At 47.5% G+C, this 72,089-nt stretch overlaps 2 protein-coding genes and 1 long non-coding RNA gene across 3 annotated transcripts; 1 reads left to right on the forward strand and 2 right to left on the reverse strand.

Moving 5' to 3' along the window:
- The first annotated feature begins 25,705 nt into the window (after positions 1-25,705).
- LOC543226 (cation transporter HKT1) lies at positions 25,706-28,271 on the forward strand. Its single transcript, XM_044580850.1, has 3 exons — positions 25,706-27,112; positions 27,236-27,463; positions 27,720-28,271. The coding sequence occupies exons 1-3, from the start codon at positions 25,908-25,910 to the stop codon at positions 27,919-27,921; spliced, it is 1,635 nt and encodes a 544-aa protein (XP_044436785.1). The 5' UTR covers positions 25,706-25,907; the 3' UTR covers positions 27,922-28,271.
- Positions 28,272-28,446: 175 nt separating this feature from the next.
- On the reverse strand, positions 28,447-31,929 carry LOC123163092 (uncharacterized). Its single transcript, XR_006481711.1, has 4 exons — positions 31,830-31,929; positions 31,557-31,730; positions 31,352-31,472; positions 28,447-29,942 (listed from the first exon to the last, which is right to left on the reverse strand). It is a non-coding gene; the product is annotated as an uncharacterized lncRNA (long non-coding RNA).
- Positions 31,930-34,609: 2,680 nt separating this feature from the next.
- LOC123161500 (uncharacterized) lies at positions 34,610-35,686 on the reverse strand. Its single transcript, XM_044579326.1, has 3 exons — positions 35,395-35,686; positions 35,156-35,275; positions 34,610-35,062 (listed from the first exon to the last, which is right to left on the reverse strand). Exons 1-3 carry the CDS (start codon positions 35,596-35,598, stop codon positions 34,796-34,798), a joined length of 591 nt encoding a protein of 196 aa, XP_044435261.1. The 5' UTR covers positions 35,599-35,686; the 3' UTR covers positions 34,610-34,795.
- Between the last annotated feature and the right edge of the window lie 36,403 nt (positions 35,687-72,089).

Below are 72,089 nucleotides of genomic sequence, written 5' to 3' on the forward strand. Positions count from 1 at the left end.
ACGGTATCCCCACGGGTGTCGTCTTACCTTTTCCCGGGACCGTTTGCGCCTTTTGGCTCACGTATATGATAGTGTCGCTAGCATCCATATGATAAGGAGCCCGGGCTGACATGACTAGTCGTAAACCCAAAGTGGCACAGACTTACAGGGACAGGCATCCATGACCCAGCTTCGAACGTGTCGGTCATCAGCAAGTGGGTCCGGGCTGTAGCACTGGGCTAGCAGGACTCCGGTAAACCGGGCTGTAGCGGGCTAACAGGACTCCGGTACTCAAAGCGTGACATTTCCCCGAAGGGACAGACACAGGAACGAAGAAGGACACATGCCGGCCAGCCTAAGTGTTCCAGAGCAGTAGCAAGCTACCATGGCTCAGCGGTAACACTAGGAGACATTTCCCGGTAAGAGAGGCTACTAAAGATAAACAACTAGATAGTCAGATCCCACACATACCAAGCATTTCAATCATACACACAATATGCTCGATATGTGCAAATACAACGAAGCATCACAACATGACTCTACGACACAAGTACTTTATTTAAGGCTCAGGGAGCCATACATATCATACACAAAGGTACGGGTCTCACGACCCAACATACAAGTCATACAGTCATACAAACCAGCAGCGGAAGTAACTTGTCTGAGTACAGACAACTAGTAAAATAAAAGAGGCTTGGAAAGCCTAGCTATACTACGTGGTCCTTCACAAGCTCAGGGTCACCACCTGGGTCTTTAGCCTACTCGTTGATGTCAACGTCTACATAGAACCCATCAGAAGGGGTTGCAGCGTCTTCTGTAAAAATGTAGATTATAGCAACATGAGTACAAAGGTACTCAGCAAGACTTACATCAGATCCTACATACATGCATAGTATCAAGAAGGGTTGGTGGAGTTATTGCAGCAAGCCAGCTTTGACTCTTGGCTAGGCTATCCTACGATACTCCAACTTGAAATGGTTTTGCGCACACGAGTCCACTACTCACCACTTCAATACACTACCGAGGATCCACCTCCGTCTTCCTACGGAAGAGCCATCCTCGGCACTCACACTTATCTTGAGGCTTTTAACAGTTTCCATTTACTTGTCTATGAACTGTATAGGCAACCAAGTAGTCCTTTACCGCGGACGCGGCTATTCGAATAGATCATGTTAACCCTGCAGGGGTGTACTTCTTCATACACGCTCTCACCACTTACCGTCGTTTACACGACATGTACTCGGCAACCTTCAAGCGGAAGCCCAACGTGGGTGTCGGCCACGACCTACCTAATCACCTAAGCCTCCAGTCCAGGTTTATCGCCTATTCAGGTTCCATCCGCAGGGAGTCCGGCCGAGGTTTCCCATACGGCCCCGAACGATGTGAACAGGGTTCCCGAGATACCTAACGGGTATTCGGTACACCCGGCCACGTACCTACCGCATCACAGCCCACCCCTACGGTCAGCGCTGTCCACGGCCTCCAGTAGGCTACAAACACCAGAAACTACTTGCAACTCCTGGACGGAGAACTAGGGTGAATAAGAAGCCGAGAGGGTCCATTGGTTTCGGGCCCAATGCATGGTAGTAGCTGATTCTTAAATCACACATACAGATCTCAGTGCTTAAGGTCGGCTTCAATGAAACAACCCACCATGTACTCCTACATGGCCTCTCATCGATACCTTTACCAAATCGTGTTCACCACACCACTCTCATTACCGACATAACATTTCACTCTAGCCCATCACCCAGATGAACCAGACCTGACACGACTCTAAGCATAGCAGGCATAGCAAGGTAGGAACAACACATACATATGGCTCAATCAACTCCTACACATGCTAGTGGGTTTCATCTAGTTACTGTGGCAATGACAGGTCATGCAGAGGAAATGGGTTCAACTACCGTAGCACACAGCAGTTTGAATCGCGTTGTCTTAATGCAGTAAAAGAGAGCAGGAGCGAGAACATGGGATTGTATCGATATGATCAAATGGTTGGTTGCTTGCCTGATGGTTCGATGCACGGATACGGTTCTTCGTTAGGGTAATCACGGTACTCCTCGGAGGCAGAACCTGTCGCAAAGGACATCGATACACAAGCATCACCAAACAATGTGCAACAATATGATGCATGCATGAAACATGGCAATATGAGTGTGTTGGGCTAATGCAACTAAAATCCAGAAGGGTTTGAACAAATTTGAATCAAAGATTCAAATTTCAAATTCAAATATGGCCTTTTAAAGTGCTTTTCCTTGTTCTGCTTGAAACATCAATTTAACTTGTTTGATCATGCATGAAAATAGTACAGATGGATAGATTGGATTTTTCTGATCATTTTTCATATATAATTTGTCCAATTTGGAGTTACAGAATAAAAGTTATGAATTTTTGAAGTTTAAATAATATTCTGGAATTTCCTGATTTAAATTAAATCCAGAAATATAATTATTGCGCCAGCATGACGTCAGCATGACGTCAGTGGTCAACTGCGGCTGGCTGAGGTCAAACCTGACGTGTGGGGCCCACACGTCAGTGACAGGGGGGGTTAAACAGGATTAAATTAATCCTAATTAGGGATTAGTGGCGCTGGGGCCCACTGTCAGTGTCAGGGGGGGTTGACTAACAGTAGTTAGCGCTAATCTAACCACCTGGCCGACAGGGCCCACGCGTCAGTGACCCTGGGGGGTCAAACCCCAGGTCGGACAAGTCAAACCCCACCGGCGACATGACGCCGGCGAGGTCCGAGACGGCGGCGAAAGTGCTTTTTGCCATTCCGGCAACCAAATGGACGGCGGAAGGCATCTACGTGTTGCTGAGGTTGAGCCGCGACTATTGGTGGTGGTGGTTGGGCTCGGGGTGGCCGGAGTTGACGGCGGCGAGCTCGGCTGCGGCGGCCGGAGTTCGGGTGCGGTCGGAATCGGCGTTGCAGGGCGTTAGGAGAGGTGTTGGTGCGTGCTACGTGCTCCTAGTGAGGTGTGGAGCACGATGGTGTGCTCGGTTGGGCGCTACGGCGACCGTGGCCACGACGGCGACATCGCCGGCGGCGTGGAGCTCTCGGCCAAGGTGGGGCTAGGGCCTAGAGGTCGAAAGAGACCAGGGGAGAAGGGGGAAACGATCCGGGGGCTCACCGCGGAGCTGCAGGGATGGTTAGCGGGCTCGGGGACGCGCTGGAGACGACGAATTCGACGGCGACGATGGTCGGAGCCCGAAGAGGGGAACGGCGACGTGGCGGCGATGCAGGGCTTCTGGGGAGCTGTGGAGCGGTGGGGAGGAAGAGGGGGTCGTGGCGGAGCTTCTGAGCTAGTCGGGGGAGCGAGGGGTGGCCGGAGACGGCTGCTGTGGCGAACGGCGGCGACGGTGGTGTTCGGCCGTGTGAGAGAGAGAGCGAGGGAGAGGAGAGGAGAGCCGGGGGAGAGTGAGAGAGAGCAGGGGGAGAGGCGTGGCGTCGTCCAGGGCATCGAGCGAGGAGGGGAGGGCAGGCAAGCAGGCGAGCAGGTGGCGTGGCGCGGTGGCGCGCGCGCGCGCCGGCCACACTCCCCTCCCTCTGTCGGGACGAAGACGACAGAGGAGGGAGGTGGGCTGGGCCGGCTGCTGGCTGGGCCAGCCAGCTGGCTGGGCCGCACAGTGGAGGAGCCCAGGTAAGCTCCTCCTGTTATATATTTTTCTGTTTTTTAATTTCTGACATTTGTTTTGATTTAACTAATATATTAAATCATTTATTTAACTTATGCCAATTTTTGCAGGAGCTATTTATATTATTCCAGAGCTCTTTTATAATTGGCATAATATTTGGGCATATATTAATATATATAATTAATATATTTCCAATGCAAATACTTATGCATTAATTCCAAATGCCCAAAATAAATGTCCATGAGCCACTAAAAATATTGGTTTGATTTTTATCTCTGTCCAATATTTTCAGAGAGCAACATGAGCATTTTCTTGGACCCTTTTGGAGAAATTTTTATTTGGGTCATTTTCAAAATGGTTCTGAGGGTTTCACAGATCCCCATTTCAAGTTTCTGATGAAAGAGTAAACATGATGCAACACTCTAATGCATGACTAGCTAGGGTGTGACAAATTGCCTTTTATTCATGCTATAATTGTATTATCCGGAAATCGTAATACACGTGTGAATACATAGACCACAATATGTCCCTAGTGAGCCTCTAGTTGACTAGCTCGTTGATCAACAGATGGTCATGGTTTCCTGATTATTGACATTGGATGTCATTGATAACGGGATCACATCATTAGGAGAATGATGTGATGGACAAGACCCAATCCTAAGCATAGCACAAGATCGTGTAGTTCGTTTGCTAGAGCTTTTCCAATGTCAAGTATCTTTTCCTTAGACCATGAGATCGTGTAACTCCCGAATACCGTAGGAGTGCTTTGGGTGTACCAAACGTCACAACGTAACTGGGTGAATATAAAGGTGCACTACAGGTATCTCCGAAAGTGTCTGTTGGGTTGACATGGATAGAGACTGGGATTTGTCACTCCGTATGACGGAGAGGTATCTCTGGGCCCACTCGGTAATGCATCATCATAATGAGCTCAAAGTAACAAGTGTCTGGTCACGGGATCATTCATTACAGTACGAGTAAAGTGACTTGCCGGTAACGAGATTGAACAAGGTATTGGGATACCGACGGTCGAATCTCGGGCAAGTAACATACCGATTGACAAAGGGAATTGTATACGGGGTTGCTTGAATCCTCGACATCATGGTTCATCCAATGAGATCATCGAGGAGCATGTGGGAGCCAACATGGGTATCCAGATCCCACTGTTGGTTATTGACCGGAGAGCCGTCTCGGTCATGTCTACGTGTCTCCTGAACCCGTAGGGTCTACACACTTAAGGTTCGGTGACGCTAGGGTTGTAGAGATATTTGTATGCAGCAATCGAAAGTTGTTCGGAGTCCCGGATGAGATCCCGGACGTCACGAGGAGTTCCGGAATGGTCCGCAGGTAAAGAATTATATATGGGAAGTCGAGTTTCGGCCATCGGGAAAGTTTTGGGGGTCACCGGTATTGTACCGGGACCACCGGAAGGGTCCCGAGGGTCCACCGGGTGGGGCCACCTATCCCGAAGGGCCCCATGGGCTTAAGTGGGAGGGGAACCAGCCCTTGGTGGGCTGGTGCGCCCCCCTTGCCCCCCCTGCGCCTAGGGTTGGGAACCCTAGGGGAGGGGGCGCCTCCACTTGCCTTGGGGGGCAAGGCACCCCCTGGGCCGCCGCCCCCCAGGAGATCCCATCTCCTAGGGCCGGCGCCCCCTATGGGGACCCTATATATAGAGGGGGGAGGAAGGGCAGCCACACCCTTGCACTTGGCGCCTCCCTTCCCCCTTTGCTACACCTCTCCCTCCCGCAGACGCTTGGCGAAGCCCTGCCGAATCCCTGCTGCATCCACCACCACGCCGTCGTGCTGCTGGATCTTCATCAACCTCTCCTTTCCCCTTGATGGATCAAGAAGGAGGAGACGTCACGCTGACCGTACGTGTGTTGAATGCGGAGGTGCCGTCCATTCGGCGCTAGGATCTCTGGTGATTTGGATCACGACGAGTATGACTCCCTCAACCCCGTTCTCTTGAACGCTTCCGCTCGATCTACAAGGGTATGTAGATGCACTCCTCTCTCTCGTTGCTAGATGAACTCATAGACTGATCTTGGTGAAACCGTAGGAATTTTTTTATTTTCTGCAACGTTCCCCAACAGTGGCATCATGAGCTAGGTCTATGCGTAGTTCTGTTTGGACGAGTAGAACACAAATCTGTTGTGGGCGTAGATGTTGTCAACTTTCTTGCCACTACTAGTCTTATTTTGCTTCAGCGGTATTATGGGATGAAGCGGCCCGGACCGACCTTACACGTACGCTTACGTGAGACAGGTTCCACCAACTGACATGCACTAGTTGCATAAGGTGGCTAGCGGGTGTATGTCTCTCCCACTTTATTAGAGCGGATTTGATGAAAAGGGTCCTTATGAAGGGTAAATAAAAGTTGACAAATCACGTTGTGGCTTTTTCGTAGGTAAGAAAACGTTCTTGCTAGAACCCTTTTGCAGCCACGTAAAAGATGCATCAACAATTAGAGGACGTCTAACTTGTTTTTGCAGCAATTGCTTTGTGATGTGATATGGCCAAAAGTTGTGATGAATGATGAATGATATATTGTGATGTATGAGATCATGTTCTTGTAATAGGAATCACGACTTGCATGTCGATGAGTATGACAACCGGCAGGAGCCATAGGAGTTGTCTTAATTATTGTATGACCTGCGTGTCAATGATTTAACGCCATGTAATTACTTTACTTTATTGCTAAACCGTTAGCCATAGTAGTAGAAGTAATAGTTGGCGAGAAACTTCATGGAGACACAATGATGGAGATCATGATGATGGAGATCATGGTGTCATGCCGGTGACGAAGATGATCATGGAGCCCCGAAGATGGAGATCAAAGGAGCTATATGATATTGGCCATATCATGTCACTACTATTTGATTGCATGTGATGTTTATCATGTTTTTGCATCTTGTTTACTTAGAACGACGATAGTAAATAAGATGATCCCTCATAATAATTTCAAGAAAGTGTTCCCCCTAACTGTGCGCCGTTGCGACAGTTCGTTGTTTCGAAGCACCACGTGATGATCGGGTGTGATAGATTCTAACGTTCACATACAACGGGTGTAAGACAGATTTACACATGCAAAACACTTAGGTTAACTTGACGAGCCTAGCATGTACAAACATGGCCTCGGAACACAAGAGACCGAAAGGTCGAACATGAGTCGTATGAAAGATACGATCAACATGGAGATTTTCACCGATGATGACTAGTCCGTCTCACGTGATGATCGGACACGGCCTAGTCGACTCGGATCATGTAACACTTAGATGACTAGAGGGATGTCTAATCTGAGTGGGAGTTCATTAAATAATTTGTTTGATGAACTTAATTATCATGAACTTAGTCTAAAATCTTTGCAAAAATGTCTTGTAGATCAAATGGCCAACGCTCATGTCAACATGAACTTCAACGCGTTCCTAGAGAAAACCAAGCTGAAAGATGATGGCAGCAACTATACGGACTGGGTCCGGAACCTGAGGATCATCCTCATAGCTGCCAAGAAAGCATATGTCCTAGAAGGACCGCTAGGTGAAGCACCCATCCCAGAGAACCAAGACGTTATGAACGCTTGGCAGTCACGTGCTGATGATTACTCCCTCGTTCAGTGCGGCATGCTTTACAGTTTAGAACCGGGGCTCCAAAAGCGTTTTGAGCAACACGAAGCATATGAGATGTTCAAGGAGCTGAAAATGGTTTTCCAAGATCATGCCCGGGTCGAGAGGTATGAAGTCTCCGACAAGTTCTATAGTTGTAAGATGGAGGAAAATAGTTCTGTCAGTGAGCACATACTCAACATGTCTGGGTTGCACAACCGCCTGTCCTAGCTGGACATTAACCTCCCGGACGAGGCGGTCATTGACAGAATCCTTCAGTCGCTCCCACCGAGCTACAAGAGCTTTGTGATGAACTACAATATGCAGTGGATGGTGAAAACTATTCCTGAAGTATATTCAATGCTGAAGTCACGAGAGGTAGAAATCAAAAAGGAACATCAAGTGTTGATGGTCAATAAAACCACTAAGTTCAAGAAAGGCAAGGGTAAGAAGAACTTCAAGAAGGACGGCAAGGATGTTGCCGCGCCCGGTAAGCCAGCTGCCGGGAAGAAGTCAAAGAATGGACCCAAGCCTGAGACTGAGTGCTTTTATTGCAAAGGGAAGGGTCACTGGAAGCGGAACTGCCCCAAATACTTAGCGGACAAGAAGGCCGGCAACACTAAAGGTATATGTGATATACATGTAATTGATGTGTACCTTACCAGTGCTCGTAGTAGCTCCTGGGTATTTATACCGGTGCCGTTGCTCATATTTGTAACTCAAAGCAGGAGCTGTGGAATAAGCAGAGACTGACGAAGGACGAGGTGACGATGCGCGTCGGGAATGATTCCAGAGTCGATGTGATCGCCGTCGGCACGCTACCTCTACATTTACCTACGAGATTAGTTTTAAACCTCAATAATTGTTATTTAGTGCCAGCTTTGAGCATGAACATTGTATCTGGATCTCGTTTAATACGAGATGGCTACTCATTTAAATCCGAGAATAATGGTTGTTCTATTTATATGAGAGATATGTTTTATGGTCATGCCCCGATGGTCAATGGTTTATTCTTAATGAATCTCGAACGTGATGTTACACATATTCATAGTGTGAATACCAAAAGATGTAAAGTTGATAACAATAGTCCCACATACTTGTGGCACTGCCGCCTTGGTCACATTGGTGTCAAGCGCATGAAGAAGCTCCATGCTGATGGACTTTTAGAGTCTCTCGATTATGAATCATTTGACACATGCGAACCATGCCTCATGGGCAAAATGACCAAGACTCCGTTCTCCGGAACAATGGAGCGAGCAACCAACTTATAGGAAATCATACATACTGATGTGTGCGGTCCACTGAGCGTTGAGGCTCGCGGAGGATATCGTTATGTTCTCACTCTCACTAATGACTTGAGTAGATATGGGTATGTCTACTTGATGAAACACAAGTCTGAGACCTTTGAAAAGTTCAAGGAATTTCAGAATGAGGTAGAGAATCAACGTGATCGAAAGATAAAATTCTTACGATCAGATCGTGGAGGAGAATATTTAAGTCACGAATTTGGTATGCACTTAAGGAAATGTGGAATCGTTTCACAACTCACGCCGCCTGGAACACCTCAGCGTAACGGTGTGTCCGAACGTCGTAATCGCACTTTATTGGATATGGTGTGATCTATGATGTCTCTTACCGATTTACCGCTATCTTTTTGGGGATACGCTCTAGAGACAGCTACATTCACTTTAAATAGGGCACCATCTAAATCCGTTGAGATGACACCGTATGAATTATGGTTTGGGAAGAAACCTAAGCTGTCGTTTCTAAAAGTTTGGGGATGCGATGCTTATGTCAAGAAACTTCAACCTGAAAAGCTCGAACCCAAGTCGGAAAAATGCGTCTTCATAGGATACCCTAAGGAAACCATTGGGTCTACCTTCTACCTCAGATCCGAAGGCAAGATCTTTGTTGCCAAGAACGGGTCCTTTCTAGAGAAAGAGTTTCTCTCGAGAGAAGTGAGTGGGAAGAAAGTGGAACTTGATGAAGTACTACCTCTTGAACCGGTAAGTAGCGCAGCTCAGGAAGATGTTCCTGTGGTGCCAGCACCAACTGAAGAGGAAGTTAATGATGATGATCAAGGTACTTCGGATCAAGTTACTACTGAACTTCGTAGGTCTACAAGGACACGTTCCACACCAGAGTGGTATGGCAACCCTGTCCTGGAAATCATGTTGTTAGACAACGGTGAACCTTCGAACTATGAAGAAGCGATGGCGGGCCCAGATTCCAACAAATGGCTAGAAGCCATGCAATCCGAGATAGAATCCATGTATGAAGACAAAGTATGGACTTTGACAGACTTGCCCGATGATCGGCGAGCGATAGAAAATAAATGGATCTTTAAGAAGAAGACGGACGCGGATGGTAATGTTACCATCTATAAAGCTCAACTTGTCGCTAAGGGTTATCAGCAAGTACAAGGGGTTGACTACGATAAGACTTTCTCTCCCGTAGCGAAGCTGAAGTCCGTCCGAATCATGTTAGCAATTGCCGCATCCTATGATTATGAGATATGGCAAATGGATGTCAAAACGGCATTCCTTAACGGCTATCTTAAGGAAGAACTGTATATGATGCAGCCGGAAGGTTTTGTCGATCCCGAGAATGCTAACAAGGTATGCAAGCTCCAGCGATCCATTTATGGGCTGGTGCAAGCATCTCGGAGTTGGAACATTCGCTTTGATGAGATGATCAAAGCGTTTGGGTTTATGCAGACTTATGGAGAAGCCTGCGTTTACAGGAAAGTGAGTGGGAGCTCTGTAGCATTTCTCATATTATATGTAGATGACATACTTTTGATGGGAAATGATATAGAACTTTTGGACAACATTAAGGCCTACTTGAATAAGTGTTTTTCAATGAAGGACCTTGGAGAAGCTGCTTACATATTAGGCATCAAGATCTATAGGGATAGATCGAGACACCTCATAGGTCTTTCACAAAGCACATACCTTGATAAGATATTAAAGAAGTTCAATATGGATCAGTCCAAGAAAGGGTTCTTGCATGTATTGCAAGGTGTGAGATTGAGCTCGGCTCAATGCCCGACCACGGCAGAAGATATAGAAGAGATGAGCGTCATCCCCTATGCCTCAGCCATATGGTCTATTATGTATGCCATGCTATGTACCAGACCTGATGTAAGCCTTGCCGTAAGTTTGATAGGAAAGTACCAAAGTAATCCCGGCAAGGAACACTGGACAGCGGTCAAGAATATCCTGAAGTACCTGAAGAGGACTAAGGATATGTTTCTCGTTTTTGCAGGTGACGAAGAGCTCGTCGTAAAGGGTTACGTCGACGCTAGCTTCGACACAGATCTGGATGACTCTAAGTCACCAACCGGATACGTGTATATTTTGAATGGTGGGGCAGTAAGCTGGTGCAATTGCAAGCAAAGCGTCGTGGCGGGATCTACATGTGATACAGAGTACATGGCAGCCTCGGAGGCAGCGCATGAAGCAATCTGGGTGAAGGAGTTCATCACCGACCTAGGAGTCATACCCAATGCTTCGGGGCCGATCGCACTCTTCTGTGACAACACTGGAGCTATTGCACTTGCCAAGGAGCCCAGGTTTCACAAGAAGACCAGGCACATCAAGCGTCGCTTCAACTCCATTCGTGAAAATGTTCAAGATGGAGACATAGATATTTGTAAAGTACATACGGACCTGAATGTAGCAGATCCGTTGACTAAACCTCTCCCTAGAGCAAAACATGACCAACACCAGAACTCTATGGGTGTTCGATTCATCACAATGTAACTAGACTATTGACTCTAGTGCAAGTGCGAGACTGTTGGAAATATGCCCTAGAGGCAATAATAAAATGGTTATTATTATATTTCTTTGTTCATGATAATTGTCTGTTATTCATGCTATAATTGTGTTATCCGGAAATCGTAATACACGTGTGAATACATAGACCACAACATGTCCCTAGTGAGCCTCTAGTTGACTAGCTCGTTGATCAACAGATAGTCATGGTTTCCTGACTATGGACATTGGATGTCATTGATAACGGGATCACATCATTAAGAGAATGATGTGATGGACAAGACCGAATCCTAAGCGTAGCACAAAGATCGTGTAGTTCATTTTGCTAGAGCTTTTCCAAATGTCAAGTATCATTTCCTTAGACCATGAGATTGTGCAACTCCCGGATACCGTAGGAGTGTTTTGGGTGTGCCAAACGTCACAACGTAATTGGGTGACTATAAAGGTGCACTACGGGTATCTCCGAAAGTGTCTGTTGGGTTGGCACGAATCGAGACTGGGATTTGTCACTCCGTATGACGGAGAGGTATCTCTGGGCCCACTCGGTAATGCATCATCATAATGAGCTCAATGTGACCAAGTGTCTGGTCACGGGATCATGCATTACGGTACGAGTAAAGTGACTTGCCGGTAACGAGATTAAACGAGGTATTGGGATACCGAAGATCGAATCTCGGACAAGTAACGTACCGATTGACAAAGGGAATTGTATATGGGGTTACTTGAATCCTCGACATCGTGGTTCATCCGATGAGATCATCGAGGAGCATGTGGGAGCCAACATGGGTATCCAGATCCTGCTGTTGGCTATTGACCGGAGAGGCGTCTCGGTCATGTCTGCATGTCTCCCGAACCCGTAGGGTCTACACACTTAAGGTTCGGTGATGCTAGGGTTGTAGAGATATGAGTATGCAGTAACCCTAAAGTTGTTCGGAGTCCCGTATGAGATCCCGGACATCACGAGGAGTTCCGGAATGGTCCGGAGGTAAATAATTATATATAGGAAGTCAAGTTTCGGCCATCGCGAAAAGTTTCGGGGGTCACGCTATTGTACCGGGACCACCGGAAGGGTCCCGGGGGTCCACCGGGTGGGGCCACCTATCCCGGAGGGCCCCATGGCCTGAAGTGGGAGGGGAACCAGCCCCTGGTGGGCTGGTGCGCCCCCCCTTGGGCCCTCCTGCGCCTAGGATTGGAAACCCTAGGGGTGGGGGCGCCTCCACTTGGCTTGGGGGGCAAGCCACCCCCCTTGGCCGCCGCCCCCTTGGAGATTGGATCTCCTAGGGCCGGCGCCCCCCCTAGGGGGCCTATATAAAGAGGGGGGGAGGGAGGGCAGCCACACCCATGCTCTTGGCGCCTCCCTCTCCCCACGCACCACCTCTCCCTCTCGTTGAAGCTTGGCGAAGCCCTGCCGAGATCGCTGCTGCATCCACCACCACGCCGTCGTGCTGCTGGATCTCCATCAACCTCTCCTTTCCCCTTGCTGGATCAAGAAGGAGGAGACGTCTTCCCCAACCGTACGTGTGTTGAACGCGGAGGTGCTGTCCGTTCAGCACTAGGATCATCGGTGATTTGGATCACGACGAGTACGACTCTCTCAACCCCGTTCTCTTGAACGCTTCCGCTCGCGATCTACAAGGGTATGTAGATGCACTCCTCTCTCTCGTTGCTAGATGAACTCATAGATTGATCTTGGTGAAGCGTAGAAATTTTTATTTTCTGCAACGTTCCCCAACAACGCAGTCTCCCCACGGCACCGGGGGAAAAATCCAGAAGTCGAACTTTTTTCTGTTGAATGAGTAACTGTGCAACAAGCTTAGCGACTAGCAGGACGGCTTAGTAGTCACCAACAATTTTTTAATCCACGAGCAGGACGTCCAAGCGAACGAGCCCGTCAACTGTGGGAGGCGGGAAGCGATACTAGGCCGTAGGCCGTCTACCGTGTGAGCGTCAACATTAATTCCCGGCGTCTCAAGCGCTGAGTAGGAGAGAGCAACTAACAACCGAATTTTCCTAAAAAAACACTAACTAATGAGTGCTCGTTTGGGAGCCCCGCAAGGGTCACCCAGGGTTGGTTGAGAACAGCCATTTGCACGCTTTCAACCGCAGCCACGAGTCAAACTCTGAGGGCTCCCTCCAATTTTTATTATTTTTATTTTTCTGCATACGCTTTCGACTTTCTAGATATATTTTTATTTTTTTGGCTTTTTGGTTTTCCACTGGTTTTTTTTAACTTTTGAAAAGAAAATTCCAAAAAAAAATTACGTGAAAAAAATTCGTTCATTTTTTTCTGTTTCGGTGAGAGGCATGGCCACGCCTCTCGGAAACGAAGAAAAAACACAGGACTGTTGCTCACTCTTGCACTTCAACGGGAGTATTGTCTCCATCTTTCGCCCACCCAGGGTTAGGGTTATCTTTTGAAAGAATCTCTTGTATCAGCAGATACGAGAATCGGTCGTGCATATTATCATATAGAAATATGAATCGAGATGCATCTGAATGAGAGTTTGGCTTTCTTTTGGCAAAAGCTGGATTGTTTTCAGCAAACTAGCAATCTTCTGCAAGATGCACGGATTTGCTTCCGCAAGAGGCACGATTTTACTTTCACGTGTGACACGGCCGAGCCTCTCAAAAACGAATTTTCTTTTTTCTTTCATGAGTGACACGGATTTACTTCCGTGAGAGGCACGCCCGTGATGACTCAAGTCATCCAAGCCAAATAAAACTTGGCAAGTGATGGCTCAAGTCAGAACGCCTGCGAAAAAAATCCTGTACAGTTGTGCTTGTATTTCAAGCAATTTGCTGAACTATAACATTCAAGGCTTCAAGCCCACCGCCAGTTCAACCCTAGTTTTACTGTACTTGGATTTGCTAATCACCAGTCACCAAATACGTGGTTCATACTTTCTTGACCGGCGAGTTTCCAGTTTCACCCGTGGAAGCGCGGAGCTGCCATGGGTGCTGCAACGCGAAGGTGCTTCGAGGATATTCTGTAGCAGCCAGGTCACAAATTCCCATTTGCATTACCACCTTCAAGAGCAACTACAAGTTTACAGATCTCCTAATTACGATAGTTCAATCTTCAACAGCTAATTCGGGTGAAAAGGCAGACACTATAGATTTGAGATGGCTCCCGCGTGCGCTGGCTCTGGCGATGCCCCCGTCGCCTCGGCGGCGGCGACGCCCCTGGCCTCGCCCGCTGCCAGTGCGCCGGCCCCTCCCTCGCCCGCCCCACCGCCGTCGCCTCTGGCCGCCCCTCCACGGGTGTCCTGGGCTGACCTCGCCGAGGAGGCCGACGTTGCCGCGGGCCGCCCCGTCGCCTGCCGCGACCGCCTCCCCCCTTGCCCCCCGGTCCGGTCACCTCTGTGCGTCCCAGCCGGCGGCCCGACTCCCAGGGGTGGGAGTCCGGCCCCCCGCGGGACCGTGCGGCGTCTCCGATGGCCTCCGGGCGCGCGGCCGTCGCCTTCGGCAAAAGGTGCCACCTTGGGGTCCCGGGCCTCCCCGGCGGCGTCGTGCTGGCAGCTGGGGTGTCGCCGGCCACGCTGACCGCGGGGCGGCGCTCGCCTCCTGGCGGTCCCCTGTGCCGCCGATGCCCGCCTCCGCTCTGGCCGGTCCGTCGCCGGCGGCGTCGCTCGCACTCCTGGGCATCTTGTCCAGAAAGGCCCCATTTCGCCCCTTCATCTCCGCCTTCGGGGCGGCCCCTTCCCCGTCCCCGGCCAGCCAGCGCGCCGGCCCCTGGTCGCGCCGCCCCCCCCCCCCGGCCCCGGCGGCGGCCTCCGCGGCGGCACCTGGGGAAACCCTCGTGCCCCGGTTGGTTGCCCCGGGCCGGACGTTTCGGGCCGCTCTGCTCCTGGGCCGGCCTGGGATCCTGTCTGATGGGCCTCCCCTCGAGCTATCGGCCGATGGGCCCCCAGGTGGGACGCGAGCCGCCAGCCACTGCGTGGGCCGGCCGCCTGGTCTCGCCGCGCCCGATGCGGCCCAGTTACGCCCCTGGTGCGGCCTGGCCCGCCCCAGCGCTCGATCTGGCCTCCAGTAGGGTTTCCCCGAGCCGTTCGTGCCCCGCCTGTCGCCCCCCACCCTGCCGCTCCTCCAGCCGGCCCCATCGCCCCCTCGGGCCGGCGCCCCGCCTCGCCTCCCCCTCCGCCGCCGGCCATGCCCCGGGAGTGGGGAGCTGCCGACCCCCACCCGAAGCGCCGGGCGGATGACCGCCGTGACCCCCCGCGCTCCTCCCCCGACGGCCTCCGGCGGGAGGCAGACCTCCGCAATCAGCTCTCCTCCTGCCCGGCCCGCCGCTCGCCGGGGCGCGACTCCCGGGACTCCCGGCGCTCCTCTCCCCGCCATGCTCGCCGTTCCCCGTCGCGGGAGGACCGCTCCCTCTCGCTGGCTCGTCGGGATCCTCCTCGCGGGGGTTCTCGGGACCGTGCCGCCTCACTGGGCCGGCGCTCCCCCGCCCGCGGCCGGTCTCCGACCCGACGCTCGCCTGCCCGTGATGGCCGGGACTATCACCGGTCCTCCCCCCCCCCCCCCGCGTCAGGCGCCCCCCGCCTCCGAGTCTACCGCTCCTGACAACCGCCGCTACCAGCCTCCGCGCGCCCAGACTGCCTTCCCGCCCTCCAACGGCGGCAACGGGAACCGTGGGCGCCCGGGCGCTAAGAAGAAGAAGAAGGGGCCACCTCGCCCCCTCCTGCCGCACTCTCCACCGCCATGGTGACTCCGACCTCGGGTGCCGTCGCCGCCGCCGAGGGCCCCCATGCTTCAACTGCGGCCTGTCTGGCCACTTTCAGGTGGCGTGTCCCAACCCACCGACCTGTTACATCTGCAAGGAGGCTGGGCATCCCGCGGTTCTCTGCCCGGAGCGTCCAGTCACCGAGGAGATCATGATGTACGGCCACAGCATCGAGGACATGGGCTTCTTCCACATCGAGGTGCCAGAGCTGCCGCCCCCCTCCCCCTCGCTCCTGGCCCTTGTGACGGTTGTGGGGGAGGGCGTCGCCACTCCGGCTCTGATCGCGGCCGAGCTCAACCACCTCTGCCGGTGCAAGTGGGATTGGCAGGTGACCTCCATCGCGCCCAACGCCTTCTCGATGATCTTCCCCGACGCCATGAGCATGGGCTTCTGCACCCGCAGCGATAACATCACCTTGGCCCTCAACGGGATTGTGGTGAACATCTCCGAGCCGAGGTGGGATCCCAAGGCCGCGGCGGTCCTGGACATGGCTTGGCTCCTCATCGTCGGCCTTCCTGACGTGGCACGATCTGAGCGGGTCATTCGAAGTATGTCCAAGATCCTGGGCAAGGTGGTGGTGGTCGACGAGCTCTCTCTGCGCAAGGAGGAGGAGGTCCGGGTCAAGGTGAAGTGCCTCGACGCCTCCAAGCTACACACCACGCTTCGGGTCTTCTTCAACGACGACGGCTACGACCTCACCATCTGCCCCGAGCCGCCGAACCATGTCGGCCGCCCCCGCCTCTTCGCCGACAGCCTTCAGGGGGGCGGGCCCGAGGATGCCGATGGCTCCCATCACCGCCGACCCAGCCACTCCCGCTTCGACGACCAGGAGGACGACGACGACCTCTCGGAGCACTCCCGTTCTCCGTCACATGAGCCGGCCAACCCCCCTTGGGCCGCGGCGGCTCTGGTCAGGGCCGCACCCGGTCTCCGCTGCGGACCTCGCAGTGGCCCTCCAGCTGGCCGCACCCCCCGTGGTGCCCTCTCCCCCTGCCTCGGAGTCGGTCAGCGACATCTCGAGTGTGGGCCTTCTCGTCGCCCCCCGTCCTCGCCCCGCTCTCCGTCCACCAACTCTGCTCGCTGCCCCTCTCCGGTGGGCCCGGAACCTCCGTTCCCTCCGGCGCCGACCCCTCCGGTCCTCACGGGTGGTGACGGCGGCACCACTCCCCTCGGAGAGCCCTCTCCGCTGCCCTCGCCCGTGGGGGAAGTGATGGGCGACACCCTGGAGCTTGTCCCCCCGCTCCCCCCGCTGGTGGTCTCCGACGCCCACCCCACCTCCCCGGCCTCCCCGGCTTCGGCGGTGGCCGTGGTCGTCACCACGCCAGTCTACGCGGTTCCTCCTCCGACAGTGGTGTATGCCAGGCGGCCCCGCTCCTCCTCGACGCCGGTGACTGCGTCTCGCCGCAGCGCCCGCCTCGATGCGGCTCGCCCGGCTGACGCGTCGGTCCCGTCCATCACCGAGCGGGCTCAGATCCGGGCGGCTGCACGGAACCTCGAGTCAGGTGTGGATCCCGCCCTTCCCAGTTCTTCCAGTTGTTCTTTTTCTGCACTTGAGGCCGTTCCTCTTCGACACCTAGCCAAGGTGGCCACTGACTCGGCCATTGTCTTCAGGGGGGAAGTGGGCCCCCCTTAGAACAGATCGCGGCCATTAGGGCTCGCGAGATCCTAGATGGCAAGTTGGCTGAGACTCGAGCTCGTCTGCGTAGGGCCCCTGAGGGACAGACTGCACATATTGCGGGTCAGCCCCCTCAGGTGGTCGACGGGACCATTCGTGGGCGCACTCGTTCCCGCACCGCCGCTCTCCGCGCTCAAAGCGCTTCCCGTGTTCTGGGTCAAGCAGCCCCCCGATGGGGGTTTCGATGCGGGCCCTTTTTTGGAACATTCGCGGCTTCAGTCATGATGGCCGTCGCCGCCAACTCGTCGAGTACGTGCGCGACGGACACATTGACATCATTGCGATCCAGGAAACCATGCGCACTGAGTTCTCCCTTCATGAGCTTGATTGCCTCAGCTCCCACCTTTTCGCCTGGCACTGGCTCCCTTCTAGTGGGAACTCAGGCCACTCCGGTGGCATCCTTTTAGGGGTTAAGGATGCCACCTTCAAAGTGGGCGGCATGGATCGGGGCGAATTCTTTGTTAGTATGGAGATCTTTGAGCGGGCCCTGAACTTCAAGTGGGAGGTCGTGATTGTCTATGGTCCGGCGGATCACCGCCGGTCCCCGGCCTTCCTTGCGGAGCTCCACCCAAGGTTGTCAGAATCGCGATTTTGTTATATGATTCTACGATTTTACGATCCAAACTAAGCCCTATGATTCTACGATTTTAGTTCATAGAATCTACGTTTCTACGATCCTGATAGTGAAGATTCTATGATTTGCGATCCTACCATCGAAGCTCCGATTCGATTCAAAATCACTATTCTGATAACCTTGGCTCCACCAAAAGATCTCCGCCTCCCTCCTCCCAGTGGTTGTGGGCGGAGATTTTAACCTCATCCGTTCGCCGGATGAGAAGAATAATGATAGGATTAACCTCCCCCGGATGCAGCTGTTCAACGACTGGATCGTGGAGCTCGGCCTCCGTGAAATCGAGAGAACGGGGGCGAGATTTACCTGGACTAACCGCCAGGCCGACCCGACACGATCCGTGCTGGATCGTGTCCTAGTTTCCTCGGAGTGGGAATTGAGGTGCCCCCCGACCTCGCTGCGGGCGATTATCCGCATTGGGTCGGACCACGTTCCTCTCCTCCTCTCCTCCGCGGACGAGCGCCCCACCTGCCCACCGCGGTTTAGGTTTGAGTCCTATTGGCTCAATCAGGCCGGCTTTCGGGACGCGGTTTCAGCTCGTTGGGCACTTGCTCGCGCCTCCCCTCATCGCTCCATGTCCGCCGTTGACTCGTGGCACTTCTGCGCCAAGCTTGCCCGCCAATTCATGAAGGGTTGGGGTGCCAATCTCGGCCGTGACCTCCGCGAGCGTAAAAAATCTCTCCTGTTGGCCATTCAAGCCCTGGACGCTCGGACCGACTCCTCTGGGCTTTCTCCTGATGAGTGGATGCTGAGATATGATCTTGAGGACCAGCTATCCTCCATCTACACCGATGAGGAAGCATATTGGAGGGTGCGCGGTACCCAGCGGTGGGTGCTCCGCGGCGATGCAAACACTGCTTATTTCCAGGCTATTGCGAATGGCCGCCGCCGTAGAAACTCCATCCACTGCTTATGGGAGGATGATGTACCCCTTGTCCGTCCCGCGGCCATTCGGGCTCATGTGGACGGCTTCTACAAAGCCCTCTTTACCCCCACCCCTCGGGGTGGGGCTAGTCTCGCCCCCGACACTTGGACGGGGGCGCAGTTGGTTTCCGACGAGGCCAACGCGGCCCTGGTTGCTCCCTTCGCCGAAGACGAGGTTCTCGCAGCCATTAAAGGCATGAACCCCGCCTCGGCCCCGGGCCCGGATGGCTTGCCTGTTGCTTTCTTTAAAACATTCTGGCAGGCGGTCAAACCGGAGGTCATGGCATTATTCGAGGAGTTCTATTCGGGTTCTATGGACCTGGGACGCCTCAACTATGGGATCATTACCCTCATCCCAAAGGTTCCGGGCGCCTCTGATATTCGCCAGTGCCGCCCCATCACTGTGATTAACGTGATTTTCCGGATCCTGGCCAAAGGGTACGCCAATAGGGTGACCCTGCTGGCTAACTCGATCACTCACCCGAACCAATCGGCCTTCATCCAAGGCCGGTTTATTCTTGATGGCGTGTTGGTCTTCCATGAAGTCCTCCACGAAGTTCGGGTGAAGCATCTTCGTGTTGTTTTCCTGAAGCTTGACTTCCATAAAGCCTATGATACTGTCCACTGGCCTTTCCTTCGGGAAGTGCTGCTGCGTAAGGGCTTTGATGACCGCTGGGTGACCCGTGTGATGCAATTAGTTTCTTGTGGGCGGACTGCAGTGAACATCAATGGAGAGATTGGGCCATACTTCCCAACCCTCTGTGGGGTCCGTCAGGGAGACCCTTTCTCGCCGTTCCTGTTCAACATGGTGGTCGATGCCCTGGCCGCCATCCTGGATAAGGCTAAGGGTGCTGGCCATATCCACGGCATTGTCCCCCACCTAGTTGGAGGGGGAGGGGTTTCCCTCCTGCAATATGCGGACGACACCATAATAATGGTGGAAGGTTCAACTCAGGACGTGGCTAACCTGAAGTTCCTCCTCCTGTGCTTCCAGCAGTTGTCGGGCCTAACGATTAACTTCGATAAGAGCAAGGTGATGGTCCTTGGCTACCCTCCGGTGGAGGCTTAGGCTATCGCTGGCCGCCTGAACTGTCGGCTGGGGTCTTTCCCCACGACCTACCTGGGGATCCCCGTTAGTGATTCGCGCCTCACCGTGGCGGACCTCCGCCCTACGGTGACCCGTATGCAACACCGCATCGAACCTTGGAAAGGGCGTTGGCTATCGAAGGCGGCGCGTGTGATCCTCATCAACTCCTCACTCGCCAGCCTCCTTTGGTTCCTCATGAGCTTTTATAGCCTCCATGAAACGCTACACACAGAAATTGCCAAGTACCAATCCAGGTTCTATTGGGCTGGCGACAATGGCAAACAGAAGTACCACATGGTTAGTTGGCCGGACATCTGTAAACCCAAAGACCAGGGGGGTCTTGGGATTCTGTCCTCCCGCCGCATGAACATCGCCCTCCTGACCCGGTGGTTGTGGCGTATTGCCAATGGAGACGGAGGGTTGTGGATCACCATTATCCGCAACAAATACCTCTGTGGACAGCCTCTGGCTTTCTGTCAGCGTTCGAGCGGATCACAGTTTTGGCAGGCCCTCGTGCAGCTGCTTCCTGTGCTTCACATTGGCACGTCCATTTCGGTTGGTACTGGGTCCGTGACCCTGTTCTGGTTTGATCGGTGGCTCGGCGACACCTCTCTGGCCGCCCGCTTTCTCGATCTCTTCGCCATTGCAGTTGACCCTCGGGTCTCTGTTGAGACAGCCCTTATTGACTTAGGGCGCCTCGTGTTTCGTCGCCCTTTCGGTCCTCTCGAAGTGGCCGCCTGGGATTCCCTCCTCCAGGACATCGCCCTTCTCCCGATGAGCGTCACCGACGCCCCGGACGCCATCTCATGGCGCCTAGAGTCTTCCGGTCGCTTCTCTACTAGGTCCCTGTATGCGGCCATCGGGCCTTCGCCCGCTCCCGAGCCCTTCGGTTTGATCTGGGACATTCGCTTGCCACTGAAGATTAGGATCTTCCTTTGGCAATGGATTCGTGGCCGCCTCCCCTCCGGAGTTGAAGTCCTCAAGTGCAACAGACCCGGAGATGGGCTTTGCCCTTTGTGTGGCACGGCGGAGGATGCTAATCACATCTTCTTCACGTGTCCTGCGGCCCAGTTTCTTTGGTCCAGTTTCCGCGAGACGGTTGGTGGACAGTGGTGCAACTCCAACTTCCCCGACCTTCTCGCGGAGATCCATGCCTCCCCCCTCGCCACCGACATATCCGTTGGTTATGCGTTGGGGTCCTCGCCTGGACGGTGTGGACCATCCGCAATAAGCTTGTCATCCAAAAAGTGCCTCTACGACGCGCTACTGACGCCATTTTTAAAATGTGTGGATACTTGCAGCTTTGGCGGCCGCTTAGCCGCCCTCAGGATCGGGACGTCATCAACACCCTCCTCGCCGACCTTCGATCGCTCGCCTTTCGCCTGGCGCCTCCACTTCCGCCCCCCCCCCCCCCCCCCCGAGCCCGACTAGATGATGTCTTTCTTTTCTGTTCTAGGGCTTGTTGAGCTGTGCCCTTAGCATTAACCCTTGTGGATCATGTCTGTGTGTGAACTTGGTGTGTGTGTGTCTGCGTGTGTGTGAACCTTTGTGGATTGTTGGCTTGGGCATGTGCTTTATAATATAAAGCGGGGCGAAAGCCTTTTTCGGTAACAGCTAATTCGCCGTCAACACGCAGGGAAGCAGAAGTGGGCCTCCGTGTGCATTTGGATATGTTGAAACAATTGAGCCTCCCCCCACACACAAAGTCAGTCTGCAAAGAGCGTTTCAAACATTTTAGAACATGCGGGCAATACAATAGAACGATTGTAAAGCAAATCCGAGGTGCATATGAGATATTGTCATAGTTTTAAATAGCGGGATATGCCTCTTAGCAGCAGATCTTTCTAAACGCTATAGCGCGCTATTTAAAATTTTGACAATATCTCATGATCAACCCCGTGGTCCTATCCACCGTGTGTTAAACTATGGTTACTCTCTCTCTAGCTTTTGCATTATCATAAAAGTGTAAGCCAAATATGCATTTACAGTAGATTCGTTTGTGCTATGACATTTCCATTCATTCAGAAACCTATGTTTATCCAATTCAGTTGAGTAAGTTTTAATTTAGAGATGTTTCACTCAATTCTAAAACTGTTTCTATTTCATCGGAATTGCTGGGATTGATAAGGCAAATAAACTTTAACCCTGCAGAGAAAGCAGGCAGAGTCAGAATCATTGCAAGAAAACTGGAGCGATCTTACTAAAATCAACCAGTACATGGAGAAGCAATTTGTGACATGAAGACACCTTGTACTTTGTCTTTCACAGCCTTTTTTGTGTCCGTAAGCTTGCCGGGCAATATCTTGTGGTAGTACCCAAGCCAAGCAGCAAAACCTATTACTCGTGAAAGCTTCATTATTCCTCCAAAGAAAACACAAAGAGAGTTGTTGTAACATTTTCAAAATCATGCCCTAGCTTGGTATCGTCGGTATTTTAGTTGCATCGTCGGTTTATAACTATTTTTTCGCGAATACGTAAAACTTGCGTACCTTTCATTCATAGAAGGGAATTAAATGAGTACAAAGAGGGGTACAACCTTCCACAGTTGCACATATCAACATATCCAATCCAATAAACTGATGGATGAGATTTTTCACCCCGCATGATCACCAATCCAACTTCAGAACAGTTCCCTGACAACATATGTAGGACCTCCAGGACTTGCATCCAACAAGAAAATAACATGAAACTTGGCAAGGTGAGGCTCAAGTCGGAACGTCGTGAAGTAATCGAAAACACATTTTCAAGTATTTCAAGCAACCTGCTGAACTAACACCCAAACCACCATCACAGTTTCATAAGAGAAACTGAAAACAGAGCACGTTAGATTTAGCTTGGTGATAGCCAATAATACAGAAATAAAAAAGGGCCCCGATTGATACGTTTTACGAGACTAGTCAGCGGCGAATAGAAAGCGGACACGCATGTGCGCCGTACGCAATCACTCACCGGCCGGCTGCCCTGTGCTCGGCTGAAAGAAACGGCGAGAAATTGAAGGAAGCAGTTTAGGATGTATCCATCTACTATACTATATATCCCAAGTCTCTTTGTACGAGCAAGCAGAACATGCTTTGATCCCAATCTACCATTAGCATTGAGCATGCTAACATGTACTAGTATATGTACCTGCAATTATTGAAGGTTCTCCCACCTGATTGGTCCATTTTTGTATGGCTGATCATTCCTGCAGTTGCACATGGTCAAGACCCTCCAAATCCTACAATGGATATTACTCTTTGTCAATGTCCAATAAACAAGAAGCATTATTGTGATTATTGTGAGCGAAGGCACACATAATCAAGTGTATGATTGTGAGTGACAATGTTTTTCTTGGGAAAAGAAAAAATTGATGTTGATTGATTGAGAGTGCAACATGATTCTATTGGACTTGTTGTCTGATGATCAATTTTTAAATCAGAACTAGAATCATAGGATTGAATTGGTCTCCTCACGGTACCAAGCTAATGATGCAGTGCACTAGGGATGAAACTGGATCGATCCTATTCCTTAAAAATTTTGGACTTGGAAGCGGAACGGATGAGGATTTGAATACTAGATTATGTCGGATTCGGACGCGGTACGGTAATGGAATGGAGTCGGATAGGGAACAATCATATACCACATGCATATATACGAGGAATATATACACGCTTTAAAGTAAAATTGTACATAAACACTGAGCAAGTGCGTATTAATACTTATATACTTTAAGCGCACATAAAGCACTAGAAGCCAATAACTAACTAACAAGCCTGTCTTGTCTCATAAGTAAAGATAGCATTCACATATTGTTTGTTAATACTTTAAACTTTACCAATAAATCGAATATCCATATTTACAAGGTCAGATTATCCAACTAGAAAAAAAGGATTATCCTACGGCTCGTATATTAGTAAATACCATATCCTTTATCGTATCAATTTGACTTGGATTCAGATCAGATTGTGTTCAAATGTAAAAAATAAAATCTCTTATTGTATCCTATAAAAAGGGATTTGGAAACGGTTTCAATTAAAAATTATCCTAACCACTTTCAGACATTTTAGAACATGCTTGCTTGCAATACAAAGCAATGGAACGATTGTAAAGCAAAACAGAGGTGCATATGAGCTACTGTTATGACATTTAGCTTTGAGTGCAGAGTGCAGTGCAATAATACTCTCTTCATAAACTGCAATACAATAGTAAAATCCCTCAATTCACACAATAGAGCAAATGCTTAATTCAGTTTCTTGAATAGTCATAAATTTTAAGTATTTTCCATGAGAAGGTTCTATCATGCAAAAATACTTTAGCATCATTACCCGCAGTGTTCTCTGTTTTCTGTAAGCAGTAGATCTGAAACTACACACATTTTTGTGCAGGTAGAAGTAATAAACTAGAGTAGTCTTAGTAAAATCAACAACCAGTACACGTAGCAGTAATTTGTGTCACGAAGGCAGCTTGTACTTTGTTTTCCAGTCTTTTTGGCGTCCACAAGCTTGCCGTGATCCATGCTTAGCATCTATCCCAACTGGGAAATATCTCATTTAGTATTCCTTCAAACAAAACACAAAGTAAGTTGCAGTAATATTTCGAAAAATCATGCCCTGGCTTTAATCCATGGTATGTTAGCTAGCTGCATCGTTGGCTTCTAACTATAAACAACATTAGCAGTATAAAGTGAACACATTGTGTGTGATGAGAAAGATGTGGAGTTGCAATTATGGAAAATAAATTGATTTTTGTGGCGCCATAAAACCGGAGTGATCCTAATCAAATCAACAACCCATACAGTGCAATCTTAGTAGCAGAAATATCTTTCTCTTTCTCCTTCTAAAGTTTAGTGTCAACCTAAAAAAGTGTAGAGTTTTAAATATTCTAGTAGAGAAAACTTGTATATACTTTTTCTTTACAAACATAGACTTATTAATTAATATATTTTTTTCTTTACAAAGCATGTCAAACAGTACACTCCCTCGTTCCCGCAGCACATCACCCGTTGAAATCTTTCCATTCCATTGAAAAAATGCACTACTCTAGCTACAGAGGAAAGACACATTGTTCGTACAGGACGATGTAACCTGACCTTCCTGAATGTCGCTATGAACAACAGCAAGCAGCAGCATATGGTTGAGGACTGGTATAAGGAGCACTGTGGGGTGCAAGTGCAACCTTCCATCCACAACTGCACGCATCAGCCTATACATGAATCACCCTTACATCATTTGAAGGATGGTCACAAATCCAACTTCGGAACAGTTTCCTGACGACAAGTGTGTTTGTAGTACCTGCAGGATTTCCAGCCAAGCAAGCAGAAACAAAAATCAGTTGCACATGGACCGACTCTCTGAGATGCTACAATGGATATTGCTCTTCGTCAACGTTCAATAAACATTGGTGCATTATTGCGATTATTGTGAATGAAGGCACGCATATTCAAGTGTATGATTGTGTGTGACAATGTGGATGGAATTATTTCTTCCTCACTCACACATGTTCCCACTTGATAAGAAATTTGTGCTGCAATCACTGCACCTTATACTGCATACATTTATATCACCCTGTGCCTGTACAGCAAACCTGGCAGCCTAACCATTAGCTGGTGTTCGCACCTCATGTGGCCTGCTAACCAGGATGACAAAAGTGAGTTTAATACTGCTAACTTAGTGCCTAAGACTCACCTACCAAATGTTTTTCTTGGAAAAGAAATCATATGCCGTTGATTGATTGAGAGTACAGCATGATTGTATTTGACTTGCTCTCCTAAGATAGATTTTAAAACCCAGACTAGGATCAGAGGATTAAATTGATCTGCTCATGGTGTCAAGCCAGTGATGCAGTGTGCGCATATAAGTAGCACCAGTATGCGACCTATCTTGTCACAGACATATGCATTTGTTTCTCACACTCATACATAGCACCATGGGCCGGGTGAAAAGATTTTACCAGGATTTCATCCATATCAAGCTGCATAGCTTCTGCCGTATCAGTGGATATGTTGTCGATTCAATAGCTTTTGTCTATAGATTTGTTGCATTGCATGTTCACCCCTTCTGGATCCAACTGTCCTACTTCCTTGCCATTGCTATACTTGGTTCAGTCCTCTTGATGTCGCTGAAACCAAGCAACCCTGACTTCAGCCCTCCTTACATTGACATGTTATTCTTGTCAACTTCTGCTCTAACAGTTTCTGGCCTCAGCACCATCACGATGGAGGATCTCTCAAGCTCTCAAATTGTGGTTTTGACATTGCTCATGCTTATAGGAGGGGAGATCTTTGTTTCACTCTTAGGGCTCATGCTTAGAGTGAACCATCAAGACATGCAAGATCTTCCAAGCGTGAAGATCAGCTCGGTTCCTGTCGAGCTTGAAGAGCTAGACTTGCCCAACAGCATGGCACTATGTGATGAGTCGCAGCTTGAAGAAGCAGCTCATGCAATTCCACCCAAGAAATGTACAGAGTTGAAGAGGAGTAGGTCTGTCAAGTGCTTAGGATATGTGGTCTTTGGGTACTTTGCCATGATCCATGTCTTGGGCTTTCTGCTGGTTTTTCTGTATATAACTCATGTGCCAACTGCAAGTGCCCCACTGAACAAGAAAGGGATCAACATCGTGCTCTTCTCACTATCAGTCACCGTTGCCTCCTGTGCGAATGCAGGACTCGTGCCCACAAATGAGAACATGGTCATCTTCTCAAAGAATTCAGGCCTCTTGTTGCTGCTGAGTGGCCAGATGCTCGCAGGCAATACATTGTTCCCTCTCTTCCTGAGGCTACTGGTGTGGTTCCTGGGGAGGATCACAAAGGTGAAGGAGCTGAGGCTCATGATCAATAACCCCGAGGAAGTGCGTTTTGCTAATTTGCTTGCTAGGTTGCCAACTGTGTTTCTCTCCTCAACGGTCGTTGGCCTTGTAGCAGCTGGGGTCACGATGTTCTGCGCTGTTGATTGGAATTCTTCAGTCTTTGATGGGCTCAGCTCTTATCAGAAGACTGTCAATGCATTCTTCATGGTGGTGAATGCGAGGCACTCAGGGGAGAATTCCATCGACTGCTCGCTCATGTCCCCTGCCATTATAGTACTATTCATCGTCATGATGTAAGTTCATTACTGCGTGGCACTTCATTTAATTTGATGTTTCATTTCATATCATTTGATAAGTAGGTACTACTTGCTTTGGAATCTCAAATTCACGTGCGACAATTTACTTCTTGGTCTCAGGTATTTGCCATCATCAGCAACATTTGCACCACCCAGTGGAGATACTAAAACCACCAATGAGAACACGAAAGGGAAAGTCAAGAGAGGGTCGTTGGTGCAGAATTTGGCATTCTCACCGCTCGGGTGTAACATCATCTTTGTGATGGTTGCCTGCATCACGGAAAGGAGAAGGCTCAGAAACGATCCACTCAACTTCTCCACCTTGAACATGATATTTGAGGTCATCAGGTGTGTTATTCTTTGATATAATTGAAATATTTCATTACTCTACCGGTTAGCAAAGATGGAGAAAAGACAGTAGGACGAAGGTAGCATAGACTAACGGTAAATAGCAGTTGCGGCATAGCGGTAGAGTGAAGTAAGTTCATAAACAGACCACTTTGTGTTTGCAAGAGCTAAACACGATACTAAACTAGGACACGAAATCTAGCTCGTGAATGCCTTTGACTAAGGTATAAATGATTTTGTATGCTTTGTTTTGCAGCGCATATGGCAATGCAGGGTTATCCACTGGTTACAGTTGTTCTAGACTGCATCAGCTGCACCCAGAGATCATCTGCCAGGACAAACCATACAGCTTTTCTGGATGGTGGAGTGACGGAGGAAAGTTTGTGCTAATATTGGTCATGCTCTATGGAAGGCTTAAGGCTTTCACACTGGCCACGGGTAAATCCTGGAAAGTATGATACAAGTGGCCAAGATTACTTGGAAAGGCAGATGTACCAAATTGGTATAACTGTCGCTAGTGTACTGCCTGAAGAATCAGGCTTCTAATTGGATTATAGTTTGTGGATGTTGCGCTTGCAAAGGACAAGCTTCTGTTTCCCTGCTAAAGTCATCTTTGTATTTGTCAGTCATCATCAGGTATCAATGCAACTGAAGAATTGAGCCATCTGTTGATGTGTTGCATGCTAGATGTAACCACATGAGTTCCCCACAATCGTAGCGAAAGAGAAAGCAAATATTATTTGTATTGTTGGAGTGGAGTTAATATTATTGCACACAATTTATAATACAGATAAATTTTGTGTTGCTTTGCCGCTTTGGCACCATGTTTATAGACACGAAATGATAGTGTTGCTATCACTCTGCTACATAGAAGTTCAAGGAGAAACTAGAAAAAGTTTGGTTAATTATCAAAATTCAAAGCCTAAAATTTGCATTCAGATAATGCCTCGGCATATTTGTTGAGGTCTTTGAACTGTGTTCCATAAAGTTAATTGACCTTACTGATGAGTTAATCAACAGGCTGGGCTAACATGGAAACCCAGCTAACAGGTTTGAGTTATACGCTAATGCTTAATTGCTTTGTATATTTATTTGAAGAAATAACTCTACACGCGGATCACTTAAGGCCAGTAGGGAAGCCAGAGTCAAAACAAACACACAAATAATGCAAGTGGATACAGCTATTGAGTTTGCTGAGCCTTCTCTGCTGTCTTTTTCGAAAGTAGTAATCCATTGCCATCTTCAGAACAGTAACAATTACTCGGTTTACCTCGAGTTTTCAGTCGAGCAACGCCTTTCCATTTGAACAATCATCATGTTCGCATGTCGGCCCTAAGAGCAGTCCCAGTCGCATGCCTTAGCACATGTTTCAATTGCAAGAGATGTTTTAACAAGGAAAGGTATCGACTCCATGATTTTCTCTATATCGGTCACTGTCTCTTGTTTCACCAACGGAGGATTGATGCCGATGAACGAAAGCCTGGTGGTGTTCTCTTCGAACCAGGGCTTCACTGGCCAGATTCTTGTTGGCAACACGTTGTTTCCTGTGTATCTAAGGTTGGCGATATGGGCACTGAGACTCTGAGAGGAGTAAGAATAACCAGAGATAAACCTGACGAGTTTGAGTTCATGATGAACAACACAAATGCAGTGGGTTTCAGCCACTTTCTGCCTAACCAGCAGACGGTATTCCTTGCAACCACTGTAGCTGCTCTCATAACCATGGGCATCACACTCTTGTGCTGCTTGAACTGGGATTCTGCAGCGTTTGCGGGGCTGACCCCCAATCAGAAGATCACCAACGCATTGTTCATGGCGGTGAACACAAGACAGGCAGGAGAGAATTCCATCGACTGCTCCCTCGTTGCTCCAGCAGCTTTAATACTATTCATCATTATGATGTAATTTCTGTGCCCTCTTAAGTTCTTGTTGGCAGGCAAACAACAGCAGAAACAATTAACAAAGTCTCTGTGCATTTTCAAGTCCTGGAAACAGCCTCTTACAGAAATGTAGGGAAAGCCTGCGTACTATAGACCCAAAGTGGTCGGACCCTTCCCCGGACCCTGCGCAAGCGGGAGCTACATGCACTGGGCTGCCCCTCCCTCTCTGTGCATTTTCAGGTGCATTCCGGCCTCAACATCGTTTCTCTCAATGTATGATGATGATGCACGAGGCAGCGCAGAACACAAGGATTTAGCCACTGGCCTGTAATGCTGCAGCAATAATGTTGATGAGCATCACCAAGAGGAGATCTCTTTCTGCCAACCCTCTCAATTTCTCCACATTCAACATGATTGTCGAGGTCATAGGGTGATTAGCCGAACAGACAAATATCCTCTGAAACTTTAGCACTCTCATAATTCTTCAGGAACTGCTTCTAACTGAATCATTGTCTCTGAGTGTGCAGTGCATACAGGAATGTTAGGCTGTCCATGGGTTACATATTTTTTCTCCTTGTGTTCTTCCTCCGGGTGTAAACCTGCAAGAAAGTGATCCCAAGTAATACATTTTAGTGTGTAACTATATGCTTCTGTATCCTGCATCACAAAAGAAAAGCCACAAATTAAAGGGTGGCCGAGGTCACCAGCCGTGGCGGCGGCGGCGGGCGCATGCCTCCGAGAAGAAGGCCGAATAACATCGCTGCCAGTGCCCCGCGGCACGCCGCCGACATGCTCACAGTGGCGGCTCGATGTGGCTCCCCTTGCCGGCCGCGGGCCACGTCTAAGAATGCCACCGCAGCTTTTCCCACAAAGTAGACATACGTACCGGTTGAGTGTCCACGGGAGAACGGCCAAGAGCAAATGGCGCATGGGCGGAGGTCGCCGTCGGTGTACGGCCGCCGCCGTTTCCAGCAAGGTTTGGTTCGACCAGAAAACATGTACATCTGGCCCAATAAAATTTAAGCCCAGAATATTGGTTGGTTTTACGGCCCAGGAGATCGGGGCCAATCGGCTGAGCGCGTGAGAGAGGGACATACTTTTTTTTGGCGAAGTATCCAGTGAAAATGCTAATTCAGTGAAAATCTGGAAACTATCGGCCTGGGTAGTTGGATTAAAAGCTTAGGGCAGAGATCAAAGGTGGGATTACTAACCTGGCGCTTAACCCAACTTTACACATAACCCCCTCTGTCAGTAATTAGGTAACTCCCTATCAAGTTATTCTACCCCGTTCCTATCCTTCCAAGTTCTAACCCAAATCTCGCCGCCGCCTCATCTGACCTATGCGCACAACAGCGGGTGCTGCACCACGCGACGGTGATCCTGCTACCTCGGCGCACAACGGCGAACCGGCGGCCTCAGCGCTGCCTCAGGCGACTATCACCCGGCGCCTCGGGGCTGCTCCGACGCGACGACAAGCCGACGGCCTTGGCGCTGCCCGTCCCACCACAGTGCGATGGCGGCCGGACGACCTTGGCGCTGCTTGCCCTTCTAAGCTATTGGTCTGAATTTGCTGTCGGCCAAATTCTAGTGCAGACAATTGAGCCAGCTTTTGGTTAGCTACTAGATCATTGATGGCGCGCGTTGCCGCGCCCGCCCGTTGCTCCAATAAATAAAAGGAACCTCTGTAAATATATGGTGACCTGAAACTGGAAGTTGAAAACTAACCAGACTGCTTAGAATCTATGGAAATCAACGGACTAAACCTTTTGAATTAACAAATTATAGCACTGTTACTTGTTTTTAGGAGGATAATACAAGAAACATACAAAATGGTAAGTATGTCTGCAGCTGTGAGACCAGTCCAAGATCATGGTGGTGTTCTAACCTGCTAGGAGTTTTAGCATTTAGCTGCACCATGGATCATGCTACTAGTAAGAAGGCAGCTCTAAGGGTGATGCAATGTCAACGTAGAATGATGTCACATAATTGTGAAAGCTTAAACACATACCTCACATTATACAATCTTGGTTTCTGTTATGAATTGCCCTCGGTTGGTTGTTGTGGCTGCTTGCTTTTCCTTGCCCATTATTAGCCGCAACTCGTGATTTGGTGAACTATCATGAGAAGTACTGTTCAAAGAAATGGTACATCTCCATTAGAGTTATTAGGTAATTACAGCCAAAACCAAAGTCAACAGATATGTGCACATCTACCTGCTGCTATTGTATCCACGGTGACCCGCTGTACCGCCACCAGCAACCGACCGACGTGGCCTGCTGGACGTCCGCGCCCAGAGCCAACACGACGTGCGTGTAACTTCTGGACGAGAGAGATAGGATCCGGCGGTAGCGCGCCCGAGGACTTTCAGATCCGTCCTCGACAGAAACCTTGGACCGGCATACAGCAGCGAGACAGGGAGCCAACATCAGGAGGTAGCAGAATATAGGTAGTGGAGAAAGGGAGCGATCGAGGAAGAGAGGATTCACCACCGCATGTGCGGAGCGAGCGAGAGGAGGGGAGGGGCGACGCTGCTTGAGGTTCCTTGCGGCGGCGCTGTCGGGAGGGCTGTTTCGCTCGGGTCCTCTGGAAGACGAAACAACGTGCGAGGGCGGAGCGAGGCTAAAACAAATGGGCTTTGAGTGGTAGAGGGCCCAATCAGCCTCGGTTTTTTCTTCCGGAGTAGCAGCTCTTCAGGACGAAAGGCCCAGTTCGCGACTAGAAGTAGATCGACGGCCATAAATCGTTAAAACACACGATCTAACGGCTAAAATTGCCGATGGCGTGAGTATATATGTATATAAGCTCCCTAGGATTGCAAGCCTTACAATCAATTGATGTCTCCAATTAAAATTTGACCACTCAACTTTGATCAGGTCAACAATTTCTCAAAACTCACTCATTCAGTTTTTTACACAATACAATATACTTCCTAATTTTAAAAGATTCCTAATTAAGTGAGGCTTCAATTTATAATTGGGTCGCTCGATTTTGACCGGGTCAACAATTTCTCAAGAAGCTCTTCCATTTAATTATTTTAATTGTTTATGTTCCCTAATTTTAAAGCTCTTCCATTCAATTGAGGATTTGAGGTATTCTATTTTGGATTTGATTTACGATATTTATCAGGCCAACAATTTTTCAAATCAATCAGCAGGAATCGGCCCATAAAAATATATCAATCCCTCGCAGACTCCCGTCACCCAGAAAAAGCGCCACCATGAGATACTATAGCACGAATATAGTGCATGCAACCACTGATGCAACAATTCCTCCGCATAAATATGGCTTAATTAGCGGATAACGCAAAATCACACCACGAAAGGCCCACCAAATAACCGCATCATAAATAAACATAAAACACACTTCATCATCTCCCCACCGGCCAAACTAAATATTCCATCAGTGTCAAAATATAAGGGGTACTCATTTTTTGAAAAGTCATTTTTTTAACTTTGACCAAGTTTAGAGCCAAGAATATCGATATCCACTATATTAAACAAACATATATGAAAATTCATTTCATGATGAATCTAACAAGACTGATTTGATATTACGAATTTTGATATATTTCTCTACAAATTTAATCAAACTTAAAAGAAGTTTGACTTTTCAAAAAAAATACACCATATCATATATTCTTAAGAAGTTGATCCCCACTACTAACAATTATCTCTTCATGCACGCTGTCGACGTCACCATGATGCCACATCAGCACTTAGTTTTTTTTGGGGGAACACTAATCAATCTCCCGTATACATGCATGAACACCTTCATTTTTGTTAGGTGCTTGAGACAACAAAGTGGCACAAGGAACTTTAGCAATTTAAAATATGCATGTGAAGCACTGCAACACAGAAAAGCGCAGTCAAGTTCCAATACCTATTTAAGGAATGTCACTGAATTCTTTTCCAAAAATCAAGCAGTAATGGGAGTGTGCTGGAGCTATGTCAGTAACCGTAGTATGTCAGCAATAGGTCTGATGTACTCTAATCAGTTTTTGTTGTGTCGATATGCCATGGAGAATATCTCATTCAGGGTAGTTCTACCAGTCAGACAGTCAAAGAAATTATATGTGTGCTTGCTGCTCATAATGAACCTATGAGGCAGCCAAAACAAGTACAAGGTACCTATCCTAGCTAGCTTCTTCAAAGTGTTGCAGTGGCAAGTCAGGCCACAGAAAATGTTTGTATGCTTGGTGCATCTTATCGATAATGAATGTCTGTGCCATTCGGGCCGCTGAGCACAATGTGACCATCTCTGTGGGTTGAGAGGGGCGTCAAGGATTTGTGGCAATTTTGGATTGAATTAACTGGTATCTATCCAGCGCATCCGGGGCTGTTAGTACTTGGTATCTGAGTTTTTTTTGCTACGCTCTAAGAAAGTGGAATATTTTGAGGCCCCTTTTATTATAATTATAGTCATGCAGTTCCATTTTCACGTGGTGGGGATGTCCATCCTTTTACCTTTGGCCTGCAGGGAATTTCAACTTGCTTTACCTATGGGCCGGATTCTTAATTTATTCTCAATACTTTATCATAAATCATTTTTCTTTCATTTGTGTCCTTTTGCCATAGCCACAAAGCATATGAAATTAATATTTTTATGAGTGAATGTTCAATGTATTAACCAGGGGACTCTTGCATTGCAATGGATTAGGATAACTTTGGCTCAGATTGTTTCAACAGTATTACATATTTCCATTGTCGCCATCCCACGGCACAATAACTCAATTAGAGATTCTCACTTATATTATATATTTTTATCCCCTATCTATGCAAATAAGTAGCATCATGCATTCCTGCAGCAACGCGCGGGGTATCATCTAGTATTTTGAATAGGGTGAGTAAAGAAGTTTAAGAATCCAAACAACCTCAATGGCGCAGCAAAGCGCGCTCAACCTTTCTAGTCATAGATGAACTCAAGTGTGCTTACAATTGCTAATGGAGCAACAAGAGCAATTCTTAATAATAATAATAATAATAATAATAATAATAATAATAATAATAATAATAATAATAATAATAATGATGATGATGATAATAATAATATATGAACTCAGTTGTGTTTACAATTGCTATTGGAGTAACAAGAGCAATTCTTAAATAACAATATCATACATGAGCTTAGTTGTGCTTATAGTTGCTACTGGACCAACAAGAACAGTTCTTAAATATTTAATAGGATAGATGAACTCAGTTGTTTTGTGCTTACAATTGCTACTGGACCAAACTTTAAAAAAAAATTGCTACTGGACCAACAAGAACAATTCTTAAATAATAATATTATAGACGAACTCAGTTGTGCTTACACTGGTACTGGACCAACAAAAACGTAGTACAATTTTTCAAACAATCGCAAATTTGACGAATGAGGAAATTGAATAAGGGAAAGAACAATGTAAAATTTATTCTTCAGCAAACACATAAGCACAACGCAGTGGCCTTCTAACTCATCAGCGGGCGCAGAGTGGGTATGAAGTCATCTGCCATATGGCGTTCCCTGAATCTGGTGATGCATGATAGATGCCGACCTCCGTTCCGTCATGTACGTTGCCCAACAGGCCGTTGAGGGTAAGAGCTGGGTCGCTCTTGGTAACCGACAGTTGGTAAAAGTGGTCAGCACGTGTGGACTTCTCCGGCGTCCATCGCTGCTCGAGTGCTGCTCGCGACCACGACAGCCAGTCCAGTGGGTTGATAGGCGGTTCAGACGACAGGCGCACCTGGGGGTTGGTACAGTCCAGTGAGTACTATTGCTAGCAGTAAACAGATGCATTTATCGATTATCAAGTCGGCTTGATCGCTAGTACTAGTACCTTCTGTCCACTGCCTGATGGGATGATGATGACCTGAAACGTCTGCGCATTCTGCAGCACGAAAGGCGGCGGCAACTCAAACGGTGCGGAGGGGTGGGGGGACGTCACAATGAACCATTTCTGCACAAACATGCAACATCGACAGTTAATACGTACAGCTACATGCATCACCCGCAAAAGTTAAAAAATAAATAAATAAGAGCAGCACGTAGATGGATCGGGCTAGAGAGGAGCCTTGCCTGTCTAAGGTCCGAGCAGTCGCCGTACGCGAGGACAACGTTGCCGTCGCGTTCGGCCACGTTCAGCGCGGCATTCTCCTGGGAGTATATCCTCACCGGCTCTGGCTCGGAACCAGGAGGAAAGAATGGATTCTCGACCCCGGCGCCGAGCGCAGCACACATGAGCAAGGTCGCCCAAACTAAGCCTGCAGCTGCTGCGGCCATTATCGTTGGCGTGTAAGAGAGATCTAGCAAGAGATACACGTACAAGCGGCTGCTTTGATCTTCTGCTTTGGGTGGTGTCTTCTAAGGGGCTCATCACCCTCCCTTTTATACTAGTACTACTACGTATCCCAACAGCTCATGCATGCATCCCCAGCATTACTCGGACAACTTGAACTCAGGCAACCCCCATCGGATGGCCTGGGCCATGTGACCACTGATTAAAGTCGCGGCAGAAAGGAAATCGCGTCAGAGAGATTTGCAACGATAGTTTAGACATGAATGGCACGATCTCCCGAGATACAGGTACAACCCTAGCATTTCTTGGACAAATCAAGGCCATGTGATACACAGGCAACGCCAAAAGATAAGCATAATGAATTGAGCGATTGATTGATTGGTTGCGCTGACTTCAGTTCACTAACATAGTAATGAACTCCTAATTATCGTAAGTTAGTAGAGTAGATCTGATGAAAACCCAACTCGTAATAGTACTAGCTAGTACCAATAATACTTAATACCTCCGTCTCAGTGTATAAGTCATTTGCGTAGTTTTAGGTCGACAATTTAATTATCTAAATACTACTGTGTTAATTAATAATGCTATTGCCGGTGAAAACGGAAATGTACAATGAAAAAGAAAGAAAACATATATTTGCATGGTACTTCGTTTAGCATTGGTGGGAAATCAATACGTAGAGAGATTTAGCAAGGTGTTTAACCTGACAAGTGAAGATCCAAAGGTGTGAGATTTAAGGACCGATCTCATGTTCAACTGATTACATGCGTGCGTGCAAGCTCATGCATGAATAGTTCACTCAACTCCGTTTATCTAGGAAAGCACACATCTCAAGCCAATATCGAAACTACTTTACTTTGCGCACGACTGGTGCATGGATGATTTATGCACGATGCGCAATGGAACGATGTCCTGCAAAGAGTTTGATGACACCAACGGCTTGATTAACAGTATCGTACGTAAATCGTGCAGAGGACGTCATGTGTATAGCAAACTTCAGCCAATATACATGTCTAATATCTGATCCGATTCCCTCTCGTGCTCAAAAACTTCTACCCACCCATACCATCAGATTTGATTGCGCCGAGTTTATAAAACTAAAGGCATGCAACACGTATGGTGAAGAAAATAGAGAAGGCAGAATCGAGATTTGCAGGCCGCGAGGAAGCTTCCTCTTGCCGACAGACGCAGTGTCACGTCTCTGTAATATTTTTTAAAGTCCACCTACATGCATGACGACATTGTCTACTAGTAGAATGCATACCATCCAAAAGCAATGGTAAGATAATTTTATAGAATTAAATAATGAATAATCAAAAATTGCAAGATAGCACACTGTTTGAACAGGCATCAGAACACTCGAGTATCCATTTCTGAGCCCAGACTCATCCGCACCCGGTGAAGAGAAAATTCACAAAAAATACTTTAAAAATCAAAAGTTCCAATTTTTTGTATGGAAGATAATTCGGTGTGTGAGATGCGCTCCACTTTTAGATCATTTGACATGAGTAGCTCTCAGCAAAAAAGAAAAATTGGATCAGAACAATACATGAATAGTAAATTTTTTCGCATACCCCAAATTTGTTTTGTTTTTTTTGCCGAGAGCTACTCAGATGTCCAAATGATCTGACATTTGGAGCGCACCTCACACACCAAATTATCTTTGATGATTTTTTTTGGAATTTTTGGAATTTTTCTAGTATTTTTAAAATATCTTTTCATCACAGGTGCAGCTGAGCCTCGGCACCGAGTCGCCTCGTCCCAAAACATTGTCCTTTTTAGGCATCTACTAGTACTCCCTCGTCCAGGTGCATTGGGCATATTGAGAGGTACATCACGACCAAGGCGATTTGTGAGAGGCCAAAAAGATTTGTAAAAGCGTGCAAATGGATGAGTAAATTCATAGAAAATGCAACCGAATTATATAATTGATGGGAAACATGCATTGGGTTACATGCAATTTGCATTAACCGAAAAAGGAGAATTAATATGACGCATGCACTGGATGGGATGCAAACTGCATTCAACATCCAGTAGATAAAAATATGGAAGATGAGAGGATTAGCATGTTAATTAATTACTTGGCGGCTAACATTTTTGGAATTTCTATTTTTCATTAGGTGCCCTATGCACCTGGACGGATGGAATATAATATATAGCATCTAAAAGCAATGGTAAGATAATTTTACATAATTAAATAATAAGAAGTCAAAATCTATAATATAGCACATTGTTTGAATAGTGGAAGTAACTTAGCTAGTAACATAGCACAGTTCAAGATAAGTTTTCTTATGTGGCATGTATTTAATGAGGAGAGATGTGTTTAGAGTAACATAATATGTTTTACTGTAACATATCGCTTCTCAAGAGAAAATGAGTCTACAAGCTAATAAATAAGATAGATGGACGACACTACTACTATGTTATTTTGCATTATGAATGTACTCCCTCCGTCCCAAAATACTTGTCGAAAGAATGGACGTATTTAGATGTATTTTAGTGTTAGATACATTCATTTTTAGTCATTTTTACGACAAGTATTTCTGGACGGAGGAAGTAGTAACTTAGACTAGTGTCATATGCATGACACTAATATAAGTTACTTCCTACTATGACCAGACTTAGGCAACTATTGCATCTATGCATGGCAAACAAGAAATGAATGCTGTTTTTATTCTTAGCGTTTGTGTTTTAATTACTTTCATCTTGTCATGGAAAAGGGATCAATGCCCAAAAGCAAACACTGTATCAAATTTATGTTAGTTAAAAAAATAGTACTATCTACAAGTGGACGTTAAATCTCAAATGAATATGGGCAATTGAGTACTACCATTGAATACCATGCATCCGTGGGTGCAAGCACGATGAATAGTTGACTCACTCTAAATTAAAATTTGTTAGTCTAGGAAAGTAATAGCGTGGCACAGGTCTCAAGCCAAATACACGCCTAGCCTAACAGGGTACGATATGATCTGATTCGCTTTCACCCTAAAAAACACTATCCATATGCATTCCATTAGGTTTGACTGCGTTGAGTTTAAAACTAAGAAATAATTCCTTATTTAACACTGTTTTAAATTTCGTTATTTGACATTGAAAAACTTTCTTTTCCCTATGTAATAGTGAGTCTAAATTTTATGTCTTTTATGACACTTTCGTTCATTTTAAGTCTAAATGACACCGGAAAAGATTTTTTACCCCTCATGCGGTATGTGTATGTGCAGGGCTTGTAGCACACACGTGCAACATCAGTGCGAGAGCAGTAGCACACATGTAGTAGCACATGCAAATGCTCCAGCACACACACGCCCGCACACACACAACAACACACAAGCACACGCTCACACACAACAGCACAAAGTGGTGGAGGACGAAAAAAATTAAGGTGGGACAGACCCTTCACATAAGATCGCCACGCTTGCATCCATCTTATTAAAAGTCTCAAAAAAAGCGCAAGGTCTTATATTCATTACAGCTCGCAAGCGAAGTAAAATAAAAAAAACAAAGATAAAACTCAATACCACAACCGGTATGTATAAGACTAGCTAGAGTGGGAGTAACTTCAGCAGTAACATCGAGTCAAACTCAACAAATTTGCTTATGTGGCAATGAGTTAACGAGGAGAGAGCTAGTTACAGTTACTTAGAGGACGCTTGGATACGTTTTAGTCTCATGACTAAAAGTAGTGGGACTAAAACTTGCTAGCCTCACCCATGCTTGGATCCAAGTATTAAAGAGACTAAAATCAAGTTAATGAGCATTTATTATCCTTCAAACCCTTCAATTCAGAACTCGTTCGTGTTAAAGAAGAGGAGTTAAATAAGAAGAGAGAGGAATAATCCACATTTTAGTAGGGATACACCTCACTAAAAAAAATTAGTCTCAAGACTAGTTTTAGCCCCTCTTTAGTCAGGGGTGCTTGGAACTTTAGCCTCTTAAAGGGACTATTTTTAGTCAGACTAAAATAAGTCCCTTGGATCCAAGCACCCTCTTAGCTAGTTACTGTAACATCACATGTCCCAATGCAATATGAGTCTATAACCTAATAAATGAAGTTTTGTATGTTACCACACTTATGTTCCTATCCACTATGAAGGTAGTAACATAGTCTAGGGATATGTGTATGTTACTAGTATATGTTACTGTGCATTGTGGCTAGTAATAGGACAAGCTCCCTAGACTCCTATCCTATTATGAGAACGCTATCCAAACCGGTTGAATATAACCCGTGCTACCATTTCCCACTGGTTGCACCCTGTAACCAAAGTCTCACTGGAGTTCATAGGAGTGAGTAAGGACCACGTACGGATCCAAGCCGTAGCTCTGAAGATTACCTGCAAAATTTTTAAGATGTGTTGTCTGTTAAAAATCATGTCGTTCTTGCAGTTCCATATAGCCCAATAAGCGTGCATATTCCAATCCGAATACGAGACGCAGTAATATGATCTGCTCTAGCTAACCACGTCCCAAATAACGATTCAATGTTAACTGGAGGAATAATGTTAAAGGTTATATGAACCGTTCGCCAAAGTAATCTTGCGAGAGGGCAATCTAAAAATAGGTGTTGTATTGTTTCATCCTGATCATAAAAACAACATCGTGCACTGCCTACCCAATGTCGCTTTAGTAAATTATTTTGGTGAGAATCGCTTGTGGATAAACCACATAAAAAATTTAATACGCAAGGAAACCTTAACTTTTCAGATATATACTGATCTCGGGATTGGGCTAGAGTTAATTAGATACACATACATTGATTTGACCATAAACACACCGTTTCTAGCTAGCTTCCTGTGAAACGAATTAGGTTGATCGGATAGTTGAACCTCCATCAAGCTCCGTACCAAGTGCATCCAGGAGTTCCATCACTCCCCAACTAATGATCACCTAAATTGGATATTTAAGGGTACCGATTTGTAATACTGTACCCACGTAATCCTCCTTACATTGTACAATATTATATAGGGTGGGATACTGCGTGGCTAGAGGCGTCTCCCCTAACCACGTATCTTCCCAAAATCTAGTTGTCATTCCATTATCAATGAAGAATTTGGCCCCATGGAAAAACAAATCTTTCGTTCTCAAAAGCCCTTTCCAGAAAGGCGAATCATTAGGTCTCACGGTCACTTGGGCAAGAGTTTTAGAGTGCAAGTATTTGTTGCGTAATATATGTGCCCACATACCTTCTGTCTCAACCGATAGTCTATACAAACATTTACTCATGAGGCATCTATTTTTAATTACCAGGTTCTCAATATCGAGACCTCCCTGGTCTTTAGGCCGGCAGATGATATCCCATTTGGCCAAGCGATATTTCTTTTTAGCCTCATCAGACTGCCAAAAAAACCGAGACTGGAAAAAGTCTAATCTCTTTTGTACCCCTTTGGGTACTTCGAAGAAAGATAACAGGATCATCAGCATACTAGTTAATAATGAATTAATAAGTACTAACCGACCTCCATATGACATTAGCTTGCCCTTCCAGCGGCTAAGCTCTTTCTCAATTTGATCTTCGATGCATTTTCATTCTTTATTCGAAAGTTTGCGATGATGAATCGGTATGCCCAAGTAACTAAATAGCATAGAACCTAATTCACATCCAAACAATTGTCTATATGCATCTTGTTCCTCTTTAGCCCTACCAAAGCAGAACAATTCGCTCTTGCGAAAATTAATTTTTAGTCCCGACAATTGTTCAAAAAGACATAGCACTAGTTCCATATTTCGGACATTTGCAATGTTGTATTCCACGAAAAGGATAGTGTCATCGACATACCGCATGATGGATACTCCTCCATCAACTATATGTGGGACAAGTCCACCAACTTGGTCGTTCTCCTTGGCCCTACCAATCAGAATGGTTAACACATCAGCCACTATATTTAACATGATAGGAGACATCGAATCCCCTTGTCTCAAACCATTATGAGTCTAAAAATAATGGCCAATATCATCGTTAACCTTTATTCCTACACTACCCTTTTGGACAAGAGAACCCACCTGGTTCCGCCATGTCTCATTAAAACCCTTCATACGCATTGCCTGCTGAAGGAAAGGCCACTTAACTTTATCATAAGCCTTCTCGACATCCAATTTGAATATAACCCCGTCTAGTTTCTTCGAATGGATATCATGTAGAGTTTCATGTAGGACAACGACCCCTTCTAAGATATATCTTCCCGGCGTGAAAGCATCTGACTCGGTTGCACCACCGAATGGGCGATCCGTGTCAGTCTATTAGTACCCACTTTCGTGAATACTTTGAAACTCGCATTGAGAAGACAAATCGTCCTGAACTGCTCGATGCGAGCCGCTTCTTCTTTCGTTGGCAATAGCGTAATCATACCAAAGTTAAGATGAAACAATTCAAGGTGGCCATTGGAGAAATCATGAAACATAGGCATAAGATCTTCCTTAATAATATGCCAACATTTCCTATAAAATTCTGCAGGGAACCCGTCTGGTCCCGGTGCTTTATTCGGTTTCACTTGAGAAATTGCATCGAGAACCTCTTTCTCAGTGAAAGGTGCAGATGGAACCCCATTCTCCTCTGCCGGTAGCTAAGGGATGTCACCCAAAACAGATTCATCCAGGGAGACCTTATTCTCCGCCGGTGGCCCGAAAAGTTGTTTATAATAGTCAGATATATAGGAATTTAGGTTCTCATGACCCACCACGGTCCCCTCGTCCTGTTCAAGCTGGATTATCCTCTTCTTCCGATGTTTCCCGTTCGCGATCATGTGAAAAAATTGTGTATTGTCATCCCCTTGGACAACCTTGAGAACCTTAGCACGGAAGGCCCATTTTAGTTCTTCTTCTCTAAGAAGAGCATGTAGGCTTTGCTCAGCTTCGGATTTTGTGACCTGTTCCACCACATCTAGTAGGTTCATTTCTGCTTTTAGGTCCAAAGCCTCTATCAGCTGGGTGAGTCTATCTTTCTCTTGTTTGTAAATCCCACTCTCATTTCTGGCCCAACCCCGTAAAAATTATCGTAGATGCCTTATCTTGTTTTGCCATCGCTCTATATTAGATCGCCCACTAACAGGCTTCGCCCATCCTCGTGCTACGATGGCCATGAAGTTTTCTTGTTTGAACCAACTTAGTTCGAATGAGAAAGTATTTTTGTTACCAATATGTGTTGCGTCTCCGGAGTCTACTAGCAATGTTGTGTGGTCTGAGATTGTCCGCTGCATCGCATGCACCGACACTAGTGGGTATTTCTGCTCCCACTCTACACTTGCCAGCACCCTATCTAACTTTTCATAGGTTGGGTTAGGCAAAGTGTTGGCCCATGTGTATTGTCTATCTGTGAGTTCAATCTCCCGTAGACTGAGACTCTCAATAATCATATTGTACATTAGGGACCACGCCCATCAAAATTATTACTCCCTCCATTTTTGTATACAAGGCCACAAACTCAGATTACAGGTACCAATGTAAAATTTAATGTCTGCTTTACAAGTCAACTTTTTTTCTTGTTTACTGGAATCATTAATACTCCGCATGTATGCAAAAAAACTGAGTGAAGGAAGTAGCTGATTGTCATTATGACTACATGCATACAAGTATTAAATAGGTTGTTAGTACGAGAAAATATCATTAATTTTGCCTCGATTACTGTTGGTGGCCTTGTATAGATGCAAAATGTATATTCCATAGTGGCCTTGTATATAAAAATGGAGGGAGTATTGTTCTTCTCATCTCTAGCCACCAGCAACCATCTATGCCAGCGCCTACCTCCGTTGCTTCCGTCGTCTGCATGCCCGCCGTCCGACCGCCGACGCTGTAGTGGCCACTCGCGTAGTGTTTGTCGTGGCTGCACTCGACGCCTCTTCGTTTTGATCCGCGTACTGCTAATCTCGTCGATCGATACCGAGTAGTTGCCTCGATCAATTAGCGAGCAACGTCCAGGTAAGTATAGAAAGTAGCAGGACCGGGCCCACGTAACTTGTCCCAAGCCTCATCAGGGACTGGATGCATGCATACGAGTCAATGCAACGTACTGGTATAAAAATCACGCGTAGGGCGGACCTGAGCTTTCCCTACCGGGTCCTCCGCCTGTGGCAGCACACACACATGCAGCAGAGCACACACGCACGCAGTAGACACACTGACACACGCAGCAGCACGGACGCACACAACACACACGTACACACGCAGTAGCAAACACACACATGCAGCAGTAGCGCACACACGCAACAGCACACATGCAAACATACCAATTGAGGGTAAAAGGGTATTTTCAGGTGTCACTTAGGATTGAAATGAACATAAGTGTTATAAAAGACATAAAATTTAGACTCGTTGTTAGATAGGGAAGACATTATTTGTTGATGTCTAATAGGGCATAAAATTTAGACACGGTGTTAAATAAGAAATTCTCTTTAAAATTAAAGCCGTGCAACACGTACAGTGAAAAAATAGAGAAGGCATGCGGGCTTTGAGGAAGCTTTCTCTTGCCAACAAATGCACGGTAGCCTCTCTTGTTTAAAAAATGTCCAGACTACCTACATGATGACATTGTCTACTATAATGTATAGCATCGAAAGCAATGGTAAGATAATTTACAGCATTTAAATAATGAAAAATGAAATCTACAAGATAGCACAGTGTTTGAATAAGCCAACTCATAATACTAGTATCGGTAATACTTACTGTGTTAATTAATATCATCATTTTTCATATGAACAAAAGAAAGACAACAAAAACCAAAAAAAGAAACAAAGGGAATCAAAAGAAAAAATCCAAAGAAAACCTTGCAAAAATAATGGAAAACAATGAAAACCAAGAAAGAAACAAAGAAAATGAAAGAAAAGAAACCAAAGAAAGAGAAGAAGGAAAGAAAGAAACCGGCGAAAACAAGGAAAGAAACAAAAACAATTGAAAGAAAAACAAAGAAGAAGGAAAAACAGATAAAGAAAAGAATAAAACCGGTGAAATACAACAAGAAAGAAAACTGGTGAAACCTAGAGAAAAAACAGTGCATAAAAGAAAATAAGAAACTTGTTATATAATGAAGAAAAACTAAAGAAAACCAAAAAAAGAAATTTAAAAAACAGAAGATGACAAAAAAATTTATCATGCATTTAAAAAATGTTAAACGTGTATACAAAATGTTCATCATGCGTTGAACAATTTTTTAATGGCAATAAATTTTTTACACTGTACATGTTGTCTACACATCAGAAAAAAATTATATACATGTTTACATTTTTTAAATACTGAATTGACTTTTTTTAATATATGTTTTTTGATGTCTACTTTTAATTAATGTACATTCTACATTTTTTCTACACATGATCAAAAAGTTTTGTACACATTTTTAACATTTGAAATAACATGGTAAATTATTTTTTCATATGAAAAAAAGAAAAACAAACAAAACCCCAAAAAAGAAACAAAGGAAATACCGAAGAAAACCTTGCAAAAAGAATGGAAAACAATGAAAACCAAGAAAGAAAACAAAAGAAAGTGAAGAAAAGAAACTGAAGAAAAAGAAGTAGAAAATAAAAAATGGGAGAAAAAAGAAAATAAAACAAAGAAAAAAGGAAAGAAAAACAATAAAAAATTGATAAGTAAATGAAGAAAATCGGTGAAAAACAAAGGGGAAAAAAGAAAAACTAGTGAAAATTGTAGAAAAACTAGTGCAAAAAAGAAAAAGAAAACTAGAAACACGAGAAAGAAACAAAAAAATCAAGTATAATGAAAAAAGCAAAGAAACCCGAAAAAAAATAAAAACCAAAAAAAAGAAACAAGCAGCAATAAGAAACGAACGAAGGAACGAACAAGAAAACACGTTATACTCGGCCGACCCATTCACGCAGTGATGCGGAAAGCTTCAAGCGAGGGTAGCTATCATTTCGCTATAAGCGAGACATAGGCCCCGCTATATATCAATGTGCTGCCCGAGTTCTCTAGTCTGCTAATGGGCTGGGCTAGAATCGGATTAAATAACTTGGATTCTACATGGGTTCGGTTGGATTGGTGTGGAGCAAGCAAACATGCACGGGATCAGTTGTCAAGGGTATATCTCGTCGATAAAGTTGGTCGGCGGGGGTGCCAACGCAACTTATAAGCCATAACTTTGCCATAGTCGTGCTCTCGCGCCTCGAGGGCTGCCCGTGGTCGATGTAAGCCCACTCAGCCAAGAAGGCTTGTCGCCATGCCTCCATGGCATTCTTTCCTTCTGACTGGCCAGTAATGCTGCAAGAGAGCACCCCCGCCCTGACTTCCGCATTTGATGCACATGCGGAGTTGGTGGTGTCGGTGTGACTATTAATGAGTCCAAATTCTACTACTATTTTGTTAATATTTTTGTGCCTACTCCGTAAGCTTAGTGGAACTTTACCGCATTTGCACACTTCTTTTTGTCGTTTTCCTCAGATAATGCTTTTGGACCAAATATTATTATATGGAAAGAATCCCTGGAAATTATAGTGGAATCACGCAATTAAAGTGATAATCACTTACCATAAGGAAGAAAAGCAAAATGTGAAAAGAAGTAGTCGCCATAGGAGGTCCAGAGCAAAAGACGGCATTCCATACGACCGCGCCCGCCCGTATGAGCGTTCGTATGGAGTGCCATCGCTGCCACTGGATCAACTATATTCGCCTCATGAAGACGAATCATGGATCAGACGCCCAGAGACACCAAAACCTTTTCCAGAAGCAGTAACGCTAGCTGCCGGAGTGATCCGGATGGAGGAACCGGGAAGACGGAGGCCGGCGCCTCCACCTTCGTCACCACGAAGGCCACAACATCATCCCCACTATCATCATCATCATCCATCTCTTACTCATTGTAATCCCAAGAACCCTAGGGGCTTATGTATTACATGTATGATCCATTCATGTTCTCCATCTTTGGTGGTATAATGTTTGTTGCCTTTCTGTGTGAGTAGTTCCCTTAGTTCTCGGGGACATGGATGAACAATAGTGTGTAATAGATTGATTGATATTAGGATTTAATATCCTCTTTGCATGTTTATGTTGATAATCTTCTTTACGTTGGGTGAAGTCGACCATCTAATATATGCCAATTTTGGACGGAAGGTTATTACTGTTGGCGAACCGTGTGGTTGGTGAGGTGGGTGAGTGACAGACCACATCTCCCTTTGTAGCAGATCATTGCACCAGGGGGTAAAACAGACACCACCTTGGCTACGTTCACGGGGATCCTTTTCCCCTTAATTACTGTTTGATAACCGGAGTGGGGAAGAACGGAGTGGCGTATGTGATACGCAGCTGCCACGTGTATGCACGTATCTGAACCGGCTCTGCCCACAAAGAGAAACATGTAAAGTGTCTTAGGAATCTGAAGTAGCACTGTGTTTAGGCACCACTATACATGCACACAAGTGGGAATTATGGACTCCCTGTGAACGCCTTCATAATTATTTGTCTGCAATCCTTCGAGCTATTATTCCGTTACTTATTTCTACTCATTTACCTTTGCACCTTCAACATTATCCTTTTATCACGTTACTACTGCTTTGTGGAACTAACAACTTGAAGACACTCTATTCATATCAGTTGAGAGATGAAAAGATTAATTCTTGTGCTCCATGTGGGATCGATACTCGTACTTTGAAAAGGCTACAACTAAACCATGTGCACTTGCAAGACATCAAGCTTTTTCTAGCGCTGTTGCTGGGGAGCTGAGCGCTTTTGATCTTCGTCTTATTTTTGGTCTGAATTTTGTGAACTAAGTTGTTTGTAGATCTGAAGCCATCATGGTTGACTATGAACATCATTATCAACTGACAGCTATGTGTCTCACCGGACCACCTATGCGAGAAATGTTCACATCATTGGGCCCTAATCCTCACGGTGTTGCCTATGAGGTGAATCCCAACGTCATAGTAAGCAATTTAAAGGTGAGGAAGGTGAAGATCCTTACCAATATTTACAATTTTTTGAAGATGTTTGTGGGACATTTAAATTAAATGCTTTTAGCCCGGATGATATGAAGTTGAAATTATTTTCTCATACTGTGGCTAAAATGCAGAAAAATGGTTAGTGTCCCACCCTGCAAGTACCTTTGATACTTGGGACAAATTAGCAAAAACCTTTTTGACGGATTCTTATCCAGAGATTAAATCTTACGAAGCAAGGAGGATAATTCTTAAGTTCCGATAGAGACCTGGAGAAAATCTGGCTAAAGCTTATCAAAGGTATAAAGTTTTATTAGATGATTGCCCTCATCATAAACTCCTAGAATGGCTAGTAGTTAACCGTTTTTATGGAGGACTACGGTATGACTCGAAAGAATAATTAGATTTAGCTCCTGTGTGCTCTTTTATTACTAGTAAGGTACCCGAGGCTCGAGAGTTATTAGAAGGTAAACTTGCCAATTACGAAGCTTGGGGGATTGATGATCAAGAAGAAGAGGGTAGAGTAGAAATAAATTTTGATTTCATTAAGGCCTATTTAAATTCAGGAAGAGTTGAGCATATTTGTAAAGAACTATATCTTAACCTGATATTGTTTTAAGGTTTGTTCAAAGTTATGCAGAACATATGGAATTCCCCCCAAAAAGGGAAAACTATGCTCATGAGGACCCCTAGGAACAGTTCATGATTGAGACCTTGGAGGTGGAAACATCATTTGTTCCCAAGGAAGATGACTATGAACCTAAACCAATATTGCCTTAACTAGTGAGAAAGGCGTAGCTTGAATACTTGAAAAAAGGCCACCTTATAGAGGGATATACAAATATATGCAATATTCATGTAAGATCTCAGCAAAAGAATAAACAAGAAAGACTAGTTGAAACAATGGAGGAAGAGATAACTTATTTTGTTAAAGGTTGTATTAAAGCAACCGACACCGGTAAACCTATAGTACCTTGTTCCTTTGGGGGCACATCTTGTTTTGGTCTTTGTGATACTGGTTCTTCGATCAATGTTATACCTTACATTCTCTATACTAAGCTTCATGATGAAATATATGCTTTTGACTTGCAGCCCGCTGATATGGACATAAAACTAGATGATGGCACTTTAAGGAGACCTTATGGAGTGGTACCTGATGTTTATGTCATATTAGGAACTTTTACTTACCGTGTTGATTTTGTCATGATGGAAATTTTTGAGGATGACTTTATTTTAAATTTGAAATTGGATTTGATTTTTATCAAGTGGCAATTTGGCTTAGTAAAACTTGATGACATAGCACTATTAGTGTGAGGTCACTGTAGCATGACACTGGGGGTGTTACTATCCTAATGCAAGAGCGCAGAGTGGTTGCTTATGCCTCTCGTAAATTACGCCCTCATGAAGAGAACTATCCAGTTCATGACTTGCAGTCATATATGCACTAAAATAGTGGCGACATTACCTTCTCGGTAACCGTTCGAGATCTTCACTGACCATCAAAGTCTGAAGTTATGTTTACTCAGCCAGAACTAAACCTGTGTCAACAAAGATGGATGGAGACCGTAGCAGATTTTGACTTGGGTATTTCTTATACCCCAGGAAAGGCTAATGTGATGGTTGATTCCCTAAGCCGCAAGTCCTATTGCAACAACCTTACGGTACAGCAAGCTCAACCCCTTCTTCATGAAGAGCTTCGCAAGCTGAACCTCGATATTGTTCCTCAAGGTTACCTGAATACCCTGGTTGTTGATCTAGATCTCGAGGACCTCATCAAGCATATAAAGAAGGCTGGCTTTGAGGCCGAACGGGTTAAGCACTATCTCATAGAAGGAAAGGCCTCATTCTTCACCATGGATGATGATGGCACCTTGTTCTTCAAAAACCGCTTAGTGGTTCCTAGAAAGGGTTACCTGGATTTGACCCCGCGAGTTACGAAAGAATCTCATCATACCCCTCTGTCTATTCATCCTGGCAGTACCAAGATGTACCAAGACATTCGTCAGAGGTTCTAGTGGTCAAATATGAAGCAAGGCATTCCTGCTATGTTGCCGAGTGTGATGTTTGCCGCCGTATCAAAGCAGAACATCAAAGACATGCTGGAACTCTGCAACCTATTACTATTCATGAATAGAAATGGGACCATGTTGAAATGGACTTTGTTAGTGGTTTTCCCAAATCGCAGAAGGGTAATGATGTTATTCCAATGACCGGCTTTCCAAAGTGGCACATTTTTTGGCCATCAAAGAAACCATAACTGCTAGTTAGCTGGCAGCTCTCTACATGTCCTGAATTGTTTCACTCCATGGTATCCCACTGGTAATCAACTCAGACCGTGGTAGCCTATTCACTTCAAGATTCTGGGCAAGTTTCCAAGAAGCTATGGGAGCTCATATGTCCTTTAGCATCGCTTTTAACCCTTAGTCTCAGGGACAAGTTGAACGAGTCAACCAAGTTCTCGAAGACATTCTTCGAGCTTGTGTCATTTCCTTCAGCAAGAAATGGGAGGAATATATCCCGTATACTGAGTTCTCTTATAACAATAGCTATCAAGCTAGTCTGAAAATGCCCCCCCTCGATGTTTTATATGGATGAAAGTGTCGAACCCCTCTGAATTGGTCAGAAACTGGGGAACAATCACTCTCGAGTCTGGATATTATCCAACATGTTGAAGAACAAGTCCGCATTATTCACAAGAATTTGAATACTGCCCAGTCATGTTAGAAGAGTCAGTATGACCGCCATCACAAAGATATGGTCTATCAACCTCGCGAAAAGGCTTATCTTCGAGTCATACTGATGAAAGGTGCTCATCGCTTTGGGATCAAGGGCAAGCTAGCTCCTCGCTATATCGGTCCTTTCACTATTCTCAAAAGACATGGAGAAGTGGCATATCAATTGGAACTGCCATTGAACCTTTCTCAGGTTCATGATGTCTTCCATGTGTCACAGCTCCGCCGCTGCTTCAAAGACCCCATCCTAGCAGTGGATCATGAAATGCTTGAATTGCAACAAGACCTCTCTTAGAAAGAGCATCTGGCCCGCATTCTCGATCAAGCTGAACGTCGCACCCGTCAGAAGGCTATCAAATTTATCAAAGTCCAGTGGCCAAACCATTCTGAAGATGAAGCCACTTGGGAACGCGAGGATCGTCTTCGTGATGAATACCCCGCTCTGTTTTCGTCTACCTCCTAAATCTTGGGACGAGATTTCTTGTAGTGGAGGAGATTTCTATCATCTCGATAATTAAGCTACAGTAGTCCCATGTTAATGATTCTATGTCACCATTGTTGCTGTTGCTAATCTCACTTTGATTCAAATCCCGTTCAGATTCAAATTTAAAATAAAGTCAAACAATAAAAGTTTTTAAATGTCAAAACTAAAATGTTCTAAATGTAATAAATAATTCATAAATAATCATGGTGGAGAAACCACATTTTTATAAAATATTTAAATGCACTAGAATAACTAAAATAGTGACTACAACAATTATTTCAATGCTTTTTAAATAATAAACAAATAGAAACTATTTATTTAAAGTGCCAAATTATTTGTGACAGTGACATAATTAAAATAATAATTTAGGGACTAGGTTTATATTTTATAAAGCTATAATAAATAGAATCTAAAAAGAAAACAGAAAAACAAATGAAAGAAAATAATAAAAAGAACAAAAAATAAAAAAGGTAACAACTCCCCATCCCCCTGGGCCAACTGGCCCAGCTTGCCAGGCCAGACCGGCCCACCAGCGCCCCCTTTCCTGTTCATAGGGGGAGGGGCATAGCAACCATACGGTCGCCGGTCGGCACCATGGCGACCATCAGCCAGCCCTACCCCCTCCCCCTACTTAACCCCCGTCGGCCACCCCCAAACCCTATGCCCTCGCCTCTCCCCCCCTCGCACCACCATCTCGCCCCGGGTGAGGGAGTCCTGGATTAGGGGTATCCGGACAGCCGGACTGTATACATCGCCCAGACTATTGAAGGGTGAACATTCAAGACACAAGACTCCGGCCCGTGTCCGGATGGGACTCTCCTTTGCGTGGAAGACAAGCTCGGCGATCCGGATATTATATTTCCTTCCTTGTAACCGAATCCATGTAAACCCTAGCCCTCTCCGGTGTCTATATAAACCAGAGAGGATGGCCCTTAGAAGGCCGATCACAATTACAATCATACCATCATATGTTAGCTCTTAGGGTGTAGCCTCTATGATCTCGTGGTAGATCTACTCTTGTACTACTCATATCTTCAATATTAATCAAGTAGGAAGTAGGGTTTTACCTCCATCGAGAGGGCCCGAACCTGGGTAAACATTGTGTCCCTTGCTTCCTGTTACCATCAGCCTAAGACGCACAGACCGGGACCCCCTACCCGAGATCCGCTGGTTTTGACACCGACATTGGTGCTTTCATTGAGAGTTCCTCTGTGTCGTCGCTTCGAGGCTTGATGGCGTCTTCAATCGTCAACAACATGGTCCAGGGGTGAGACTTTTCTCCCCGGACAGATCTTTGTGTTCGGCGGCTTCGCACTATGGGCCAATTCGCTTGGCCATCTGGAGCAGATCGACAGGTACGCCCCTGGCCACCAGATCAGGTTCGGAAACTTGAACTACACGACGGATATTCACAGAGACTTGATCTTTGATGGATTCGGCCCTGTGCCAAGAGCGCCGGACAGTCACGACGAGCACGGCCTAGACCTGTTGTCGGACAATGCTCGGAACATCATCCCTGCAATAGCCCCGGATCTAAATCCGGAACATGTAGCATTGCCCAAGGACGGAGGGATAGACCCCGCCCCGCAGGCCGCATACACATCGGCGGTGGAGCCGAACACAGGTCTCACCTCTGTGGAGGCCTGTAACCCCGGTCCCCCGGAATCATATCCGGTCGTTGGTCCTGGTCCGCTCACTCTTGAGCCAGCCGAGCCAGATTGGGCTCCGGTAATGGAGTTTACCGCTGCAGACATCTTTCAGCACTCGCCCGTTGGCGACATGCTGAACTCATTAAAGTCTCTCTCTTTGTTAGGAGGCTCGGGGCTGAACTATGTCCGGCTTGACTGGGAAGCAGGTGACGAAGGAATTCGCTGCCCACCCACCACCCACTTCATTGCCACGATTGATGATTTAACCGACGTGCTTGACTTCGACTTCGAAGACACCGACGGTATGGACGACGATGCCGGAGACGTACAGGAGCCACCGCTCATAGGGCGGTGGACAACCACCTCTTCATACGATATATACATGGTGGACACTCCGAAAGAAACCAATGGCGATGAGGCAACGGAGGATAAGCCCTCCAAGAAGAAAGAAAAGCATGGGTGTCGCCCGCGCCGCTCCAAGCCCCGCCAAGGCAATACCGGCACCGGAGACGAAAACAATCCGAACGGTGCTGACGATGAATACAACCCCGAACAGCCCGCCTTCGAGCAGGCCGAACAGGAAGATGGGCATGACAAACCAGATGAACAGGCGACGGACGGGTATCCGGAGGAGGAAAACTACATGCCCCTCTCCGAAGACGAGATTAGCCTCGGCGACGACGAGTTCGGCATGCCCGAGGACCCCGCGGAGCAGGAGCGCTTCAAGCGCCGGCTTATTGCCACTGCGAGAAGCCTGAAGAAGAAGTAGCAATAGCTTCAAGCTGATCAAGACCTGCTCACAGATAGATGGACAGAAGTCCTGGCAGCCGAGGAATATGGACTCGAGTGCCACACGGATGACCGACCGCCTCGAGGTCGGGATAAAACGGCATATCAGCCTGAATACCAACCCCCACCCCCGCGCTGGTTTACCACGGCCCGGGGCAATACTCAGGACCTGCGCGATAAACTGGATAACGCCGCAGGACAACCAAGATCGATCTATGGATCACGGGGGCGCACCGCAGCACATGACGATGACCGTCATACCGTATACACTAACAGCAAATCCGGCCGGGCCGAATATAACCAGTCAGACGCAGCTGGACTGCGTCGCGACATAGCCCGGCATAGAGGTGCCGCACACCTCCTCTGCTTCACCGATGAAGTGATGGATCATGAATTCCCAGAGGGGTTCAAACCCGTAAACATCGAATCATACGATGGCACAACAGACCCCGCGGTATGGATTGAAGATTTCCTTCTCCACATTCACATGGCCCACAGAGATGATCTACATGCCATCAAGTATCTTCCGCTTAAGCTCAAAGGACCCGCCTGGCACTGGCTAAATAGCATGCCTGCAAATTCCATTGGCAGTTGGGAAAACCTAGAAGACACATTTCTTGACAACTTCCAAGGCACATATGTGCGACCTCCGGATGCCGATGACTTGAGCCACATTACTCAACAGCCCGGAGAATCAGCCAGGAAATTTTGGACTCGGTTCCTAACTAAAAAGAACCAAATAGTCGACTCTCCGGAATCTGAAGCCCTGGCGGCCTTCAAGCATAATATCCATGACGAGTGGCTCGCCCGTCACCTCGGCCAGGAGAAACCCAAGTCTATGGCAGCTCTCCCGACACTAATGACCCACTTTTGCGCGGGCGAAGACAGTTGGTTGGCTCGCAACAGCACTACGCCACATTCTGGCACGTCAGACGTCCGTGACAACAATGGCAAGCTACGGCGCAACAGATACAAGTGACGGAACAACGGCGACAACACCGAAGACATGGCGGTCAATGCCGGATTCAGCGGATCCAAATTCGGTCAGCGGAAGAAGCCATTCAAACGTAACAATCAGGGACCGTCCAGTCTAGACCGTATACTGGAGCGCTCGTGCCAAATTCATGGCACCCCGGACAAGCCAGCCAACCACACCAATAGAGACTGCTGGGTATTTAAACAGGTCGGCAAAATAAACGCCGAAAACAAGGACAAGGGGCTGCACAACGACGATGACGAGGAGCCCCGGCGTCCGAACATGGGGGGACAGAAGAAATCCCCCCCCCTAGGGGAAAACGGTCAACATGATCTACGCCACCCACATCCCAAAGCGAGAACGGAAGCGAGCACTACGGGACGTCTACGCGATGGAGCCAGTCATCCCCAAATTCAACCCATGGTCAACTTGTCCGATCACCTTTGATCGTAGGGATCATCCTACTAGCATCTGTCTCGGCGGCTCAGCCGCATTGGTTCTAGACCCAATCGTAGACGGATTTCACCTCACAAGAGTCCTTATGGACGGAGGCAGCAGCCTGAACCTGCTTTATCAGGACACAGTGCGCAAAATGCGCATCGATCCTTCAAGGATTAAGCCCACGAAAACCACCTTCAAAGGTGTCATTCCTGGAGTAGAGGCCCGCTGTACAAGCTCTATAACATTGGAAATGGTCTTCGGATCCCCGGATAACTTCCGAAGTGAAGAGCTAATCTTCGATATCATCCCTTTCCGCAGTGGTTACCACGCACTGCTCGGACGAACCGCATTCGCTAGATCAATGCGGTACCACACTATGCATACCTCAAGCTCAAGATGCCAGGCCCGCGCGGGGTCATAACAGTCAACGGAAATATGGACCACTCTCTCCGTACAGAAGAGCACACTACAGCCCTTGCGGCAGAAGTACAATGCGGCCTCCTCCGGCAAACCACCAATTCGGCGACGACAGCCTCAAGCTTTGTCAAGCGAGGGTGGAACACCCCGTAAGAGGATCAGCAGGCACGCCAAGAGCATGACTAGCAGTCCGGCCTCCGCTCAAATCCCATCAAAGCAGCATTCGTGCCACGCGTACACAATTACGCACTCAAAATACCATGGGCACAGGCGGAGGCGTAGCAGTGGCTCAGTCAACAGTACGGTATTGCTTCGTAACCTTTCCTTTTACCTTTAAGGACAGTACTTTAGTGCAGCTTCTCCAAAAGAGCCGGATTGTCGGACTTACATAGGAGAGGAAACCAAGGAGGCAACAGGGCTTTGCACACAGAAGGAAACACCCAGGTGGAATCTATTTACGATCGTTATACCTGCTTTATCTATCTGTACGTAGCCTGCCTCTGGATAGGATATGTCAAATAATCCTATTTATCTCTGCTTAATGCATTCATTGTAAACATACGCCTAAATGTATTATTCATCAATGGGAGATCATATATAGCGTCAGCTTATTATTCTTATTTGAGCATTTGTTCTTACAAATGTCTTTTAATATTGCATCTGTACACTTTGGTACGTTGAGTTTGCCAAGGGCTTCTTATGGCGCCCCATTATACGGCACAAAAAGTCCGAACACTTTCAACAGTGCGGCACCCCGAACTTATAGCATTATATGCATCAGCTCCGAATCATGTCTTGGGTCTAAAGTTGGGATAGCCCGGCTCCCTTGTTTTGGTGCCTTACGTTCCGTTAATTTGGCTAAGGTAGCGCAGGGAGAACTACTGCGATTGTGCCCTGGTTCTTCCGGATGAGCACCTCAGTAGAGAAAGCCGAAAACTGACCGACATGATGTGGTAAGAGCTGGTCGCTATTCGAGAGGTCTTAAAATCCTTAAAGATTTTTTCCGCTTTAGGCGATAATTCGGCTTCGTCCGATCTAGGCGTATATAGCGCCCCAATTTGGCCTCCCGAATTCTAGGGGCTTCGCCGAAATTTAAAATTGTAGACTTCTATGGCTAAGTGAAGGTTATAAAGCCGCATAGTCCGATTGCCTTGTTCCCTGCGCCAGACACCTCCTTAAGGGACCAAACATTTGGATAAAGAGTGTCCGGGTTTTCCACGAACACCCCAGTACTAGTTACATGGGGGCGGAAGCCGACGACTGGCCTACTTTCAGAATTTGATAAACAGCCGCACAGAAGGTAATATTTTAAATATAACAAAAGCGCTACATAGCGCAACTAACTTCGTCTTTAAATTACAAACATGATAGAGGTGAATTCATTCAAAAATTATGTCTTTGGTACATTCATCGGCCACGAGGCAAGCACCCTTCATAACACCATCATAATAGTTCTTGGGAACGCGATGCGGCTTGCCCTCTGGCGGCCCGTCCTTCACTAGCTTCTCCGCATCCAGCTTTCCCTAATGCACCTTCACACGGGCAAGGGCCCGACGGGCACCCTCAATGCAAATGGATCGCTTGATGACCTCCAGTCGCAGACAGGCATTTACCATCCACTTGATCAGGCCAAAGTAGCTGGTGGGCAAGGGCTCACCAGGCCATATCCGGACTATGAAATCCTTCATAGCCACTTCGGCCGCCTTGTGGAGTTCGACCAACTGCTTCAGTTGGTCACTCAGAGGCGTTGAATGTTCGGCCCCAGCATACTGGGACCAGAATAGCTTCTCCGTTGAGCTCCCCTCCTGGGCACGGTAGAACTCTGTGGCATCTGATACGCTGTGCGGCAGATCTACAAATGCCCCTAGAGAGCTCCAGACTCGGGTAAGTAAAAGAAACGCCTCCTCCACATGTTTGCTTTGCATAAAGAATTTCTTACCCGCCGTTATCTTTTTTGCCTCCTGGATTTCCTATTGTGCCCTTTCGGCTTCAGCCTTGGCGTCTTTTGTACTTATAAGGGCCTTCACAAGCTCGGCCTCTTTTGTTTTAAGCTCCTGCTCCACGGACTCGAACTTCTTGCCGAGCTCCTGGAGCTCTTCTTGCACTTCGCCCACTCTTGCTTCTTGTTTTTCATGCTCCTTGTGTTCCAATGCCGCCTTGTGCTCGGCCTCGGACATTGCTTTCTTAAGAGACACCACTTCGGTGGTGGCCTCTGTTACCAAAACACGACGCCTCATCGTCAGAATAACCGATTTTTTTCTATACTTTGCTATATGAGAGAGGGGAATCATTCACCTTTGCTCTCCTCGAGCTGCCTCCTCATGAGGCCGAGCTCTCCCTGCGCCCGCTCCAAGTCCTGCTTTAGGCCGGCGATTTCGGCCGTACGGGCAGCAGCGGCCAGCAGCACAACCTACTTATTCAAATTCAAACTTATTGTTAAACTCTTGCAGATTATAATTGAACCTCCGTTTGGTTTTTCCTTCCGAACACCAAATAGAGTATCAGGGGCTACTACCTATCGGGTGGTAATTTCACACATTTTCACTACTTACATCAAAGCCTGTTAGGAGGCTGGTGCAAGCTTCGGTTAGTTCGCTCTTGGCGGACGAAACCTTCTAAATCACCGCACTCATGAGAGTACGGTGCTCTTCATCTATGGAAGTGCCACGAAGCGCTTCCAGCAGATAATCCGGCGCCTCGGGCGCAACAGAAGTCCTCGATACATACGTCCCTCCCTCCCCAACGAGGGGCTGCCCGCCTGAATCTGAAACCACTGAAGGCTCCGGGACAGTGTTCGATTGAGAGACCGGCTTACCGCGGCTCTCATTGACACGATCCGCGGGGATCTTGAACCCCGCGTGTCCGACGCTTGGAATGCCGCCTTGGGGCGCCTCCAGATCCACCTCCCTCCGCTCGGGGAGCCTTTGGGACAACACCTCCATGTCATCCACAGGCCGGGGAGAAGTGGCTGTCGGGAGTGAGTTCATTGCTGACTCACTCAAGGACCCGTCCGAAGACGACACCTCGGGATGAGCCCTGGCCGGACTGCATACAAGTTCGGCGTTATAACAAAAATATGAAGCAAAATTACGATGGAGTGCGGATACTTACGATCGCACTAGGGGCTTCTTCCTGGGCAGCCACCCTTCCTCGCTATCGGCGGCGGTGGCGGAGTAGTTCGGAAGGGACACCTTTCCCTTCTTGGACGTCCTAGTCTCTCCCACCGGGGCTCCTCTCCCCCCAATGTGGGGAGGTGGGGTTTTTTCTTGTTCCTCCCCGCCTCCGTGGGAGGAATCTTCCTCGTCGTCATCGGACGACAAGGGTATGACGGCCTTGCGCCGGGGGCCTCTCCTGGCCCCCTGGTCTGCCATCTCAGGCCCCCCATCCTTTCCGGATGGGGCGGCCTCCTCTTCTTCTCCTTCTTCCCCTTCGGGGGAGGAGTCTTCCTCATCCTCTTCGGACGAGGCTTTCAGCGCAGCCTTACGTCGGAGACCCTTTCGGGTCCCTGGGGCCTTCTGAAAGGATCGATATGGTTGACTAGAGGGGGGGGGGGTGAATAGGCAACTAACAATTTTTAGACTTTTCTTTAACAATTTAAACCTTGCAATGAAATAGGTTGTCTAGATGTGCAACTACATGGACAACCTATATGATGCAAAGACAATGAGCACACAAGCAAGCAATGGATATAGCACAAGTAAGCTTGCAAAAGTAAAGGGATAAGATAACCAAGAGTGGAGCCGGTGGAGACGAGGATGTGTTACCGAAGTTCCTTCCTTTTAAGGGGAAGTACGTCTCCGTTAGAGCGGTGTGGAGGCACAATGCTCCCCAAGAAGCCACTAGGGCCACCATAATCTCCTCACGCCCTCACACAATGCGAGATGCCGTGATTCTACTATTGGAGCCCTTGAAGGAGGCAACCGGACCTTTACAAACAAGATTGGGGCTATCTCCACAACACTTGGAGGCTCCCAATAATCCCGCGAAGCTTCACCACAATGGAGTATGGCTTCGAGGTGACCTCAACCGTCTAGGGTGCTCAACACCCAAGAGTAACAAGATCCGCAAGGGATAAGTGGGGGGAATCAAATATCCTGTGGTGGAAGTGTAGATCGGGCACTTGTCACCCAATCCCGAGCAAATCAACAAGTTTGATTGGCTAGGGAGAGAGATCGAGTGAAAATGGAGCTTGGAGCAACAATGGAGCTTGGAGATGGAAGAGGTAGTCAACTAGAGGTAGAAGACACCCCTTATATAGTCGTGGACAAAATCCAACCGTTATCCACATGTTCAGCTCGCGACACACGGTACTACCGCTCCAGGGGCGCGGTACTACCGCGAGGCTGTGCGGTACTGCCGTGGCTAACCACAGTACTACCACGACAGCATAACAGGCCGAAACTAGCCTGATAAGGGGGCAGTACTACCGCTTGCGTGGTACTACCGCACCCACCTGCGGTACTACCGCAAGGCAGGAAAGTCACGGCCCAGGAAGGGCGCGGATGAAATAAATTACATCCGTGCCTACTTCTGCTGAACCGGAGGAGGTACAAAAATTCGACGTGGTACTACCGCCCGTGAGGCGCGGTACTACCGTGCAGGTGCGGATGTAAAAAATTACATCCGCGCCTACTACCGCGACACTGCGCTACTAGGTAGGAGGGCCACGGTACTACGACTCCTAGGGAGCGGTACTACCGTGGGCCTCCGCGGTACTACCGCGCTGGATGAGCGGTACTACCGTGGAGGGCGCGGATGTAAAAAATTACATCCGCCCCTACTACTGCACCGGAGCGGCACAAGGCCAGGGAGCCGCGGTACTACCGCTCCAGATGAGCGGTACTACCGTGACACACAGCGGTACTACCGCGTGTACTTGCGGTACTACCGCAAGCACAGTAGTAGTCGTCAGATTTCCGCACAACCAAGATAACAAGGGGAAGCTCCAAAATGTAGGGAAAGGAGGAACAAGTGTACGTGTTGATTCCACCCAAACCTTTCCGACGCGGACCCCCTCTTAATAGTACGGCTCTCCTATGACTCAAATCCACCAAAGAGAAACGTAGAACAACGTCAACTTCAATAGTCTCCGAGGGGCACCGAATCGTCTCATGCCTAGAGATGAATATCTGAGAAACTCAAGGCACACGATTAGTCCGCAAATGCATTGTCATCAATCACCAAAACACCTGAGGGATAAATATGCCCTTACAATCTCCCCCTTTCTGGTGAATTGATGACACACGGGATTTGCATGTAGATAAGATAATTTAGAGCAGGGGCAAACCCCACCGCTTTAAAATATAGATGGGCTCCCCCTAGATGTGTGCACTTTAGATGAATGCTTTGGACTGCATAGCACACAGACTAGGATCAACACTCCCCCTATATTTTAGAGACAAAGGCATGATAATAATCATAGCATAGCATAAAGATGACACAATATAACACAAGCTCGCTAGGATAGATATAGTGCATATGTCTTACACCATACGAAGTAAAGCTACCGAGGTTCAACCGAGAAAGCAGCAAACACACAACACAAACGAGAAAGCGAAAGCAGCAAACACACGACACACTCGCAAATCCCTACACTCTCTCCCCCTTTGGCATCGAGACGCCAAAAAGGCAGAGAGGACACCTACACACAAGAGGTGGCTCAAGCAGAGAACTCGTCCCAATCCTCGCCGTCGGTCTCCCCGGCAGCAGGGATGGTCTCCTCGACATCCTCCTCAGACTCAGTCCACCTGTAGCCCTGCTTCTCCATCCACTCGACTTCTGGAGTGATGTGCTCCTCAGACCCGCCAGACACTGCCTCACCATAGAGCTGCAACATCTTGTTGTCCCGGCCACGACTCTCCTTGGACGCCACGTGAGTCCTGTACTGCCCCTTGGCTTGCATGCAGAAAAGAGTCTTCATCTTGTCCTTCAGCTTCTTGGCCCGTGATGGCATAGAAGCACTCTGGGAAGGTCTAGCAGCATGGCCCTCAGCAACATCCTCGGTGCCAGCATCCTCCTCATCAACAACAGTCCTAGCAGTAGTCGCCTCGGCGCGAGTAGTGGTGTTGGCCCAGTTGGGTTTGATACGCAGGCAGATGGGCTCATGGCGAACCCAGTCAGGAGCAAGAAACTCATCATCAGGAAACATCTTCTCCCAAGTCTTCGAAATCAGCAGAAACAGATAGGGCCCATAGATAGGCACCTTGCGGTTGAACACTGCAAACCGGAGCTCACACCACATGATGTGTGAGACATCAAGTGGCTGAGACTGAGATGAACGAGCATCCTCGCAGATGAGCATCATGTCCACCATATAGGCATGAACCTTGTCTTTATCACCGATGCGAGGGAACAAGGAGTTGCGGAAGATGCGATACATGATATCCAGGAAAGAGTTGAGCACCAAAGTTGTCTTGCCATTGGCGAGTGCCTTCTCAACCATGAAAGGGGCAAGTCTGTCCTTGCTGGCAGAATCAACATTGGCATGGGGGCGAACACCCATTAGAGAGTCGAGTCCATCATCAGGAACCTGGAGGAGATCCATGAACTCCTTCGAGGTAGCAGAAAGCTTACGACCGTTGGTCATCCAGGTCATCCTCCGTTCCTCATCGGAGTGAAAGTAGACTGAGGCAAAGAACTGACAGATAAGCTCAGGGTCATAGTCAAGGTGGAAGGTAATCACATGCTCAATGCCAAACTGCTCCACCAAGTCCAGAGCCTCTCCAAAGTAGTCACGAAACTTGTCCTTCCTCACATGATGCATATCAATCCACTTCACCTCCACATAGGTATTCTGCTTGTTCTTGATGACATCCAGATAGATGTTGGTCTGTTGCTTGTTCCAGAACAGCTCACAGCCTCTGAAAGTGGCACGCGGGTGCACATAAGGGTGAAGCTGCCTGAGACAGACATAATCAGCTTGGCCAATCTCATCCATGCCCTTAGCGGGCTCCTTGTGCTTGCTAGCTGAGTGCTTGACATTGCGCTTGGAGGCAGACGAGCCCTCTGGTACTTCACCTGGGTTGCGCAAACGTTTGGAGCCAGTGTCACGACTGGGGTTGGACTAGCGAGAGCCACCACTTGAGACACACACGCAGAACACCAAAGACGCGAAAGAATCAATGCAAAGGCCACGAAAAAACACAAGAAACACATAGAAGGCATACGAGAAAGTTGGCATGCGATAGAAGTGAGCCACGGTAGAACTGCCATTTCATGCGGTACTAAAAAATTAGTACTGCTCCAAACGCGGTAGTACCGTGAGAGGTCATGGTAGTACCGTGGTTGGAGTGGAAGTAAACTTTTAGTACCGCACAGAGCGCGGTAGTACCGCTCCCGAAGGGCGGTAGTACCGCGTCGCGTCAGATCCAACCGGCGGTTTGAATCTGAAAAGAACCGCGAAAGAATGGCGGTGCTACGGTGATCCGATCTAGCGCAAGACAACAATACAAGTATAAATCCTATGTAATACCACGCTCCTTCATCCTACTCTTGCACAGATTAAGCCTAACAATCTCAAGAACACACAAGCCTCCCCCAAAACCTAGAAACACTAAACACAAACAACATGGAGAGGAAGTTGGGTAAAAACCTTGGTCCATAGCAAGAGCACGTGGTGGGGAACGATCCCACCGGTCGGAATCACGGGAGGGCAGCCGGTGGAGGAGATCCGGCGACGAACGCCGGCTCCGTTCTTGAGTGAGGGAGAGAAGGAGACGACATGGAGAGAGAGGACAACGAATGGGTATGGGGAGTTAAAACTCCCCCTGCCCATCCTTATCCCCACGCGCTCGAACCGGCGCGGTAGTACCGCCTATCATCGCGGTAGTACCGATCGGGCGGAAGTACCGCACCGAGGCGGTAGTACCGCTCAACCAGGCGGCAGTAAAAAAATTACTGCCGCATGGTGACGGTAGTACCGTGTTCCCGCAAGCGGTAGTACCGTGGCAGGCTGCGGTAGTACCGTAGCCGACCGCGGTAGTACCGTGAGCTCAAGTCACCGCAAGTTTCAACACAAAAAGAAGAAGCCTTTGCACGGAAACTTTTCACACACAAGAAACACAAGAGCACGCACAAACCAGAGGCAAGAAGACAACAAGAAACCACCAAGGACAAAGCCTCTCGAGGAGAGAGGGCGGTGGCCGAAGCCACCTATGTTTGAGTTGGATGGTATGGCACTGCGAAGAATTATCCTTGGGCCCATGACCAAAACTCATCTTTGAAGCACAAGCACCATTAAAAATGGCTAATGTGAAAGAGGTGATCGATTTATGCATAATGGGGGAGGAAGAGTTCATTGAGAGAACAACACTCCCCATATGTCCATGCCTACACCTAAACTAGACAACACGTTGAGTGTGGTGGGGGGTGTACGGGTTCAAGTCACATTGCTCAAATCAATGATATTTAGCTCATGCCTTAACTCGCGAAATCTTGCTTCATCCAAGGGATTCATGAAAATATCTGCAAGGTTATCATGAGTGTTGACATACTTGAGCTTGATCTCCCCTCGCCTAATGTGATCCCGGCTGAAGTGATACCGAATCTCAATGTGCTTCGTCTTGAAGTGTTGTACCGGGTTGAGAGAAATCTTGATGGCACTTTCATTATCACACCAAAGAGGCACTTTGTCACAAACGACACCGTACTCCTTTAAAGTTTGCCTCATCCATAGGAGTTGAGCACAACAACTACCGGCCGCCACATACTCCGCTTCGGTGGACGAGAGGGACACACAACTTTGCTTCTTGGAAGACCAACTTACCAAAGAGCAACCAAGAAATTGGCACCCTCCGGAAGTGGACTTCCTATCCACTTTGTCCCCCGCCCAATCGGAATCCGCGAAGCCTTCAAGCTTGAAATTTCTCCTCTTGGGTACCATAAGCCAAAGTTTGGGGTATGAGCCAAATATCGAAAGATTCTCTTGACCGCCACATAGTGACTTTCCTTTGGTGCGGCTTGAAACCGTGCACACATCCCCACACTCAACATGATATCCGGTCTAGATGCACAAAGGTAAAGCAAGGAGCCAATCATGGAGCGATATACCTTTTGATCCACCGCTTTACCATTGGGATCGATGTCAAGTTGGCACTTGGTAGGCATTAGTGTAGAAGCCGGCTTGACATCACTTAGCTTGAATCTTTTAAGCATGTCTTGAGTGTATTTGGCTTGGTTGATGAAGGTTCCTTCTCTTCGTTGTTTGATGTCAAAACCAAGGAAGAACTTCAACTCTCCCATCGAAGACATCTTGAACTTGGAGGTCATGAGAGCGGCAAATTCCTCATTGAAAGCTTTGTTAGGAGAACCAAAGATAATATCATCAACATATAGTTGGCATACAAAAAACTCCCCTTTGACCTTCTTAGTAAAAAGAGTGGGATCGATTTGTCCTACTTCAAATCCACGATCTTGTAGCAACTCGGTAAGGTGGTCATACCACGCACGTGGGGCTTGTTTAAGGCCATAGAGTGCCTCATCGAGTTGATACACGTGATCCGGGAAGTAGGGGTCCTCGAACCCGGGGGGTTGCTTGACATAAACCAACTCATTAATGGGACCATTAAGAAAAGCACTTTTCACATCCATTTGTTGCAACTTAAAGTTGTTATGGGAAGCATAAGCAATCAACAAACGAATGGATTCAAGACGAGCAACGGGAGCAAAGGTTTCACCGTAGTCGATGCCCTCGACTTGGGAGTAGCCTTGTGCTACCAATCTTGCCTTGTTGCGAATGATGTTCCCATGAGCATCTTGCTTGTTCTTGAAGATCCACTTTGTTCCAATGACGTTGTGGTTCCCCGAAGGTCTTGGCACCAATCTCCACACCTTGTTGTACTCGAAGTTGTTTAGTTCTTCATGCATGGCATTGAGCCAATCCGAGTCTTCGAGTGCCTCATAGACCTTTTGGGGTTCATCACAAGAGACAAACGCATGATGTTCACAATAGTTAGCTAATTGTCTACGAGTGCTTACCCCCTTTCTTAGACTTCCAACCACGTTTTCCATGAGATGGCCTTGGGTGGTGAGTTTGGAAGCAATCTTCGCGGCACGACGCTCTAATTCTTCCTCGGGTGTGGAAGGAGGAAGGTTAACTTGATCATCTTGAGCGCCGTCTTGAGCTTGCTCCTGATCTTGAACTTGCTCGAGGGGGAGAACTTGTCCTTGGGCATCATTTGGAGGTTCACCTCCATCTTGTGGTTGATCTTGCCCTTGGTCTTGTTCATGAAGGTGAGGGCCTTCACTTTTTTCTTCGGAAGCGTGTGGGTCTTGGGGAGGTGATGGCTCCACTTGAGTGGAGCATTGTCCTTCTCCTTCGGCCACAAGGGGTTCCTCAATGGGTAGGATATGACCAATACCCATTCTTCTTATGGCTTGGGGAGGAATTTCATCACCTACATCACAAGTACAACTTTGCTCCACTTGGGAGCCGTTATTTTCATCAAACTCTACGTTACACGTCTCCTCAATGAGTCCGTTGGACTTGTTGAGAACACGGTAAGCATGAGAGTTTGTAGCATAACCAACAAATATGCCCTCATGAGCTCTAGCTTCAAATTTAGACAAACGAACACCTTTCTTGAGGATGAAACACTTACACCCGAACACCCGGAAGTACTTGAGATTGGGCTTGTTCCCGATGAGTATCTCATACGGAGTCTTGTTCAGGCCTTTGCGGAGATAGAGCCGATTGGATGCATGACAAGCTGTGTTGATGGCTTCGGCCCAGAAGTTGTATGGAGACTTGAACTCCGCCATCATGGTCCTTGCCGCATCCATCAACGTCCGGTTCTTTCTCTCCGCAACACCATTTTGTTGAGGGGTATATGGTGCAGAATATTGATGCTTGATCCCTTCATCACTAAGAAACTCATCCAAGGTGTAGTTCTTGAACTCGGTGCCGTTGTCACTTCTTATTGTCAAGATCTTTGCATCGTGTTGACGTTGAGCTTCATTTGCAAAGTCGATGACGGTTTGTTGGGTCTCACTCTTCCTCTTGAAGAAGTATACCCAAGTGTATCTTGAATAATCATCCACTATCACCAAGCAATACTTTCTACCCCCAAGACTATCAAAGGATGGGGGCCCAAAGAGGTCCATGTGAAGGAGCTCCAAGGGTCTCTTCGAGTAGATGATAGTCGTGGGAGGGTGAGCCGTCTCATGAAGCTTTCCTTCGATACAAGCACTGCAAACACGATCTTTGGCAAAACTAACATTCGTTAGTCCATGAACATGGTCCCCCTTGAGAAGACTTTGCAAAGATCTCATATTGACGTGGGCTAAACGGCGATGCCAAAGCCATCCCACATCAACTTTAGCCATTAGGAATGTCGCGGTCTTAGTGGGTTGCTCCGAGAAGTTAACCACATAGAGGCCGTTCTCGACATGCCCAACAAAGGATACTTTAAGAGTCTTGCTCCACAAGAGGGCCACGGTATCAATATCAAAGAAGGTGGCAAAACCCATGAGTGCGAGTTGACGAACGGAAAGTAAATTGAACACAAGGGACTCAACAAGCATGACTTTCTCGATCGTTAGATCATGAGAAATGACAACCTTGCCAAGACCCAATACCTTAGAATGTGAGGCATCACCCCGTTCGACATTGGTGGGAATAGATGGGATATTGTGCACGTCCACCACCAAGTCCTTGCTCCCGGTCATATGATTTGTTGCTCCACTATCGAGCAACCATGATCCCCCACCGGAAGCAAACACCTACAAGAGATCAATGCTTGGTTTTAGGTACCCATTGAGTAATGGGTCCTTTGATGTTAGTAACAAGGGTCTTATGAACCAAAATAGACCATTCAATGTACTCATAAGGAGAACCAACAAATTTAGCATAAACATGTCCATCACTAGCACGGCACAGCACATAAGAGGGGTTAAAGTCGCCGGCTTTGTTGGGAGAGATGGCGTTGCGTTCTTTGGCTTCACCACTCTTCTCATTGTACTTCTTCTCCTTAGGATCACCTTCTCCCTCCTTCACAAAGGTTTGCGTGAGTGGAGGAGGTCGATTGGTCTTGCTCTTCTTCTCCTTGTTCTTCTTCTTGTTCTTGGACTTGGGTGCGAACCCAACTCCCTCCTTGCCCACAACTTCCTTTTGATTGCTCAAAAGGTCATTTAGGTTCTTCTCGCCTTGTATGCATGACACAAGACCTTTCTCGAGTTGTTCCTTCAACTTGGCATTTTCCTCCACAAGATGCACATGCTCACAACATGGGTTAGTAGCATTTGCATTATCAATTAAGACCATGTGAGGAAATGTGGCCTTTTCCTTGGTTAGCTTAACTTGGAGTTGAGCATGAAACTCCTTGAGGGTGGCATGAGCACCTTTCAAGACCTTGTGGGCCTTTTCAAGTACATCAAACTCCTCCGTGAGTCTAACATGATCAACCCCAAGTTTAACCTTCTCGGAAGCTAGAACACGAGACACAACAAGAGCATGATCAAGATCTTTCTTTAGTTTAGCATGACCATCATTGTGTGACTCCTCAAGAGCCAAACGATGCCCACTCTCTTCCTCAAGAGCATTAGAGAGATCCGATATCTCATCGGCATAGTCACGACTATGACTTTCCATCTTCGTGATGGTTTCTTCATGAGCCTCGATCATGTCATTGGCTTCACCAAGTTGTTCCAAGAGAGCAACGAAATGCTTCTTGGATTTGCCCTTGAGCTTACTCATGAAGGACTCAAATTCATTGATCTCCTCATTAGACCCCTTACCATTATCAAAGTCATCTGTTGAAGGAGGGTTAGGAATAATGGTGGTTTTGATGTTGGGGGTTACCTTGTTGGTGGCCTTAGCCATGAGGCACTTGGCGGTGATGTTCTCGTTTGGTGCATCGAAGAGAGACACCCGAGGAGTTGAGACAATGGCAACGAATGCCATGGCCATTGTTTCACCATCTTCATCATCATCGTCATCCTCACAGTATTCTTCTTGAACCACCAACCCGCGAGAAGGAGTCTTCTTGGTGAAGTTGTTCTTGTTGGGGAAGGACTTGGCTTTGTCTTTTCGAATGAACTTGCCACCATTGTCTTCCCGATTCTCGTATGAACAATCCACAATGAAGTGGCTGACATTGCCACAGTTGAAACAAGTTCTGACTCGTTGCTTCCCCTTGAGGCCACTTGAGTTGTTCTTGTTGAAGTTGGGTCTTGCAGTCTTCTTACTCCAAAACTGTCTTGAGGCAAGAGCCATGTGCTCATGATAATCATACTTCGTGTCCTCGGGGTTGCTCTCCTCATCTTCCTCCTCTTCTTCTTCTTCCACACTAACCTTGGCCTTCAAGGCAAGATTGGGCTTCTTTGCCCTTTGAGAACAGAGCACCGCATTGTCGGCGGTCTTATCCAAGATGTTCATTGCAACAAACTCATCCAACACTTCACTAGAGGTCATGGAGTGGAAGTCAGGTCTTTGGCAGATGACGGAGGACATGGCCTTGTTGTAGGGCATCATGGCCTTGAGGAACTTGCGCTTGATCCAGTTGTCATCCGTGTCCTTGCTCCCATGATCTCGGAGTGCGACCGCAAGTTTGATCACTCTTCGAAAGAGCTCACGAGGTTCTTCATCCTCTTTCATTGCAAACTCATCGGCTTCATCTTGCACCACTTCATAGTTGGAGCGTTGAATGCTAGCACTTCCTCGATACATACGCTCAACACACTTCCATGCTTCTTTAGCCATGACATGAGGTCGAAGATGAGGGAGATCTTCGGGAATGATAGCATCTTGGATGATGAAGAGAGCACTCTCATTGAATTGATTGTCCACTTCTTCTCGAGGGGTGAAGTTGCTTGGATCATGAGGATAGAAACCTTCTTCAATAATTCTCCAAAGGTTAGTATTCACATGTTTTAAATGACGCTTGAAGCGATAATCCCAAGAATCGTAATCTTCATTTTTCACATATTTAGGAGGAGGACCGGCATGATTCAAATGCGTAGAGGGGATCGGTCCTCTATACACCGGGGGTTCCACATGGGCATAGATGCCGGTGCCATTTCTACCACTAGTAGACGGACTCTTTTCACTATTAGCTTCCCCCTTGTCGGGGTTAGCATCCGTCACCTTGTTAGTGGGATCACCCACTTTCATCGACGAGGTAGATAGTTTGAGTCCCTCTAGGAATTCAGTAAACATGCTTTTAACCTCGGCCGTCATGGAGGTTTTCAATGTGTCTAAAGCCACATTGAATTCCTCACGTGAGACCGAGGTTCCCCCTTCGGCCGAAGACGAGATGGGATTCACACCGGAGTGTTCCTCCGCACCGTCGTTGACGTCAACCATACTCTTCGGACCACAAAGTCCTTAATAAAGAGACGAGGCTCTGATACCAATTGAAAGGATTGATATGGTTGACTAGAGGGGGAGGGGGTGAATAGGCAACTAACAATTTTTAGACTTTTCTTTAACAATTTAAACCTTGCAATGAAATAGGTTGTCTAGATGTGCAACTACGTGGACAACCTATATGATGCAAAGACAATGAGCACACAAGCAAGCAATGGATATAGCACAAGTAATCTTGCAAAAGTAAAGGGATAAGATAACCAAGAGTGGAGCCGGTGGAGACGAGGATGTGTTACCGAAGTTCCTTCCTTTTAAGGGGAAGTACGTCTCCATTAGAGCTGTGTGGAGGCACAATGCTCCCCAAGAAGCCACTAGGGCCACCGTAATCTCCTCACGCCCTCACACAATGCGAGATGCCGTGATTCCACTATTGGAGCCCTTGAAGGCGGCAACCGGACCTTTACAAACAAGATTGGGGCTATCTCCACAACACCTGGAGGCTCCCAATAATCCCGCGAAGCTTCACCACAATGGAGTATGGCTTCGAGGTGACCTCAACCGTCTAGGGTGCTCAACACCCAAGAGTAACAAGATCCGCAAGGGATAAGTGGGGGGAATCAAATATCCTGTGGTGGAAGTGTAGATCGGGCACTTGTCACCCAATCCCGAGCAAATCAACAAGTTTGATTGGCTAGGGAGAGAGATCGAGTGAAAATGGAGCTTGGAGCAACAATGGAGCTTGGAGATGGAAGAGGTAGTCAACTAGAGGTAGAAGACACCCCTTATATAGTCGTGGACAAAATCCAACCGTTATCCACATGTTCAGCTCGCGACACACGGTACTACCGCTCCAGGGGCGCGGTACTACCGTGAGGCTGTGCGGTACTACCGTGGCTAACCACAGTACTACCGCGACAGCAACACAGGCCGGAACTAGCCTGATAAGGGGGCAGTACTACCGCTTGCGCGGTACTACCGCACCCACCTGCGGTACTACCGCAAGGCAGGAAAGTCACAGCCTGGGAAGGGCGCGGATGAAATAAATTACATCCGTGCCTACTTCCGCTGAACCGGAGGAGGTACAAAAATCCGACGCGGTACTACCGCCCGTGAGGCGCGGTACTACCGTGCGGGCGTGGATGTAAAAAATTACATCCGCGCCTACTATCGCAACACGGCGGTACTAGGTAGGAGGGCCACGGTACTACGGCTCCTAGGGAGCGGTACTACCGTGGGCCTCCGCGGTACTACCGCGCTGGACGAGCGGTACTACCTTGGAGGGCGCGGATGTAAAAAATTACATCCGCCCCTACTACCGCACCGGAGCGGCACAAGGCCAGGGAGCCGCGGCACTACCGCTCTAGATGAGCAGTACTACTGTGACACACAGCGGTACTACCGCGTGTACTTGCGGTACTACCGCAAGCACAGCAGTAGTCGTCAGATTTCCGCACAACCAAGATAACAAGGGGAAGCTCCAAAATGTAGGGAAAGGAGGAACAAGTGTACGTGTTGATTCCACCCAAACCTTTCCGACGCGGACCCCCTCTTAATAGTACGGCTCTCCTACGACTCAAATCCACCAAAGAGAAACATAGAACAACGCCGACTTCAATAGTCTCCGAGGGGCACCAAATCGTCTCATGCCTAGAGATGAAGTATATGAGAAACTCAAGGCACACGATTAGTCCGCAAATGCATTGTCATCAATCACCAAAACACCTGAGGGAAAAATATGCCCTTACACCTTCTTATTGGCCTTCTTCTCCGGCCCCTTGTAGGGCGCCGGGACCAACATCTTCGTTAGAAGGTCAGTAGCTGGGTTTTCCGGCAGAGGAGTTGGACAGTCTATCTGCTCCGCTGTCTCCACATACTCCTAAACAAATATACACAATCACTTAGGAATTCCTCATGAATATATTGAGAAGAGCCGAACCCGGTGGCAGCCTGAGAACTCACCTGGATAGGGTGCCGCGCGGCGTGGAGCCCACGGTCCTCGGATATGAGAGGAGGTACTTCAGAGGCCTTGAACAACACCTTCCACGCATTTTTGTGCTTCATGCCGTAGAGCCTCTGGAGCGTCTGGTGTTCAGATGGGACGAACTCCCATAGATTAAATGCCCGCCTTTTGCACGGCAGAATCCGGCGAACGAGCATGACCTGTATCACGTTGACAAGCTTGATGTTCTTGTCCTTCATGCCCTTGATGCAGTTTATGAGTCCGGTCAGCTCTGTAGATTCGCCCCATAACAGGCCCTTCTATTCCCAGGAGGTGAGCCGCATAGGGGTTCCAGATCGGAACTCGGGGGCCGCCACCCAGTTGGCGTCATGCAACTCGGTGATGTAGAACCACCCCGACTGCCACCCCTTCACGGTTTCCGCAAAGGAGCCGTCAAGCTAGGTGACGTTAGGCATTTTGCCCACCATGGGTCCTCCGCACTCCGCTTGCTGGCCGCTCACGATCTTCGGCTTCACGCAGAAGGTTTACAGCCATAAGCCGAAATGAGGCTTGATGCGGAGGAAAGCCTCGCATACGACGATGAATGCCGAGATGTTGAGGACAAAGTTCGGGGCTAGATCGTGGAAATCTGGCCCGTGAGCATGAGCCCGCAGACGAAGGGGTGGAGTGGAAACCCCAGTCCACGGACGAAGTGGGCAAGGAACACGACCCTCTCGTGGGGTCCTGGAGTTGGAATGACCTGCCCGCCGTCTGGTAGCTGGTGCGTTATGTCCGCGGCCAAGTATCCGGCCGCCCGAAGACTTGCGATGTTCTTCTCCTTCATGGTGGAAGCCACCCATTTGCCTCCTGCTG

This window comes from Triticum aestivum, chromosome 7B (genome assembly GCF_018294505.1).
Source record: "Triticum aestivum cultivar Chinese Spring chromosome 7B, IWGSC CS RefSeq v2.1, whole genome shotgun sequence".
NCBI classification, from domain to species: domain Eukaryota; kingdom Viridiplantae; phylum Streptophyta; class Magnoliopsida; order Poales; family Poaceae; genus Triticum; species Triticum aestivum.

Coding starts and splice junctions, on each gene's coding strand:
- LOC543226 (XM_044580850.1), top strand. CDS start 25,908: ATGCATTTGTTTCTCACACTCATACATAGCACCATGGGCCGGGTGAAA. Junction 27,113..27,235: donor GTACTATTCATCGTCATGAT/GTAAGTTCATTA, acceptor TCTTGGTCTCAG/GTATTTGCCATCATCAGCAA. Junction 27,464..27,719: donor ATGATATTTGAGGTCATCAG/GTGTGTTATTCT, acceptor TTTGTTTTGCAG/CGCATATGGCAATGCAGGGT.
- LOC123161500 (XM_044579326.1), bottom strand. CDS start 35,598: ATGGCCGCAGCAGCTGCAGGCTTAGTTTGGGCGACCTTGCTCATGTGT. Junction 35,276..35,394: donor ACTGCTCGGACCTTAGACAG/GCAAGGCTCCTC, acceptor ATGTTTGTGCAG/AAATGGTTCATTGTGACGTC. Junction 35,063..35,155: donor CATCAGGCAGTGGACAGAAG/GTACTAGTACTA, acceptor ACCAACCCCCAG/GTGCGCCTGTCGTCTGAACC.